General features: G+C 39.5%; 1 protein-coding gene across 2 annotated transcripts; it reads right to left on the bottom strand.

Annotated features, from left to right (window-relative positions):
• Positions 1–21499: 21499 nt before the first annotated feature.
• Positions 21500–40444, bottom strand: NTMT2 (N-terminal Xaa-Pro-Lys N-methyltransferase 2). 2 transcript variants are annotated; one of them, XM_043486151.1, is made up of 4 exons: positions 40182–40444; positions 28962–29137; positions 23799–24048; positions 21500–22997 (listed from the first exon to the last, which is right to left on the bottom strand). In XM_043486151.1, exons 1-4 carry the CDS (start codon positions 40333–40335, stop codon positions 22774–22776), a joined length of 804 nt encoding a protein of 267 aa, XP_043342086.1. In that variant the 5' UTR covers positions 40336–40444; the 3' UTR covers positions 21500–22773. The 2 variants fall into 2 exon arrangements, with proteins under 2 accessions (XP_043342086.1, XP_043342085.1); XM_043486150.1 differs by having other exon boundaries at positions 21500–23045.
• Between the last annotated feature and the right edge of the window lie 31645 nt (positions 40445–72089).

The following is a 72089-nucleotide window of genomic DNA, read 5'->3' on the forward strand; positions in this document are numbered from 1 at the left end:
CTTTTTTTTTTAATAGCTTATTTTTATTTAGCTGCACCGAGTCTTCACTGCAGCACACAGGAGTTGTGACATGCAAACGGTTAGTTGCAGCATGCAGGATCTAGTTCCCTGACCGAGCCTCCTGCATTGGGAGTGTGGTGTCCTAGCCACTGGACCATCAGAGAAGTCCCCGGTCTTCTGTTCTTGATAGCTGATCATAATTTAGGCAAATGTGCATTTCCCAAGAAATGTCAAGTCCTTTTTAATAGCACATTTATTCATTCTTGAGAATCTACTGTGAGATTTAATAAATAATTATTTATACTTTTAAAGACCTTTCTGTATTTCAAAGTATTGTCACACCTCTATGATTTCTTCTTTACAGTTTTTCTCTTAAACAATACTTATCCTATGTTTTAATTATCTCAGCTCATTTTACTCCAAATTTTCATAAGTAAAAATGTTTTTATTTTCTAAAATTGCAAATTTAAATAATTATAATTTTTTATTTTTGTCTCCTCCCTATACTTACCATCCTTTCTTAGGGAAGATCTTGCTAAAAGCATTGACTTGGAGTCAAAGAGACCCAGAGTCACATCTACTAGCCATGTGGGTAGGTAAACTACTTATTTTCTCTGACAATTTCTTCATCTAAATATAATATGTAGGGCTATTACCTAGATGGAATGAGATGACATCATAAAATGCTTCTGTAAATCTTGGCACAGAATGAAGACTTTACAAATTATAGAGTTAAAAAGGAAGAACTGGGGATGGGGAAGAAAAAGTGAAGGAGGAGAAAGAAAAGGGGAAAGAGGAAAAGAAAAATATAAAGAGAAAAAGAAAAGAAGAAAGGGGTGGGGCAAGAGAAGTAAGGGAAAAAAAGAAAAAGTGGGAAAAGAAGCAATAAAAGAAAAAGAAAAGAAGGAGGAAGAAGATAGAAAGGAGAAGAGACAAAGTAAGAGGAAAAGACAAAGAGGAATAAGAAGATGAGAGGAAAAGTGATGATGATGACGATGGTGATAATGATGATGATTTTAATCCAAAGAACTGAGAGTTTAAGTTTTACAGCCCAGACAAAACTCCTATCATCCAAGTCTTAATACATTGTGATTTTTTTCCCTCTAAAGCTTTGATATGATGTATAGCTGACTCTGACTCTCATGCAGCTTGAATCTGGTTACTCCAGTATCACTACAAAGAAAATTATAAAGGATTATAAATTTGGGCAGTACTCCTCATATTTCAAAGAAGGGGTCAATTCATTAAGATTCCGGTGCAATCAAAGAACTTGAAGAAGTCCCTGGAGTTTGTTTTTGTCCAACGTGAGGTACTGCTAAATTAAATGAGTGAAAATGAGTGATTCATTAGATTTCTTCTATAATGACTAGGTGTCCTCCTTCTTCAGTGATGATGGAACAAAAGGAAAGAGGTTTTTTTTCTGATACAAGAGAAAGGATTTCTTAACAGTGAGGGCTAATAAAAACCTTTTAGTTACCATCCCATTGGTTAGAAGTAATTTCCTACAGAGTCTAAAAAACTGGACCGATTTTACATAGTCAGGGTAAAGTACAGGCCAAGTGATGAGAGGTGGAGGACAAGGAAAAGCTCTCGAGGAACTTCATTTTGTACTGCAAATTTCTGTACTGCAGCCAGTTCCCATTTATTTTCTACTATGGAGGGTTGGTGAGAAGGAAATGGTAACCCACTCCAGTACTCTTGCCTGGAGAATCCCATGGGCAGAGGAGCCTGGTGGGCTACAGTCCATGGGGTTGCACAGAGTTGGACATGACTGAGTGACTAACATGGAGGATTGGTGGAGGGGGTCTTCCTTTCACTTCTTTAGCTTTGTTTGTGAGCATCTGCTCTCTCTCCTCATCCTCCTGTCTCTCTCAAATGCTGACATTGGTCCTACATCTGCAGCCCTCTCCTTCCTGCTATGAGAACACATCCACCCTTCCCCTTTCGTCTGTCCTTCCCACTCCACCCCGTTGTGTTTAAGCTTTCGTTGGTATGCATTCGAGCCTGAGATTGTCTGACTTTCCCAAGTAACATATTCCCACCCGTATCCTCCTCTGTTTCAGGCTGTGTTGGCATTAGCAACTGCTTCTCAGAAATGTCCTTTGACATTATTGCTATTTCTCATTCTCACCTCTGTAAGGTTAGAACTAATGCTATCCTTCATCGCCATTACCCTAACCATCACCCTCTAGCCCTGATGCTCCTACCTTCCACATTTAAACTTTCACTTTGGAATTTTGCTACCTTGCTTCACAATTCCAGTACAGTGATTTCACCCAAAAATGACAATAGAAGGAAATGCTTGCATTGGCCTAAATTAATAATGAAAAAAAGGGAGAAGTTTAACGTTTTCAGTGCCAAAGATGAGAATACTGTTTGTTGTGAGTAGCCCTTGGGGAGAGAGAGGTTTCAAGTTCAGCATTTATGGGCACATTTTTCAATTAGACAACATGCTCTATGGCATTTCCCTTCCTGCCCCCATCCCTTCCCTTTTATTACCACATGACTTCATCTCCCCGTGTGACTGACAGAGCCCATTGGGCTCAACACTGATAAAAAACATCTGGGGGAGAAAAATTGCAATTTAGAAAACAATTAAGTACATCAATTTCAATTCATTTAGTCGGCCAGAGAAAGAAAAGTTCTTTCAAAGAGGTAACTTGATCTACAGTGGTCATGGATTAAAGGGCACACAGATCTGTTTTCTCCAGGTCATAGTGTGGAGGAATGCATCTTAGCCCAGAGGTTTAAATGCAGACATAAACTCCTATTTGAAATTTTTAACAAAGAATAAACCTCTGAGGGTTTCCTTAATTTTCTCATTTCTTCTCATTTCTAAGACATTTTCCCCCTACTCTTCCCAAGTTCCCAAAACTTAAGAGCTTCCTCCATGGATGTGTGTTCCTCTCTCAAATGCTCACCATATGCTCATTTGTTATGGGAGCTCTGCAAGTGAACCTTGGTTTACTGTTAAAGACCCGATTTGAGGTGGGGTGTTTATGACCTCCCCATCCACTTTCCTCCCTAACTCTGTGAACACCCATGGGTCCATTAGGTGTTCAGAATCTTCATGAGTCAGGATACACCTTTTTGTTCACAAGCCTGAAATAATTTTTTCCAGTTTTACTAAGAAATAATTTATGTTCATCACTGTATAAGTTTAAGGCATACAACATGATGGTTTGATTTATATCTATTGTGAAATGATTACCACAATAGTTTTAGCTAGCATCCATCTTCTCATATAGATACAGTAAAAAGAAAAGAATGGAAAAAAGGAAAAAAACTTCTCTTTATGGATGAGGACTCAATGTTTACCTCCTTAACAACTATTCTATGTATCATTCAGCAGAGTTAGTTACAGTCTCATATTGTAATTACACTGGAGGGTTGTGCATTTTGATCGCCTTCCTTTAATTTTCCCTTTGTCAAACTCACTCTTCTGGTAATCACAAGAGCTTTTGCTATGAGCTTGGTTTTGTTTGGCTTTTTTTGTTCTTTTTTTTAGATTTCATATGTAAGTGAGATCACATAATATTTGTCTTTTTTTGACTGATTTATTTTACTTAGCATCATGCCCTCAAGTTCTAAATGGTAGAATTTCATTTATTGGCTGAATAATATTCCATTACGTGCATATACACAATTTCTTTATCTTTTTATCCGTTGATGTACACTTGGGTTGTTTCCTTATCTTGGCTGTTGTAGACAGTGCTGCTATGAACATGGGGGTGCAGATGTCTTTTCAAGTTCATATTTTTATTTCCTTTAGATACTTTACAGAAGTGGAGTTTCTGAACTATATGGTGTTCTATTTTTAATTTTTTAAGAATCTTTCATACTGTTTTCCATAGTGCTACCTTGTCCTTGAATAGACGTTAGTCATTTTCTTATAAGGGGGAGCAAAGTTAGAATCAATCTATGTCATCATCTTGGTGATGTCACCTCCCAAATAAAGAATTTTAGTACCAATAAGTTTTGGCTCTGGGTGCCTTCTCCCTTGCCAGAAACATATCTAGGTAGATAATATAACTGCTGCTCTCATTAATTAAACACCTACCATAGAACAATCACTGTAATTCCCATCTTGACCATAATATCTAATTTACTTGTCACATCAATACAATTAAATATGTATTATCATTCCCAAACTTTACAGATGAGAAATTGATGATCTTATTTTAAGACATTAAGATTTTTATCCCCTTAAAAAAGGAGAAAATTAAACACAGATTCCTCAACTTCTTAGGTTCATGCTCTAAATATCACATACAGAAAAATGGCAGTTGAGGAAATAAATTCTAGAAGTTAGAATTCAGTGATAACTTTGAATTTTAAGTCTCTAGCCACATTTAATTAAGAGAATGTATGTAAAATAACTAGTTAGTGCCTGGCCTGAAATAGTTCCTCAATAAATGATAGCTTAATTACTACATAAAACCATCTCCACTTAGTCCCCTACTTTTACCTGCAAACTCTACAGTACACTTGGGATTAACATGTACACTGCTGAGATTTCCTTACAGTCTCCACTTAAAATCATCATCTATGTAGTCTAAGGACCTAAAAGCAAGATCCAGAAGCAGGTATTTTATGTGATCTGGCAGAGAAATATTGCCTGTCAGGAAATCTCATTCCAGGTAGAGGCCAACGGGTAGAAAAGGTCCTAAAGGGGACCTCGCTCATTTTCTATTAAAGTCTGCCTTGGGAACCAGCTTAAAACATACCCACTCTTGGGATTTCCCTGGCAGTCCGATGGTTAAGGCTCCACACTTCTCCTGCAGGGGGAGCAGGTTCGATCCCTGGCCGGAGAAGTAAGATCATACATGGCAGGCGGCAGGGCCAAAGAAAAAGCATCCATTCTTACAGCATGTGTTTCATTTTGCCTACTGTAGACAGAGAATACAACTGCAATAATATCATGAGGCCACATGGAAGTGTGGAGTTAGGACGTATTCATTTCACCATGAGCCAGAGTTGACTGGCAGGATCACTCAACAAATGGCACTAGGAGGGCTGACGGCTAAAAAACATGAACAAAGAGTGGATTTGATGTTAGTGATTAGATGGCAAAGTAACAATGAAAAGGATGTGTGGATTAGAACGCATTTGAAAGGCAGAGGGCGATGGCCACTGGAGGGGTTGCAGCTGAACCAAGGAACCTACAGGCTACTGAAATTCAAGGATTTAGTGTCCGGTGTAGGAAATCAAGGTGTGATCTGGCAGCTCAGGAAAGTCAAAAGGTTTCTGGGGAGAGTTTATTTGACTTAATTGTAACCGTAGAGAGACGGAAAAAATACATAATTCCAACAGTAGAGTACTTGGGTCCCTGGAAAATCTTTGCTCTAAGTGAGAAATGGGGACATCATGGTGAATTGGAATGTTCAAGGCATGTCTGTCCAAAGAGGTCTCTTGGTGGAATTTGATAAATTGAGAAGAAATCAGAATGGCCTGCTTCTTAAAAGTGAACAATTAAACAACAGCAGGAAAGCAAAAGCAGGCACGGTGACAGCAAAGGAAAGATGGAACTAAAAATGTGTCTAAAGATTGCTGAATCCCTCACCATCCTCCACTCCATCCTGAGTCCAGTAAGTAAGCCATGAAGAAATCTTGTGCTTGGTTTCCTGATGAAAATAGGATGAGAACAGTTACCTCCTACTGGCTCAAATTTGCTTGCAGAGAAAGGAAAAAGTTGTTCATGATATGTTGGTTTCAGTTTCTGTTTTTATTTTTTGTTTATTTTTGTTTGGTTTGGTTTTTAACCTCCCCAGTTCAGCTTGGGACAGTAAGGCAACTCAAATGGAAAGGTACTGCTGAACTTATCAGAACCATTTGTCTTCTTTGACTTTAAAAGCCAGGCAGAAAATGTTGCAAAATAAGATTTCCAGTCTTTCTGGCCCCTGTTCCTGCCAAGAATGCCCCATGACTGCCCTCTGAGAGGTAACAGCCTTTCAGATGGTCAGGATACCCTGAAGCTTGCTAATAAAAAGAAAATGATTTTCCATACAAAGTAAACAGATCCCTACCACACATCTCAAAGGGCTTGGCTTTAGATGCGAGTGAAGGTTTGGAATGGAGTTTTAGTTTTTATATTACAGAAGTTCATTCTGAGCTTGAATATTCATGTTATTCTTCAAAGCACAACAGAACCCCCTGTCAGGAGATATCCAGCAACTGCATTCTTGTGGAACAGCTGTACATTAGTCTGCTTTTCATTTTCTCTTACCTTTCCTCTTCAAAAAAGGAACTTGAGTTTCCTTTCGGGGACCCAGTAGAAACCCTCTAGGAAGCAAGAAGTGAAGTTTAGAGGGTGCAGGCTGTTACCCAGAAGCTTGTTTCGATGGAATCTAGTCTTCTCTAATTTTCCTCCTAAAGCTGAAGCCTACTTTTTAGCAGCAACAGATCATAACAGGCAGATTCTGAACCAAAAGACCCATCTTCCTGGGCCGCATTGCTTGTCATTGCACAGCTGAGCAGAAGGCTTGTGCAATAAAATTTTCCATGTGAATTAAAAAGAAGAAAAAGGAGAATAATTTTCTCCAACATCATCGTTTTATTTATAAAACACTTCTGAGTTCATTGGCAGAAAATCACAATCTAATATAACATACAGGGTGGTCCATTTAAAATAGTCCCCTTTAACACAGGATAGTTTTAAGTGTGGCCCGTTCTAAGTGGGTCACCAGATGTATTGTTATGTCACTCCTTCCTGGCATTGTAAAAACAGGGAAGGCTTTCAGGGATTGGGAGTATATGTGGAAATGCAGGGAAGCTGACTGAGCTTTAGAACTGCGAGAAAACAAGGAATTTATTAAGAAGCCTGATACCCGGGATATAAAAGTACAAGAAAATAAATAAGAAATGTGTTCAATCATAGGACCCTTATTGTCACATGCAAGGGTTTTGGTTGCTATTGTGTTTTGTTTTGATGTTTCAGGTTTTTTTTTTAAACTACTCTGATGGTTGCATTTCATTTACTCATTCAGAAAGTATTCATTGAGCATCTACGTTGGGACAGCCCTGTACTGAATGTTGCAGATAACAATAAAACAGCTAAGACAATGCTTTCCAGAGCTTATATTCTATTGTAGAGAGATAAACAGATGTATCCATGGTATATTGCTGACATAATGTTAGATACTGATAATGCTTTGGAGAGAAATATGGAAAATGAGGAGGAAAGGGAAGAAAGAGGAGAATTAGGGAAATCTCCTTTAGTAAAGTAACTTTATAGTAGAGACCTGAAGAAAGTAAAAAGGTAAGTCATGTGCCCATACCAAGGAGAGGAAAGAGCAAATGCAGAGGCCAGTAGGCAAGAGCGTGCTTGGTCTTTTCAGGAATGGCAAAGAAGGAAGAACCTAGAGTATAGGTCTCTGGGAGACTCCAGTTTTATTTAAACCTTCCTAAAGTTAAAGGATGGAAATGAAATGGGAGGGAACTTGGGTTACTGTTATTCAACTGAAAGTAGAAATTGAAGGTGCTGCTAGTGGTAAAGAACCTGCCTGCCAATGCAGGAGACGTAAGAGATGGGGATTCCCTGGATCGGGAAGATCCCCCGGAAGAGGGCATGGCAACCAATCCAGTGTTCTTGCCTGGAGAATCCCATGGGGAGGAGCCTGGCTGGCTGTGGTCCATGGGATCACAAGGAGTCAGACATGACTGAAGTGACTTATCACAGCACAGCACAGAAATTAAAGTAAGGAGACAACATTAACCTACTTCCCAAGCCCCCAGGAAAGTAACCACAGAGGATGGAATATGGTTAGTGGGGATTTAAAGGGTGAGGGAAGAGAGAAGAACTTTGCCCACTAAAGCAAATGGGGGCAATCACAGTTGGACTGAAAATGAGGTGAGTGTCATTATGCTCTACAAGGCGGGCATCTGTAGAAGGAATCACATTTCAGATTAAAAGCAATCCACCATAATTTCCCAGGGACATTTAGATGTAAATATGCCTATTTGTATACTGAGTCACCATTATTCCTGATCACCATGGTTTGAACCCGTGAGGGAAAGAGTGACACATGCCTCATACACCCAAGCCCCAGATTAGAGCCTGTGTTGAGAGTTCATCTTTCCTTAGTCAAGGAGCTAATCCTCCACTGTGTACAATCTGGGCTCCTGGATCCTCAAACCATTTCCTCTGAAGCCAAGCTTACAGTCCCAAGACCTGCTCACATTCCACAGAGGGTTAAGATTTCTCATTCATCTCTGTCTGGGCCCTGTCCTCAGATTAGCAACCGCTGAAACATAATCTTTGTGATGAGGAATGGAAAGCCTGGCACAGAAGATGTGTGTTTGGCATTTGTTTATTTACTTATTTTTTAAAATATCGAAGTATAATTGATTTACAATGTTATGTTAGTTTCAGATGTACATATATATACACATATATATATATTCTTTTCAGATTTTTTTCCATAATAGGTTTTTACAAGATATTGAATATAGCTCCTTATGCTATACAGTAGGTCCTTATTGTTTATTTTATATATAGCAGCATGTATCTGTGGGCTTCCCTCATAGCTCAGTGGGTAAATCATCTGCCTGCAATGCAGGTGACCCAGATTCGATTTCTGGGTCAGGAAGATCTCCTGGAGAAGGAAATGGCAACCTACTCCAGTATTCTTGCCTGGAGAATCCCATGGACAGAGGATCCTGGCGGGCTACAGTCCATGGGATCGCAAGAGTCGGACACGACAGCGACTAAACCACCACCAGTGTGTATATATTAATTCCAAACTACTAATTTATCCCTTCTCTCCACATCCCCTTTTGGTAACCATAAGTTTGTTTTCAATGTCTGTGGGTCTATTTCTGTTTTGTAAATAAGACCATTTGTATCATATTTTAGATGCCACATACATTAGGTTGGAGCAAAAATAGTTGCAGTTTTTGCATTGTTGAAATTTGCCATTTGATATTGGAATACATTCTTAAATGTGGTTACGTTATATATCATTTTAAAGTGCATTTGTTGCTTTATGTTTTTTTTGCTAATAGCTTACTACTTGCTGTTTATTTTATATGTATTTTAGACTGTGGAAATGATGTTAAACTAAAAGCAAATTTGAGTGATTTTCTTATTCAAGTTCAAAATGGGTCATAAAGCAGTGGAGATAACTCAAAACATCAACAATGTATTTGACCCAAGACTGCTAATAAATATACGCTGCAGTGGTGGTTTAGGAAGTTTTGCAAAGGAGACAAGAGACTTGAAGATGAAGAGCACAGTGGCCAGACATCGGAAATTGACAATGACCAATTGAGAGCCATTATCAAAGCTGATCCTCTTAACTGCTATACAAGAAGTTGCCCAAGAATTCAATGTCAACCATTCTATGGTCATTCAGCATTTGAAGCAAATTGGAAAAGTGAAAAAGCTCAACAAGTGGGTGCCTTGTGAGCTGATCACAAGTCAAAGAAATCATCAATTTGAAGTGTCATCTTCTCTTACTCTTACAACAATAAACCATTTCTCTATTGGATTGGATTGTGACATGTGATGAAAACTGGATTTTATATGACAACTGGTGATGACCAACTCAGTGAGGGGGTCAAGAAAACACTCCAAAGCACTTCCCAAAGCCAAACTTGTACCAAAAAATATCATGGTCACTGTTTGGTGGTCTGCTACCTGTCTGATCCACTACAGCTTTCTAAATTCTGGCAAAACCAGTACATATGAGAAGTACACTCAGCAAATCAATGAGATGCACCCAAAATTGCAATGTCTACAGCCAGCATTGGTCAACAGAAAGGGCCCAATTCTCCACAGCAATGTCTGACACCACATAGCACAACCAACCCTTCAAAAGTTGAATGAATGGGGTTACAGAGTTTTGCCTCATCCGCATATTCACTTGACCTCTCACCAACTGACTGCCAGTACTTCAAGCATCTCAACAACTTTTTGCAGGGAAAATGCTTCCACAACCAACAAGAGGTAGAAAATGCTTTCCAAGAATGTGTCGAATCCTGAAGCATGGATTTTTATGCTATATGAATAAACCAACTTATTTCTCATTAGTAAAAATGTGTTGATTGTAATGGTTCCTACTTTCATTAATAAAGATGCATTTGAGCTTAGTTATAATGATTTAAAATGTATGGTCCAAAACTGCAAATATTTTTGCAGTGATATCATACAGTATTTCTTTCTCTTTCTGACTTACTTCACCTAGTATGATAATCTCTAGGTCCATCCATGTTGCTGCAATATATATATATTTATATATTTATCATCTTTTGGTAGACATTTAAGTTGCTTCCAGGTCTTGACTATTGTAAATAGCACTGCTATGAACATTGAGTGTATGCAACTTTTTGAATTAGAGCTTTCATCTTTTTTAAATATGCAGAGGAATAGGGTAGCTGGATCATATTGTAGCTCTATTTTTAGTTTCTTAAGAAATTTTCATACTGTTCTCCATAGTGGCTGTACCAATTTTCATTCTCACCAACAGTAAGAATTTATCTCTCCAGCATTTATCATTTGGAGACTTTTTAATTATGGCCATTCTGACCCATGTGAGGTAATAACTCATTGTAGTAGTTTTGATATACATTTCTTTAATGTTTGCTTATTTTTAAATAAATTGAAAAAGACTCAGTTTCCTATCTCACAGGACTGTTGAAAGAATTATATGAAATCACAGAAATAAAGAAGTTACCATTCACTGAGTGTTTATTACTATTATTATTTTCCACTTCAAAGGAAATTTCAAAGAGTGGAATTGAAGAAGCAACAAAAGAAAAGCACTTCTCATATTTACCTTCTGAGTCAGGGAAAGGGCCAAAGGGCTAATATTCCAGAGACAGACTAAAATTTCACATAAAGAAATAGTAGCTTGACTCAGTGCAACACCCAGAGAGGCCTGATGAATGGGAATCAACAGGCCATTGGATACTTCATTGTTTGGTGGACTGCCTCTCATAATTTAAATTCCGTTTTTAACAATATATATTGTCAGAGAACATCTGGCAGACACAGAGGGCCTGTCTGCTGCATTCCTTTTTCCTTCTTGACAAATATTCCTAGAGGGGGTGAGAACCAGACATTCTTCCATGGCATCCTTTTTATCTTACAATAACCCAAATCCTTTCTGTACACATTTTTAAACCAGTAGTGCAGAAAAATTGCAGCCTTCTTCGTCTGGCGAAAGTCCCAACTGCAGGTGTTGGCTGCCTTCCCAAGATTCTCATTTTAAGAGTCACCATCAAGAGACTGCTTCATTTCATCTCTAGTGCATAGCATGAAGATGTTACAAGATTTAAAATTTTCTTATTACTTCCTGATCTCAGTTGCTGAGGACACTCAGACACTGAAGACAATTTGGAGTATCTTCCCAGCTCTGCCCCTCTTTTAACTGTGTTCCTCAACTACAGCCCACAGGTCAGGGTGGAGGGGATTGGATACCCACAGTCATATTGCACAGCTGATGGGACAAGAAGCGACACTCTGATCTATGTCAGGTCATTGGGGATTCTTTCCAGTGAAATGAGAATTGAGACCAAGATCAAGGGCTACTGAGAAAGAGTTAGCCACTCCCTGTGGCTAAATCCAGAACACACAAACCAAGAAGCAATGGTTGCCCATGTTTTCTGTTATGCAAGGAGGAAGCAGAGAATGACACCCACAGGGAAAGAGAAAAATGAAGCATCAAAGGTCAATCCAGCCTCTGTACCTTGACACTGAATTAGATCTCAGAGACAAAGTTTTGAGTGAAGTAGAAAAGAATAGCTTTACTGCTTTGGCAGGCAAAGGGGGACGCAGCAAGATAATGCCCTCAAACCTGTATGTCCCAACCTGGAGGGGAAAGCAAGGATTTTTATAGCAATGGTTCAAAGAGGGCATGATCAGCTCATGGGCATTCTTCTGATTGACTGGTGGTGAAATAAGTGGAAGTCAGCATCATCAACCTTCTGGTGTCAACTGGTCTGGGGTCTAGTTCTTATGGGCAATATACAGTTAACTTCTCCCACCTGGTGGGGGTTTCAGTATCTGCAAAAGAGCTCAAAGATATTGTTAAGTTTATCCCTTGAGGGGGAACCAGGACACTGACCCAAGGCTGCACTATTGTTTCTTTTGACTGTTCCTCCTTTGACTCTGCATCCCCTCCCTTCCCTAATTAGCAACTGTTTGAATTTGCTCATTGGAATTCAGGGAAGGTCAAGCAGGCAGACTGAAGCTTATTTCCTGTTATCTAGAAACGGGAGACACAGAAAGGTTTTTGTGCCCATAAGCATGATAGGACCCTGTTTGGTTTCAGCGTATGTGCCTAGAAAAGCAGAGGTTAAAGGTGGAGAGGGTGTATTTCCTGGTTCCCAGTGGCTTTCTTACCTCTGGTCCCATCCTGAGGCCCAGTTGTACTCTGCCTTGAGTTTTACAAGGCACCCTCGCATCCATATATACTAAACCTTCTCCTTTGTAACCCAGCTAGAAAGTGACCTAGTGTATTTCTTGAGTCTTCTATTTCCATTTCTCTCAGTACTCTGACCCTGCATTTTGTATACAGGGAGGGAGGGGCACATTCTCCTATTTAGTTAGAGCTCATAGATGACTAAGCTACTTAACCTGCATTTTTATTTCCATGTTGGGAATGCTTATTACTCCATCCCTCAATTTCCATGGAAAAAATCATGCGTGTGCATGTATGCTCAGTCTTTGTGACTATGGGCTCTAGCCAGCCAGGCTTCTCTGTCCATGGAATTTTCCAGGCAAGAATACTGGAGTGGGTTGCCATTTCATAATCCAGGGGATCTTCCTCACCTAAGGATTGAACCCGGGTCTCCTGCATTGCTGCATTGCAGGCGGATTCTTTACCAGCTGAGCCACGAGATGAATAGGAAGGCACAAATTTCCATTCCAGTTTCAGGAGAGATCAGTAGGGGAAGAAGGGAGCATTTCTGTCCCTTAGCCACTTCTAACTCATGCTTTCACACAGAAAGAGCAGTAACTTCTCTCATTGAGATTGGGAGAAGTGACTGAACTCAGAGTATGGGCATTAGCTTCTCTTTCTTGCTGTAGTTTTACTGTGGAAAGAAAGTGTAGAGGCCTGACAATCCTTTCCCATCAGTCCTGCATCCTCCCTGGGTCAAGGGAGATTGTAGGTCTCCTTGTAAATGTTTTGGCAAATATCAACTCTTCAGATCTGATTCTTTACTGCTGAGGTGAAGTGCAATGGGCAGAAGAGGGCAATCAAGTCCCAAGATCTAGACTTGTGGAGGGGGAGACAGGGCTTGTGAGGAGGGCTTATGTGGGCTGCAGATGCATGATTCATTCTCTTGCTTTATACACAGTAAAATAGTACTTGGTTCCTGAGTCTATTCCTAAATCGGATAAGCCATTTAGAGGAAAGAATATGATCGGTCCCTTAGAATCCTCACCAGTCTTGAAGATACTTTAAAGAATGTTGAGTTCCATGAAAGAAATAAATACCCAACTACACAATAATTACACAATAGTTTGTACTCATTAAGACTTCGCTGTGTGACTGCCTATTGAAAGATGTGTAATCTATCATGGTATCTTAGTTGTTCTCCTTTATTTCCTAAACTGGTTAAAAGTAACATATTCTATATATTGACAATAGTTAAAAATCTTCTAGTCTTTCTTTACTCCTTTCTTTCTCTCATTGGTGGTGGTTGTTTATTTGCCAAGCTGTGTCTGACTTTTTTGTGACCCCATGGACTGTAGCCCATCAAACTCCATAGGATTTCCCAGGCAAGAAAACTGGAGTACGTTTCCATTTCTTTCTCCAGGGGATCTTCCTGACCCAGGGATCAAAGCCACATTTCCTGCATTGGCAGGCAGATTCTTTACCACTGAGCTACCAGGGAAGCCCCTCTCTCTCATTAACCGCATCAAAATTAACAACTCTTCTTTGCTTTTACCTTCCAAGGGTTTCCTCTATTCTTATTTACGGGCATTACTTAAATTCTGGTTCTAGTTTTCATTACTGCTGAAGCTTTCTGGTTGTCTTCTTTGCCTCCAATAACTTTCACATTGTAGCAAGATTTACCTTTATGAAGCAAATCTGATGAGGTCAGTGCCCTGACTAAGAAGTTTAGATAGTCCCATAACTGCTTATACTTGTAGGAAAATCTGAGTATATTATTATAAGACATCACAATTTGCAAATTTAAGCAATCTACAAATTTCAGCAAGTTCATTTTCTTTCATCATACCTTACAATATTCCAGCATCTTTACATCTGCAGCACCATGCCCCAACCTGATACCCCAGCCAGATTTATATAATTACCATTTCTTCGTACATGTTATTAAATGTCCAACCACTTCACTATGCCTGTAACATTCTCTTGTCGGTGAGGCCATAAGAACAACAACTTACCCTTGACGTCTCGGCTAAAAATTTAAATCTTATGTGAATTTGGTTCCATCCACGCTCCTCATTGTTATTTGCAAATCATTCTCATTCTCTTTCCTCCCTAGACTCTCAGGATAGAGTCTCATATGGACAAATTATATTACTCATTATTTGTCATTGTTGATGTCACTAAAGAACCCCTAGAAAATATCTTTTTATTGTCCACAGATTTATATTCTTGGTTCACGTTCCCTTTCTCTAGTACTGCTAATGTCTTAGTTCTTTGATGATTGCAATACACACAGTGGATGACTTAATCCAGCACTTCAGCCTCTCAGTTTCTTAAACTCCTCTCTTCAAGGGACCCAGTCCTCCATACCTTACAGGCCTTTCATTCATATATTCAATAACTCTAGACCTTCTCATTACCAATAATCCCTCCATGATCTTAATTTAATTCATTTCATTCTCTGACCATAACCTCCATTCATCCTTCTGTTGCCCCAATTCCAACTTCACCAATATCTCCAATCCATTGATCTTTCTATTTTTTCGCTGTCTCTAACCTTCTTAATAGTTTCCCTTTCTCCCCTACTTACTCATCTTAAATTCCACAATCAATCAATATACTCACTTTTTTTTATATACCCTCAATTCCTTGTTGTATTCACTTGACAAAACCACAACCCTGGTTAAATTCATCTTTTTACCTAATTTGTGCTTTCATTCATGCAAAAAAAAATGCACTGAAGACAAATGCTCTTGATTATGAAACTCAAGTGAACCCATATGCTGCTTGATGATCATATAATACTATTTTTTTCCAATTTAAAGTCAATTCCTTCACTTGAAAACTAGAAATCATCTTGTCTTACTTACTCAATAACATTGCTCTAGCAATTCTCCCATTTCCTCTCCTGAATCACAAATGTCTCCCTCTCTACCAAATTTTTCCCATCAGTCTACAAACTCAATCCAACTATTTATCCCACCTTAAAAACAAAAACAAAATACCCTCCTCTTAGCCCTACTTCCCTTGCTTGATGTTGCCTTATTTATTCGCGAATGTTTCCCTTTCTAGCAAAACTCCTTGAACAGGTTGTTTATATTCATTCTCTACAATTCTTTTCCTCCCATATTCATTTATAAATGCTCCAACCCAGCTTTTGTTCCTACTTACTTATCAAAACTGCATAGTCAATTCTCAGTTCTCCTCTTACTTAAATGACTAGAAAGAGTTGATAACCAATTCCTTTGTCTTCCTTGATATACTTCTTCTGCTTGGCTTTCAGAATGCTCCACTCTAGCTTTACAATATTGTTCACACTTTAGTCTCCTTTGCAATTTTTCCTCTTCTCCCCACTCTCTTATTGTTTAACTGTTCCTTTGTCATTCTCTCTATTTCATTCATTCTTTTATACTCTCATCCAGGATCACGGCTCTGAATACCATCTCTAAGCTAATTTTCCACTTCTCCCCAGACCTCTCTCCTGAACTTCAGACCCACATATTCAATAGGCTTCTCAATATCTTCACCGGGTGTCATTGTCATCTAAAAACACACAAATGTTGAGTTTAAACTGTTCTAATTCCTGATCTCTCCATGAAAACAGTTTCACTGTCAACTTTCCTTATCTCAAATGATAGAAACTGTGTTCTGGTTCAGGCCAAAAAAATTTACACTCATCTTTGACTTCTATTACATTCCCACACCTGATCATTTAGCAAATAGAGTTGGCTGTCATTTCAAACATAGCTGGAATCAAACACTTCTCAGTATCAGCATTACTGCTACCCTGATCTGAGCCACCATTACTTTTCTCCTGAATATCTGCAATATGATAATTTAGAGATTAGGATAGGTTTTTTTGTTTGATTTGTGTGTGTGTGTGTGTGTGTGTAAGGGCCATTTAGTAAATTTTTCTGCTCTTCAGGCCATGTTGTCATTGTGGCAACTATAGCGAAATTAGGTGTAGCTGTACTCTGATATACATTTATTTACAAAAAAGCAACAAGTAGAATTTGGGCCATTAGCCATAACTTACCACATCTTTGTCTACCTGGTCTCCCTTCTTCCATCCTCACCCCACTGTTCCCTTTTCTCAACACAGCAGCCAGCAGAATTAAAAGCACAGGTCATATCATGTCCCTTCTCTGCTCAAAACTCTGCAATGTCCTCCCTTCTTGGTCAGTACAAAAGTCCTTTCCATAACCTACCAGACCTTGTGTGATCTGGCCCTGGCATATCCCTAAAGCTCGTCTCTTACTACACTGTCTCCCTCATCTACTCGGCTGCAGCTGCACCAACCTCCTTATTGTTTCTCAGATAGCCCAGGCACACTCAAGGCTTGGAGCATTTGCACCGGCTGCCCGTTCTTCCCCTAGATATCCATATGGCCAGTGCCGTCACCCTCTTAACTTGGTGCTCAGATGTCACCTCTTCAGCAAAACCAATCCTGGCTACTATTTGAAATTACAATCTTCCTCCATGACTCTCAATTCCCCTTACTTTCCTCTATTTCTCCCTGTTCTTTTTCCAAAATTTGCCACTTTCTAACATTAAAAAATAATTTACTAATTTCTATGTATTGTAATACTATCTCTCCTAGAATACGTGCTCCACAAGGCCAGCAATTTTTGGCTTTTACTCCCTGTGTATCCTGAGACCCTAGAGCAGTGTGTGGCACATAGTAGGCATTCAGAAAAGATGTGCTGAATGAATGGAATCTGTGTGAACTCCTTCCAATCCCAGAGATGTAGTGAATCACTCTATTCTCTATATTATTTAATTCTTTGTACATTCTATTATTTTAGTCTTTTTATCCTAATTTATTATTATTTATGTACCTCTCTTGCCCATTACAGAGTCACATTCTTCTTGGACAGCTCCTACGTGTTTATTTGCAGTAAGTAATACAGCCTGTCACCTAGCAAAAGGACAAATCATGTCAACTTAATGAACGTACAAGGGTGCTATATATGTGTAGTTCTCTGACACCAAATCACTAACTCTGCAAGTCAGTTATTATTTTAAAAGTCTCTCCTTAACCCCACTCCAGATACATGTATACACACACTCTACTAATTGAGATAATTTTAAACTATTTTTCACATATTTGCTTAATTAGCTTGCAGTGACCTCTGTGAAAACACTGGCCTCTGATGATTATAAGAGGTATTTTTCTGGCATAGACACCAAAGCATCAAAGAATCAGCTAGAACTAAGGAAAGCAATAACACAACTGGTTTTAATTACTCCTGACAGGCAGCTGAATATATCTGACACAGGTCTTCTCCCCAATACATCACTCAAAACAGGCCAGTTGTAGGAAATGATGGAGTTACAGAATGGGGCCAAAATGTGTCCACGATATAAAGCAGCTCATCTTTCATGTGGATGACCTTATTCATTTTGTTTTATATTTTTATGATGATCCTGAATCTATAAAATTGTTGACCCCTTGAGACTTGGCATGCTTCTATACTATTGCTGAGGAATGGTGGCTCAGGTTCTCAGAAGAGGAGGTAGGTGAAGACTGCACCCTTTCATGAATCATTGGATAAACCAAGGGGTCCTCCAAAGTTCACCTACAATTGCAGACATGTTTGCAATTAATTCATCTATGAAGTACAGGTGCACACCTTCCACTTCTCTTCAATTTTCAGAAAAGGAATGACTTCCTCTAAGCTTAGCTGCTTCTTCGGACTTGTTGCTTTGCAGGAGGCAGATGAGGATTACAAGTCGCTTTGTTAAGACCTACTCACAATTTTAGGGCTTCCCTGGTAGCTCAGATGGTAAAGAATCCGCCTGCAATGCAGGAGACCCAGGTTTGATCCCTGTGTCGGGAAGATGCCCTGGAGAAGGGAATGGCAACCCACTCCAGAATTCTTGCCTGAAGAATTCCACGCGGTTGCAGAGTCAGACACGACTAAGTGACTAACACTTTCACTTTTTTTGGTTTGTTTTTCAGTTTCACTCACAATTTTAACATGTCTCTTTTATGAGGTATACCTTCCCACCTAATGAAACTATGGGTCTTTGGTTGGCCATATCCTTGAATTGGCCCCTATTGAAAAAAGAGATTTCCTAACTAGGCAGGATTTTGCCCCAGGACCTAACTTTCTTGCTACAGTCTTCTCCCATACGTCTGACCCCTGAGCTTACTGCTGCCTTATTTCTGTTCCTTTCCTGGTTCTTGCCAGTTTACACTGCTTGGTCACTCCTTGGACCTATTTTGTACATTCCAGTGCTGATGGAACTTCAGAAGCTCTTGGTTTTTCCTGCTGCTTTGCTCTGATTCCTGTTTGATGCCTCTTGAAACAGACTATCCCCTGAGTCTCTCTACTTACATACTTTCAGTAAAATTTGGACTTCCTTCAGTGTAGTAGTTGTGCTTCCCTTGTGGCTCAGCTGGTAAAGAGCCCTTGCAGGCTTCCCTTGCAGGCTCAGCCTGCAATGTGGAAGCCCTGGGTTCAATCCCTGGCTTGGGAAGATCCCCTGGAGAAGGGAACAGCTACCCACTCCAGTATTCTGGCCTAGAGAATTCCGTGGACAGTATGTTCCATGTGGTCGCAAAGATTTGGACACAACTGAGCGACTTTCATTTCACTACTTCACTTCAGTGTAATAGGGGATATAGGTTTTCCTGGTGGGCACGTGGTAAAGAACCCACCTGCCAATGCAATAGACGTGGGTTTGACCCCTGAGTCAGGAAGATCCCCTGGAGAAGAAAATGGCAACCCACTCCAGTATTCCTTCCTGGGAATCCCATGGACAAAGGAGCCTGGCAGGCTATAGTCCATGGGGTCTCAAAAGAGTCAAATACAACTTAGTGACTAAACAACAACAACTAGGGTGTATGCTAAAAACTGAGGCTCTAACATGAATGTCCCATTGAGAAGCTCAGAGTTTAATAGAGGAAATGACAGGTAAGCAGGCAATTACAATGGCACATGGTAAGTGCTGTGACATGTTAAGCAGATAGTATGAAGGTGGCACATAGTAGGGGCATCTAACCCAGCACCTGGAAGGAAGCTTTCCTAGAGTCAGTAACATCTTTGCAGTCTGAGACAGACGAAAAAGAATGGGAGATATTCTGGAAATTCCCTGATGGTTCAGTGGTTAGAACACGCATGTGTACTTAGTTGCTTAGTGGTGTCCAACTCTCTGGGACCACATGGACTGTAGCCTGCCAGGCTCCTCTGTCCATGGGATTTTTCAGGCAAGAATACTGGAGTGGGTTGCCACTTTCCTCCTCCAGAGGATCTTCCTGACCTGGGGATTAAACCCATGTGTCCTGTGTCTCCTGCCTTGCCCGTAGATTCTTTACCCACTGAGCCAGGCTCAGCTTCAAATTGGGAGCATTGATGGGTTCGATCCCTGGTCGGTGAACTAAGATCCCACATGCCATGTGGTATGGCCAAAAAATTTTAAAAAAACAAAATAAAACAAGAATGAGAGATAAGGAAGTAACTTCTATAAATGCCATGTGCCATAAGTCATAGCTCCTTGAGAGATCTATAAGTAGTTAAGCACAATTTCAAGAAATATGGGAAAACTGAGGCTGGAGAGAGAAGCCAGGGCTAGATCACAAAAGGCTTTATGTCATTCTAAGGTGATGGGAATTCATCCTATCGGTGATGGGGAGTCATTGAAAGTTTATACATAACATGGTCAGTTTAGGTTTTAGAAAGCTAGCACCAGTGTGGAGAATGAATTTCACCATCCAGCTACTTCCCTGAACCTGGCCTGCATCTTGCCTGTCCTATCTTATCTTCCTTTGACTCTGAAGAGCCCAGCTCCATACCTCTTTTATCAGTATCCTCAAAAGTAATGATCAGAATCAGTTTGAGATCTTAAAAAATACAAGCTATTTGATCCCATTTCAAAGAATCGGATTCTCATGGGGACAGAGCCTGGAGATCTCTATTTTATAAAAACTGCCCAAATGATTTGGGGACACTTGGACTATGAACTAATATAGACTGTCACTCACCATACAACACTGATGTGTTGATAAACATCAGAAATATGTTTGCCTTGTTGAAGACGGCTGGAGTATATCTCACTCCAAAAGTCTTCCTTCTGTAGAATCCTTGACTCTACTCAGAAGACCAGAAAATTCAGCCCCTTCTTGTAACCTCAGATATTCCATTGTTCTTTAAACACATCCTAACCTTCGCATGAGCTATCAGGCAGCATGCTCTGACTCTGATGGCCTCACCTCTCAAGCTACTCTTCCCTTTAGTCGCTAAATCATGTCTGACTCTTTTGCAACTCCATGGACTGTAACCTGGGCTTCCCAGGTGACACTAACGGTAAAGAACCCACCAGCCAATGCAGGAGACATAAGATGAGTGTTCAATCCCTGGGTCAGACAGATCCCCTGGAGGAGGGCATGGCAACCCACGCCAGTATTCTTGCCTGGAGAATTTCATGGACAGAGGAGCCTGGTGGACTACAGTCCATGCATGCTTGCATGCTCAGTTGCTTCAATTGTATCCGACTCTTTGAGACCCCATGGACTATGCAGCCTGCCAGGTTCCTCTGTCCATGGGATTCTCCAGGCAAGAATACTGGAGTGGATTGCCTTTTCCTTCTCCAGGGGACCTTCCAGATCCAGGGACCAAACCTATGTCTCCTGCATTGGCAGGTAGATTCTTGACTGCAAGGCACCAGGAAAGCCCACTCTTCCCTTTACCTTGTACTAGTTATTAACTTGTTATAGAGAAGAGATAGTGGTATAAATTACTTCCTAATTTTTGCTTTATCAATTAAGTCAACAATAAATATGGAGTTGGGAATTTTTGTGGCACAATAAAGATCTGGAAGTTTTCTAAGAACAGAAAATGACATAGGAAGAGGAAAGGGACTGCTGATCTATTCCAAAGATTCAACCGAATTAAAGATTATGTATCCATATTAATGGGACAATTATGTTATTTCTTCCTTGAGCTCAGGACCTGGGGTGCTGAGGAATGGACAATTGTATCAACCAGCTTGTGCGTACTTGCAAAGCAGAAAGTCAAGAAGGAAGAGAATAAGGGTGCTAAGTGTAAAAGAAGCAGAAAATTCCTAGGATGGGCTGAAAAGGAAGTTTTAGTTAATTTTTTCCAATACATAGAGGATGAAAACATGAGAATTCTTGTTTTGTCATAGTAATTCTGTTTGGTAATGATTCACCATTTTATTTAATTTTGGTCTCTGGTTTCTCCAGTAATGGTTTTAACTCACATTCTGTTACATTACCCTAAAATGTTATTAATAACATACTACAGCTGGAAGGTGCCAGTGTCAGAGTGACATAATTTTCCAGGACATAAAATCAAACTACTAAGTCATACTATATCAACATAGTGTTTTATAATAATTATTTTCCTCCTAATTTAGAGCTATGACTTATAAACATGATTTTAGGGTGATAGCATATGCATTTAACAGACTTTATTTACTTAAACTGATTGTATTTCGTAGAAGACTCAATATATAATACATCAAAAGACAAATAAATCCTTCACATGAAGACTTCAGAGCATTTTAAATAAAATAGGAGTTATATTTAAGCATTTTGCTAGTAGAAATTAAATTACATTTTTGTTTTTGAAAGATTTTAGATATTTTTAATTAAACTAATGCAGTTAGTTCAGTTTTAAGGTTTACCATTTCCTATCACTTTCCAGTGTATATTCTTATCAATCAAAGAAACAGGAGCAACTGCAATGAAGCAAGTTGTGTTAGAAGCCAGTGACTAAAATTAGATTATCGATGACATTCACTTACATGCTCACAGCTGAAATTTCAAGGTAAAACATTTTCACCTGAAAGGAGACACTTTCCCATCACTGAAATGCAGACTTCTGTTATGAAATTACATCCATATTACATCATTGGACAGCGAAACTGACCCAAAATAGAAAGTGAAACCATATTCTTTTTTTCTGCTAAAGACAAAATTAAGTAGTGGAATTGTTTTACAAGGTTATTTTCACTGGTGCTTTCTTAATTAGGGGGAGATTTTTTTTCTAAGAGAAGTAATATTCCCAAAGAGGAAGGAAGTATAAAGTATTTAGCATGAGGGCAGAGAAAGGTTGGTATAGACTTTATCCCACCCACGCTAAACTACTCTTTAATGCAAATCTTCAGAGACCAACGCAGTTTATATTTTGTGGATGTTGCTCCCTTTCCTGTTTTTATGAGTACACTGGTACAGTTTAGATGTTTTTTCAGATGTCACATTCCATTTATCTTTTGGAAAGGTCACAGCGTGTGTGCATGTACTTACATAATTAGTGGAAACGTGACATCAACTGTTTTGAAACATACATTGCCTCCCTTCTGTTCATTCCTCCATGGATCACAAGGGATGTAACTTGTGAATTAGAGGAGAGCCACTCTTCCCAAAGCACCACTGTGCAGTGCAGTCGTTCACTCCGGCAGCTGGTCAGGAGCTTCCATCGCGGTGCAGCGCAAACATCCACACCGGGACGCACTGCTCTGGAAAGCCGTCCTGCTTCTGCTGGCCCAGCACCACCAGCCCACTCTTCCTAATGAGGGTCTGGAGGATGTCCATGTCCCGAGTCACGCTGCTGTCAGAGAGATCGAAGATGCAGCCCTCCCGGGCCACATTGTCCTTCAGTATGATGATGCCGTTTTCCTTCAGGCCATCTCGGCACCGGGAAAGAAACGCAAGAAGGTCCTTATCGGTCAGGTACCCTACAGGTGAGGTCAAGTAAATGGGGGAACAGGATGAAAGGGTGGGTGGGGAAGGAGGTGAGTAGGCAAGACTGAATGGCCACAAGGTTACAAATCGGGAGCTTGTTTGTTCACTCATTCAGGAATTATTTCATAGCCTGGATTGTTTTGTTGCGGGAGACTTTGAGAATTTAGGTAAGAGGACAGGTATCATCTTTGAGGGGAATCAGTGCACGCTCTGTAAAACAGCTATTATACCAACCTACTCTATCTACCTCCCAGGCACAAAAGAAACCACTCCTCATCCCTTGGATTCACTCCGTGTCTGCTGAACAGCTCAACTCTGCTATCATTCCTGTGTCCTACACATACACACACACACACACTAACACTCACACACACACACACACACACTCAGACCAAAATCTAATTCACTGCTATCTCATTTCCTGAGAATTTAAATCTAAGAAAGCCAAGGTTTGTCAATAATGGGGATACACTTTTTAAAGTTTTTCAAATATCCAGTTTTCTTCTAGGATTTAGGTTGGCACAAAGACGCTCCATCCTAAGAATGGGAATCGCCAGCCTTGTTCAGTGGATGTTAGGGGCAGAATCCAGAGGACCAGAGCATTGGGGGAGTTCCCGTTATATGTTAGACTAGCTAACTGTTCTCAGTGCAGCTAGAGCCACATATCCCTTTGTGTCCTTGCTCTGCCTCCTCAAGTCCTCCGGTTAGCGGGGAGCAGGGAAGCTGCAACGCCATGCAGAACTAACCAATGACCCACTGAATCCAGATGACATCGTATCTTCCCAGCGGGGGTGTGAATTCCTGCAGGCTAAAGCAGTGGTAGCTTTCTACCTTGTCCGCTTTGACCTGCAGGTAGTTCTGTGCTTCAAGGAGGAACGGTTCCATCATGTCCACCAGTTCCACCGTGTTGAAAACCGGCAACAGGACATGCTTGCTGACCCTTCCTATCCCGGAGCCGCAGTCCAAGGCACAGTCCGTCCCAGCTCTCCCAGGCCCCTGCAGAAAGATACCTTGTGGAACAGTCCAATGACAGACACTCACCCTGAGTCTTGACACTCAGTTACCTTTTTAAGTAAACTTCATTTAGGTCAAGTTCATGTAATTAAATGTGGGTTTCCTTGGTGGCTCAGACAGTAAAGAATCTGCCTACAGTGCAAGAGACTTCGGTTTGGTCCCTACGTCAGGAAGATCCCCTGGAGAAGGGAATGGTAACCCACTCATTAATCTTGCCTGGAGAATTCCGTAGATGGGGGAGCCTGGCAGGCTACAGTTCATGGGGTTGCAAAGAGTCGGACACAACATAGCAACTAACACACACACACACATAAAATTTAACGTACGGTTTTAAATGTACCATTCAAGGAGTCTGGACAAGTGTATGCAGGTATGTACCCACTACTGTGGACTTCCCAGGTGGTACTAGTGATAAACAGCCCTCCTGCCAATGCAGGAGACATGAGAGACATGGGTTCAATCTCTGAGTTGGGAAGATCCCCTGAAGGAGGACATGGCAACCCACTCCAGTATTCTTGCCTGGAGAATCCCTTGGACAGAGGAGCCTAGCAGGTTATAATCCATACAGTAGCACAGAGTTGTAGCACTGAAGCAACTTTAGAATGCATGCACCCACTGCCAGAGTCAAGTTATAAAGCATTCAATGACTTTTTTCAAAACATATTCAAACATGTCTAGTTTTTGCCTTCTTCATTTTATCCAAATATAGGTCTTTCAAAGAATTAAAAAATAAGATTTTAGAAAACATCTTAGGTTTGAGAACTAGGTAATGTTTTACAAGAAGTGGGCCATTTAAAGTCCTATGAAAGTAGGACTTTGTTAATTGCCAATTTGGGTCAAACCCGTAGCAAATGGACTTTTACTGTAGCTTACTGCCTTGCAGAAAAAGAGAGAGCAAAGCAGAGAGAATCTTTCAGAGTTTTAAAATTGCTTTTCAAATTCATGCAGTGAACACATTTCGATTCATACTAGGGTGGATGATTAAAATTTTATTTTTTTCTCAAAACTGATTTTGGGGGCTCTGAATTATCTACTCTTCTTGTGTGGAAGATAACTTTTAGAACCTGAGCTGAGGAAATGCAATCTGTTCCATTCTCAGGCCAGAATTGCACTTCAAACTCAACCTCGATGGCATATAGCACATTCATGAGGATAAAAGGTAGCTGCAGCAAAGTCCCCCTGTCTCTTTTCATGCTAAAAATTGTTTCTGCTTTTGTATCAGAAACCACATGACTTATTGGACAAAAAGCCCTTAAACTTTTTAAAAGTAAAATTCTTAATTAAATTAACTGACGGTGAAAGATGAATAGTTAATAGAGATAGGAGGATATCAGCCAATGAAAACCTTCTCAAACTTGCTTCTATAAAGTAATATACATACACACACACACACAGCCAGTATATATCTATGAAATAAACATGTGTATATACGTATATATATATGTGTCTGTGTGTTTATGTATGTATGATATTTGACTGTAGCTATCCTTGAAACAACAGTTATATACAAAACAATTGAACTTCCCAGGTGGCGCTAGTGGGGAGGAACCCTCCTGCCAGTGCAAGAGACATAAAACACACAGGTTCAATCCCTGAGTCGGGAAGATCCCCTGGAGGAGGGCATGACAACCCACTCCAGGATTCTTGCCTGGAGAATCCCTTGGACAGAGGAGCCTGGCAGGCTACAGTCCAATGTGTCTCAAAGAGTCAGACATGACTGAGGTGACTGAGCACGCATGTACGCACGAATACACAAATACTGTTATACATGATATAAATACAAAATACATGATATAAACACACAAATACACTGTTATACATGAATACACAAACACAAAAACTGTTATATAAAAATACAAAAGATGCCTTTTACGCAAATCTGGTGCACCTTTGCCCCTCACCACTACTGCCTAGCTGTCTTTATTCCATGCCATTCCACGTGTTTGGCACAGCCTCAAATACCCTGGGAACAGGTTTTTTCCTCTTTCTCTCATTCTCATGCTGTGCCTCTGAGAAGAGACATTTAAAGACTGACCTCTGGGACAGCATCTCTACTCTCTTGGACACTATGGCTGCTTATTACTGTGCTTAGATTGAAATTTGATGCACCTCCGTGAATGTGACCAAAACCACATAAATGTGTGATTTCACAACTTTACTTTTATTACCCTATCTTCATATTTATGGGTTCATATAAAATAGTAAAATACTCTTAGAAATTTCATTTTCATTTTGATTCTGCCTATGTCTTTTGTTTCAAAGAACATTATTTTACCTTCCTTCCGTTGGAGTTTGAAAACAAAGTGTTAAATACCACTGTATAAAAACCATGAAATACAGTTAGCCCCCAATTTTTCAGTCATCCAATCTCTGAGGAATATCAAGAGAAAAAACCATCAAATACCAATTACATTTTTTAACTTTTTACTTTCCCCTCAAAAAGCTAAAAGTAAGGAATGTTATCAGCTATGCCATTGATATTATCTTTATATCATTTGTTTATTTGCTAAAGTAAGCACATTTGCAACAAGTTTAAAAGTGTTTTCCCACTGTCCCAGGTCACTAAGTGTTGAAAGAAAAGCAAAACTTTAAATTAAACAATCTGCCTTTTCCCAGTTGACACAAGGATAAATCATGTCAGATACTCATATTCCCTAACTCCTTGTATCTTGACCTGGATACTAATTTAGCATATTATTAAGGTCAAAGTACCAAAATATCGTTTCTTTAAAAAGACTATGTTTGTACTTTGAGGTCACAGCTTCACAATGAGCCTTGTCTACTAAGAAGGACTCCTTGTATTTGTTTGAAAAGAGCAGACTGCTCATTTCCAACATAAATATGCCAGCAGAAGGTTGTTTCCTTTCCCAGGTCCGTGCGCCTGTGTATGGGCTCTGTCTGACCAGCATCCCTGTGGTCAGTTTGGCATTCCACATGGAGTGACAAGACAGCCGGATTACTAACTAAGCTTCTGAAATGCACTGGGATCAAAGTCAGCTTCATCTCAAGGCGAGCAGGAGGGATTGCTCTTGGCCAGATTGGGGGAGAGTTGAGGTCTGTGGTCTACACACACATACATACACACACACACACACACACACACAGAGCAGGGATTTTTCTGCTTCATGAAACAAATGGAAAAATATGTCGTGGATAAGAGCTGGGAATTTGGTATCAGACAGACCTTGCCAGGCATGAGTCCCAGCTCTGTCTCTTACCACCTGCATAACCTTGAAAACATACTTAATCTCTATAAGCCTCAGTTTCCCCAACCATGAAAATGAGAAATAATAATAGTACTTACCTCCCTAAATTATTATGAAGAACAGATAAGACAGTGCTTCTAAAGTGCTCATCAGAGTGACTATCTCAGATAAAGTGCTCAGTGAAGTCAGTCAGTAACACTGATTTTAAAATATTTCAGGTTAACCTTATCTATAAATAACCCCAGCCATCATCTCTAGTTCCGTAGTCCTTTATGGCCACAGTTGGTGTCCAGACACTTTGCCCCAATGAGCGCTCCATCCTGATCCTATTTTTCTGTACTCAGGCAAAGGGTGCTTCAGAGAAAGTTGGATATAAAGTGAACCTCACCTCAACACTAGGGAAACTATTAATATTATGCTTCTAAATAGGTTGACAACCTAATCCCAAATATTTGTAATATTCTTACTGGTTCCTTCATCAGAATAAAATGGAGTCCAAATTTCAGATGAATAACTTCATAGTGAATTGGAACAAAACCTGTTTGCTAGTTAGGACTTTGTTCTCAGTAGAACCAACAGCAGCTTTACTGTGTGGGTTGTCTGTTCTGAAAACTAAATGAAAAATTGAAAGTGAAGCCGCTCAGTCGTGTCCAACTCTTTGCAACCCCGTGGACTGTAACCTACCAGGCTCTGCCGTCCATGGAATTTTCCAGGCAAGGGAACTGGAGTGGGTTGCCATTTCCTTCTCCAGGGGATCTTCCTGACCCAGGGATCGAAACCGGGTCTCCCGCATTGCGGGCAGATGTTTTACCATCTGAGCCACCAGGGAAGCCCCAACTAAATGAAGCTCCATAAAATACAATGACCGAATTATATGAAAGCTTGTTATCAGTAGTAGCAATAAATGAGCTATATTGCATAATAATTATGTGCACTAAAGTAAACATTTGACATATAGTATCTCATTTGAGATTCACATTATCCTACAAGATAGGTTCTGTGGTTATACTCTAGACACAGGTAAGAAAATTGAGGTTTAAGAGAATTTAAGGAGTAAACCCAAGGTGGCTTATATAGTAAGGAGGACCATAATAACTCTGGAGCTCAAGATTCTGGCCCCTAAAGTAAATGACCCATCTCCATATGGCCTGAAAGTAAGGAAGTGGAGTTTTACTCAACACCAAGTCTATAAAGGGATCACATTTTTTCAAGGCAATGTCTCAACTGTGTATAAAACAATATAAAGATATTCTACTATACTTACCATTTTTAAACTAAACATATGCCTGCGTTTCCTTGCAATGTTGAATTTTTATTACAGAGACTCAATAAATCACCCCAAGATCCCAAATGGCATGATCTCTCATCAGTCATCTGAGTGTCAACTGCTTATCTATGGGATCTGAAAGAGAAGTCTTCTTAATCAACTACTTGTAATATTAACACTGCTAGTTCACCTTCCCCTGAAGCATAAGAAATAAGCTGGTGCTAGGAGGGTGAAATGCCAACTAGGATAAACCAGTCATTTAATGTGACCCATCCTTTTTGAACCTCTTAAAACGGGCTTTGACACTAAACTCGTGGCTCACCCATTTAGCTTTCATATGACTGAAGCGACAACACAGAAGCATGTGAGCTCATTGTTTGCCAGAACTTTGCTTCCTAATCAAACTACAGTTGGACACTCACCCCAACAAATTTCCTGAGGAATTTCTGAGAGGCCTGGATATCTGGGTTGGACAGTTCAATGAAATTTCCCATCATACCCTCTTCTGTAGCTGGTACTTCTTGATAGAAGAGTTTAGCTCTGGCATAGAACTGCATCTCACCATTGATGACTTGACTTGTTAAAGCATACAATTTCACTGAAAATAAAACATTATTAATATTTAAGTGACAGAACAAGTTCATTCTTATCATGCAGCGAATTTCCTCTTAGAAGCCTGCAAATCAGTGGTATGGAGGAAAGGGTATTCGTTTGATGTCAGAAGATCTGGGTTTGAGCTCTAGTTCAGTTATTTACTTGCTATTTAACCTTGGGTAAACTTCTCAACCCCTATGATCTTCAGGTGTCTCATGTATAAATCACAGTCATGTGGCATTTTCATGATTTAATAAACCTAGAGTTTAATTTTAAAAATAGCTTGTCACTATGTTTAGAAGTATTCAACAGTGTTTGCTACAGTAGAATAAATAATTTCACAAGTTTCACAGTAAGTTTTATCTTTGACTTATTTTTATCTTAAAATAAAAGATAAAAATCTTTGACTTTATTTTTATCATAAAGTTTAAAATATTTTATGGAAATTTGATCACTAATCCTTACTTCTAACCACAAGGTAGATTAGGGATAGGTATTTTTTTCATTTCTTTTTCAAGCAATTCATACCCATATATCTCTTTGTAACAACATGACAGAAAATGTGCTTGAGCCCTAAGTTCTGAAAATAAACTACTAAAAAATACAATATTTTTTGAGCAACTATTTTGTACTAGGCATTATACTAGGCACATTCACATATAATATGTCATTATTTCAGAAAAGAAGTGAGGTATTATTTTTAAACATTTATTTTTATAAAAACATGTGTACCCACTTCTGAAGGGTAAATGAGTATGCACTTAAATGTGATTTATAAATTAAAGTGCTTCCTTGCAGATATAAAATATTTTCATTAAAGAACATTCAGAAGGAAATGATAGAAAGTGAGATGAAAGGGAGGAACTTCTTGTTCAAGATTATAAGCTGAATCCATCCATTTGTCTTCTGTCATTCCCAGTACTCCCCATGAATTGTTTTAATAAACTCAATCTGTAACAATGAAGAAAATGAGGAGGGACCACCAATGAATTCATGATTTCAACAAATTTCTGGAAGACAAAAAGCAGATGGAACAAAAGTATAGAATTTACAGCTCAGGACATCTACAAAGGAAGTAAAAGTTAATTTAAAATCTGCCTGTAGGCCAATTGGGAGGTGATCACTGCACTCCCTCCCAAAAGTGACAAGCAGCACAGCTGTAATCTAAGGGGGGTAAATATGTCTCTTCTCCAAAAACAGAAAAAAAAAAAAGGAGAACCAGACCCATTAGTGTTGGGATCCTAGAATAGTAATTCTGGCATATAGAGGGTTCCAGGCACCTCATCTGCTTACATTCATCAGAGTCTGGTAAGGTCAACTGGCATATGTAGAGCTTCTTGTCATCCTTTCTATTCAGTGGAGAGGTATATAACAGAGGAAATCTTCTCCACTACCTAAAATCATTTACCTTGTCCTTCATCCCTAACTGTGGATAAAAAATGACTTCCAAATACATGAGGGTGAATGTCTGAAAAACAAAATAGAGATAAACAATCAAAACTGACTCCAAAGGAAATAGAAATAATCCGGGAAATTAATGAGAATTTAAACCAAAACCAAGCAAAAATTTATATCCGTGAAGAGATATGAGAACAGGTGCATCCATAATTGAAGATAAGATGTCAAGAAAATGACCATGTAAAACATAATAAAGAATTCTTAGAAATTAAAATTTTGATTACCAAAAACTTTGGAGTGAATATTGAGTAAACATTTGTAGTGAACGTTGAGTAAACACGTCAGGACATAAAGGGAAAGGCAGATGCAGAAAACAGAAGCAAAAATATTAAAGCTATAAAGATTTAATTCAGAGGACCCAACATCAAGCTAAGTAAGATTCTCAAAAACAGAAAATGAAGGGAAGAAAATTATTACCAAAAAAATAGATAAAATTTCTCAAAGCTGCAAGAGATCGTAAGGCCCAAAAGTACTAAGCAATATGGATTTTAAAAACCTAGCTGATTCATGTCACTGTATGGCAAAACCCACCATAATATTATAAAGTAATTATCCTCCAATTAATATTAATTAATTAAAATACATAAATATTTTTATTTAAATAAAAATAACTTTATTTATGTAAATTTTTATTAAAAATAATTAAGTAAAATCACATTTATACATATCTTTAGGAAATTTCAAAACACCAAGAGTAATGAGAAGATTATTAAGTTATTTATAGGGAAAAAGTTTGCTGACTTTCAAGTAGGGTTGCCAGATTTAGCAAATAAAAATACAAGACATGCAATTACTTTTGAATTTTAGATAATCAATGGATAATTTATTAGTATAAATATGCTCAAAATATCACACATTGCATGGGACATACTTTTACTAAAAAATTGTTTGTTGATTATCTTAAATTCAAATTTAACTGACCTCATATTTTACCTGGCAGCTGTATATTCAAAGGAGTAGACTCAGGCTTATAACACAGATCTCATTAGAAACACTGAAAAACAGTGTCATCAATATTTTAAGGGAAAATTATTTTGAAGCTAAAATATGTTACCATTCAAATGGTGAGAGAATATTTACCTCCCATATTCATTCTTCACAAGTTTCTCAAAGCTATATTCCATCTCAGTGAGGGTTAAAATTGAGAAGATATATCATGAAAGACAACAAAATTAACCCAGGAATCCAATGAAAAGAAATCCCAAAAAGGTAGGTATTATTAGATCTAGAAAGAAATCAGTTTATACACAACAGAAAGCATTGGCTTCAAAAAATATCTTCAGGAAATAGAATGAACTGAATTCTGGGCAATAGATAGTAGGGAAGAAGCAAGAAGACATGAGTAATATCCTCAGGAAGACATTTTTTTAACCTCAACAAAAATAAAAGACAGTTGAGGGACTTCCCTGGTGGTCCAGGGGTTAAAGATCCGCCTTGCAATGCAGGGGATGCTGGTTTGATCCCTGGCTGGGAACTAAGATCCTTTGTGCCTCGGGGCAACTAAGCCTGCTTGTCACTACTAGAGAGAAGCCCCATGTACTGCAACGAAAGATCCCACATGCTGCAACTAAGACCGATGGAGCCATATATAAATAAATATATTTAAAAAAAAAAAAAGACAGTTGAATGCTCCAAGTAAAACATACAACTGTATAAAAAAATGTTACAATCAGGATATGAAGCAAACCAAACTATGACATAATCGTACATAGAAGGAGTATAAGAAAGGAGAATCTGTTTAAACTTTACTAGGAACATTTTTCTTCAGGTAACACCAAGATTGTGATGTTGGATTAGTACACCACATGCCTCTGAATTGAACAACGGTTACATAGTTCCAAATTTTTATTCTAAAAGTTAAAACTCCAATAAACCCTACTTTTATACATTGTAGTATATTTCATCTGTGGAGTTACATCATTATTTCCTAGCTTGAAGACGCTGAGGCCAATATTTGGACCCTTGAGTGATCATGAATTTGCTAAAAGGAATATAGGAATCAGAACCCATGTATGTTATTTTCTAGAGACTAACAATATTATAGACTATATTTCCTGTATATATTAATTAATACAATAGATTGTCATTTTAAAAATACAGATCTTTTAAAACTATTAATAAATAGTCTAGTAGTCATGTATGGATGTGAGAGTTGGACTGTAAAGAAAGTTGAGCACCAAAAAATTGATGCTTTTGAACTGTGGTGTTGGAGAAGACTCTTGAGAGTCCCCTGGACTGCCAGGAGATCCAACCAGTCCATCCTAAAGGAGATCAGTCCTGGGTGTTCATTAAAAGGACTGATGTTGAAGCTGAAACTCCAATACTTTGGCCACCTGATACGAAGAGCCAACTCATTTGAAAAGACCCTGATGCTGGGAAAGACTGAGAGCAGGAGGAGAAGGGGACGACAGAGGATGAGATGGTTGGATGGCATCACCAACTCAATGGACATGAGTTTGGGTAAACTCCAGGAGTTGGAGGCCTGGCGTGTTGTGGTCCATGGGGTCGCAAAGAGTCGGACATGACTGAGTGACTGAACTGAACTAACTGAACAATAGATTGTCATTTTAAAAATACAAACGTTTTAAAACTATTAATAAATATATAGGTTTTTTGACATTTTATATACAAGTGAGCATCTGATTGAGAAAATATAACTTTAAAAGGAATGCCCTCATGTTCAAAATCATTGGGAACCAACACCAGTCCCCCTTACCTAGCACTCAGTAAAGTGTTATGTCAACAGGTAGCCCGATGAATGCTTGTAAATTCAACAGGGACAGCAAAAATTAAGTATCAGCATGCCAAAAAAACACAACTGTTCCAAATTCGTCTGGATGTCTCAGAAAATCAGGTTAAGAAATCACAGCTCACAAAGTCTTCCCAGAGATGAATGCTTCTGGGGCAAGCCACAGGCAAGCCACAGCCTAGTGCTCTCTTGTTGATCCAACCAAAGCAGCAAAACAACCACTCTCATCATCACCTGCTTAAGTCAACTAGTTGGTGGAGTTTATTAAAACCTTTAATCTGGAAATGGGAATGGTCCATTATGCCAGCAACGTTTAGACCACAAGTGAATGCCAAGCTCAGCAGGGGTCAGACTCAATAGGTAAGTTTTTATGGTTATGGGCTTGTCACCTAATTGACAGGAACATTTCACTAAAAAGATATATGAGGTGTAATGTCCAGCCCCAGGTACTCCCCTCCTGATAGCTCCTGCAATGGTGCCAGTTGATTGATAAGGTAATCAAACATCAGCCTATGCCTTTTTATTATAGAAATACATCTAGTGGTTTATTCTTGTGGGATTGCAATGTTTTTGTGACACTTGGTATAGTCTAAACCAGAGGCTAGACACTCTATTAGCTTTTGATATAACATGGTGCTTATTTCTTGACCTACATTATAAGCTGAACTTCCAAGGAATTTCCAATGTTACAAAAATAAAAATAAAGTACGTGTGAATTTGCCCTGGAGAAGAACAAAGATCGTGTGAACTCTCTAAGAAAGATTTGTCGAGAGTGTAGTGTTTATGCTTGCTGAGTACCTTCTCTATTTTCCTTTTTTTGTTTTTTAGTAGAGTTGGATATAACTATTTTAGACTTTATTCTAGATGTTAGATCTGTTTGTCAACTGGAAATTGACCTGAGAGTCTTCAGAGGATATGTAGGCTAGATTTAAACAGTAAGTTTGAAATGATTTGAGATAGAATACTGGATCAAGTTAGTCTTTTATTTATAATAGAAAAGAAAGCCCAACTAGGAGACGCTTTTAGGAAATATAAGGTCTTCCATAAAAGAGATTTGTAGGTGAGCACTTCTCAATTTAACCATGAAAGAAGTGACAGTAAAAATTTAAGGAAGGAAGGGAGGAAAGATAAAAGGAAGGAAAGAAAATGTGTCTAGGCACAAAGAATATTACTCAGCCATAAAAGGAAGAAAATTCTGCCATTTGTGACAACATAGATGGACCTCGAGGGAATTCTACTAAATGATATAAATCAGACAGAGAAAGATAGATAATGTATGATCTCACTTATATGTGGAATCTAAAGTCATATCTGTTTTCTCATCCACAAGAAAGGGTAGGAGGGAGTGGAATTTATTTTATCAGTGTTCCTGATAGAATCCAAAGATCTGTGTGTGCCAGAATGCTAGAAAGTCATCATTAACAAGCCTTAGAATTACCTTGAGAGTCCCTCTAGGTTTTATTTCTTCCCTGAATGCTTTAGGAGTCAAGGGTTCCTTGCCTGTAAAATAATGCACTTTCATCCCTGAAAGTTTTTGTGGGCTTTTCCCTTTTCAACTGAGGGCTATTTCAGGGCTTCCCAGGTGGCTCAGGGGAAAAGATTTCACATGAATACAGGAGACATAGATTCAATCCTTGGGTCAGGAAGATCCCCTGGAGGAGGAAATGGCAACCTGCTCCAGTATTCTTGACCCGGATATCCCATGGACAGAGGGGCCTGGCCGGCTACAGTCCATAGGATCACAAAGAGTCGGACACAACTGAGCACACAAATTCTTTTCAGCCTTCAACACAAGTAAGGTAAAGAAAGGTGAGGAGGGAGGGAAAATACACTTTCCCCACTCCAGCAAGGAGGTATACAAGTTCCCACTGCACATCATATCCCCTGCCCACTTGGCCAAAAGTCTTCCTCTCTAATTCCTACTTGAGTGTTCTACCTAACCTGCTGTTGAATGTGAAAAGGTCAGAATACAAAGATAGTGGGGACAGAGTTTTCACAGTGAGATTTTGCATCAGAAGAGTCAGCAGCTGATCCAGCAGTGACCAGGCCTCCTCTGCACCTCCCTCTGCAGCAGCCTGTAGTGATGCCTGTCCCTGTCCCCACATTCCACCAAAATTATCTGTGCAGGTCTCTCTCCTACATTAAACTCTCAAGATAAAGCTCTATCTTGTTTTCCTTATAACCCCAGGACTTACATCCTGCTGACCCACAGCAGGCTTCCTTTGAGTGTTCGCTGAATAAATGAATATTGTCTAGTTTTTCATTCTTTGGATAACAGGTTCAACAAAGTAGTGAATGGATATAGGGAATAGCCAACCCACTCCAGTATTCTTGCCTGGAGAATTCCATGGACAAAGGGGCCTGGTGGCCTACAGTCCATGGAGTCACAAAGAGTCTGATATGACTGAGCACATGTACGCACACACAACATAATCACACAGAGGTCACACTTTTTGTAGTTAATGAAAAACTATAGGAGGATATATTGATTTTCCTAATTAGGCAAACCCAAATAATAAAAAATAGTAATCATCACTGATCAAACATGTATATATGTACTATATATGTTAGCATTTATATCTAACTGAATATATAAGATAGATGTGACTATCTACAGAAGAAAAGAGGGCCTCAGGAGGTTAAAGAAATTGCCCACTAGTCAGTGAAACAACTGGGGTTTAAACCTAGTTCTATTTAAATCCAAAATCCATATTTTACCCATTCAATACTGTGTATAGGAAGGTGTGCTAAAGAAAGGAAAATTATCCACTTCTTTATTTCTTTAAAATGAAAAATGGTCTTGCATAATTGGTATTGCAAAGGCAACAATAAACATTTGGAAAATGCACAGTGAGTTGTGCAGCCATAACTTCCACAGGGATGAAATCAATCTGAAAAATGCCAAAAGTTGTATGATGAGTTTCATTTGGAAGTTCCAAGTGTATTGTAGGGAATGTTTTTATTAATTCTAGGTTTTAATTGTGACAGCAAAGTTGTGACCATAGTTCTCAATTTCTTCCTCAGAGCCTAATTCTTCTAAAAAGGGGTGAGTGAAGGGGAGTTAATAACCATTAGTAGGTACCTCCCATGTGCCTGACATTATGCCAAGGCACTTTCATGTCGTCTCTTCATGTTATCTCTCTTAATCCTCACAAAAACTGGAATTATAATCACTATTTTACAGATAAGTAATGAAAAAAATCAGAAAAGTTTAGTAACATGCTCAGTATTATGGAGAAAAGAAGTGTCACAGTCAGGTCCTAACCCAAACTTACTTAAATGCAAAGCCTTTGTTCCTTTTGCTAAACTGCATTGAAGTATTATTCTAAATGCCAAGTTAGACTAAGCCTTTAACAATGTCCAGGAGTAATAGATTCTTGCACAATATATAATGAATAAATATTCACTGACTTCTGCGTCCTTAAAAATATGCTGTGGATAGTGCTAGAAGAATTGCTGAGGAGTTGGCTTATGTGTACACCTCCAAGTTGGATTGTATACAGGCCCACACTGCTATACAAACTGGAGATTTACATAAATTGTTTTCCTACTCTACTTCCCATTTGTTTACAAACAGCCACCTACGACAAATTCATTCACTCCAGGCCTCTAACTGAATTTGGGCTGGTATAACTAGATTATATGAACCCATTCACTGGCTCACCCATCTTTCTGATTTCTTCAATAGAAAGCTAGTGCTCCTCATGGACTGTTTTTTATATTCCTGTCAGCTGGAAAAATTTGGTAAAACTTATAGTGCTCCCCTCATTAGTCAAGCTGCCATTTACACTGGGAGGCAGCATGATTTTGTGGTTAGAAAGTTCAACTGGCCTGGGTTCTAATCCTGCTCCACACTCCTCACCGTGTGATCTTTGGCCAGTTACTTACTTCCTCTGTGGATCAGTTCCTCAGATTCAAGAGAGGAAATAACACCACCACCTAATACAGATGTTGAGAGGATGAACAGAGATAATTAACATATGCAAACCACTGAGAGTAACAAGCATGTTTCCATTTCTTTGTGAAGATCTGTCATAGTCAATGGCATAGCTAAGAGTTCCACTGAAGACTTGGAATATGCATGCTCTTGCTTCTCCAGGAATCACTGAAGTTAGCCAGGGATATTTCAGCAAGTGTCCCCATGACTGAATGTCACTTCACAGTGAGCTGGTGTGAGGCTGACTGCCTAACGCAGGCAGTTGGAGGAAGGAAGGAAGGAAAGAAGGAATCAAAGAGACTGGTTAGCCACCATTCTTCCCATAATTACTCCAAACAACAAACTCTCTGTGCAGACTCTACAGTAGGGCTCCCCAGTCTTCTAAAAGAAGGGCTTTATTTTCACTTCTATGAAGTATTGAAATCATCAAGAGGAGGGGAAGCCAACTCTAAAACACCTCAGTGGGGCTGGGGAAGGAGTGCTTCCACTGGCTGAGTTTTATTTCCAAACTGAAAACATTAATATCCACTGAAGCCTGAAAACTCTCATACAGCGAATTAAGCTTATCTTTGGTAATGCCTGTTCTAAGGAAGGCTGCTTGGTGACTTTAAAAGAGAGCTGGTTCTAAGAAAGGAAATGAAATGCAACTGCTTACTGAGCATTGACGATTTTCACATATATAATTGCATTTAATACTCCAACAGCCCCACAGTTTTGAGGAAAATGATGCTCAGAGTTTAGCAAATTGCAGGGGTGATTTCTCTATCAGTAGCAGTGCCAGAATTTGAACTCAGGATGTTGGAAACCTGCAATTAATTATTAGTAAGGGGCCATTTAATTTTTCTAATAAATACTTATTGGGGTCTTTTAAATTCATCTTTAGCTACTTTCAGAGATGAGATTTTAATCTCTCATAATTACTTTTAAAATTTGGCAGTCATCTACCCCTTAGCAAGTCTCTCATAAGTTATTAAATTTATATCTTTCGCCAGACTAATGCAACACAGCCAACAAGCTACTGTTACTGAGGTATCGTCCAAAGAGTGTCTCCAGTGGTCTGACAAAATATATGGAGTGGTCAGAACATCATCATCTTCCAAATAAACTGCTCTAACTTTTCCATTTGGATACAGATGAGATGTCCACTATGTCCTAAAGGAATTACTTATGGGTAGATCAGAGAGTTTGGATCATAAAGCAGGCTGAGCACTGAAAATTTGATGTTTTTGAATTATGGCACTGGAGAAGACTCATGAGAGTCCGTGAACTGCAAGGAGATCAAATCAGTCAGTCCTAAAGGAAATCAACTCTGAGTATTCATTGGAAGGATTGTTGCTGAAGTTGAAGCTCCAATACTTTGGCCACCTGACGCAAAGAATGGACTCGTTGGAAAAGATCCTGAAACCAGGAAAGATTGGAGGTAAAGGGAGAAGAGGGTGGCACAGGATGAGATGGTTGGATGGCAGCACCAACAGAAAGGAGGGGAATGTGAGCAAACCCCAGGAGACCATGCAGGGCAGAGGAGCCTGAAGTGCTGCATCCATGAGGTCACAAAGAATTGGGAACAACTTAGAGACTGAACAACAAAATGCGATCTACCAGGAAGAGCCTTGGTTCTTGCTTTGGTATCTAGGTGAGACCTATCTAGACTGCTCTCATCATCTCTGAATTTTCTTTTCCTCACTTTAAAAAAATAGGATAGGGGACAAGAGTGAGAAGGTGCATAGAAAAGTAATAATGCTGACCCTATCTATCTCATCATGTGGTTATGAGGATCAAATAAAGTCATAAATGAGAAATTTGTATAAGGAATATATATATATATACACATATACACACATATATATGTGTGTGTGTGTATATGTGAGATGAAGCCATTTGTATATCTAAAATTAAAGATTCCCCTCAGAAATGGACTTAGAAAGTGACTTTGGTAGGCTGGTAACATAGTCTTGAATGCAATACAAAGAATTATGTAGCTTCTTGCCCATCTGGAAAGCCTGCCCACATCAAGTGTACAATGGGGCTTTCAGCAACCTTAAGAAAACAGACTGGGGCTGAAACATACTGCTCCTGCTTTCATTGGGGGAATATAAATCAAAGGGGATACTTCACTCTTTAATCACAAGTTATTTCCTCTTCAGGGCTGTTAAGAGTGCGCTTAACTAACCACTTTCACACAGGCTGAGAAAAGCAGTGTAGACAAACCAGATAAGCTTTATGTTGCCCTATTGTCCAATTCCCTGGAAACTAGAGGAAATAACTAAAATGGAGACAGACTACTGCCCAGTTTTTTTCTTAGCATTCAAAGATCACACTAAAATCAGCTCCTTTAAGCTCTCAGACTAATATTGTAACTCAGAAAGGCCAGAAAGCATTATGTGGAGTGTGTGCTCATGCATACACATGCAGACACACACACACACACACACACACACACACACACACACACACTCACTCACTCACCCCAACAACCTTGATCTATTATTGTTTAGCCATTCGTTTTAATTCTTAGTTGATATGCTATTGCATTAATACTCTCATCTTTGAGTTACCTAATTTACTCACCTCTAAATTTTTGCAAATATAAAAAATGTCCTTTCAAACTCAAGAAATTCATTTCTACAAGCCTGATATTCAGGCAACCAACACCCAGAGAAGCAAGTTACTCATGTCTGAGGTGCATGGAAGTCCCAAAATAGAGGCTTGACCTTCCAGGCAGCGCTTGATCTTTGCACTCTCCATAAAAGAATGCCATTGAAACATTTAAGCCGTTTAAATGGTTGTGGGTCCTTTTTATCTGAAAAGTGTCCTTGTTCTAATTCCTTTTGGAAAAGCCCCACAACCTCACACAGTGGCTCCAGTCATTTCTTATCCCTTATCTAGGAGCTCTGACTCACTTACCCAGGGGAATATTTTCCAGCAGGTAGAGATAGCTCTGAAAGAAGTCATTGCAAATGGCTTTGTGAAGAATAAAGGACATGCTATGTCGACAGAGTTCATCATCGGTCTTCTGCCAGCGGGATCTGAAGGCAAAGTGGGCTCCCAGGTGGGCCATGGTGAAAGGGGATAATAATTATTCCTACAGAGAGAGGAAGCTTGCCTGACAGTTTCTTTGAATTAACTTTCTCTTCCTACACGAACTTGAGACTGTCATTTTAAACCAATCCCTGTCCATCTATATCAGGAGAGGTGTCATGGGGCTTGGGGGAGGGGCAGCAGACACGGGGAGGTCAGACTCTTGGCACGTCTACTGTCTGATTGCTCGGGCGACACCACTCCTGGCCAGCAGGTGCTAAGTAAAGATGAAAACAGGCTGAGCGAGATCCTGCTTCATCCAGGGAAAAGCACACCTCCCTCCTTTAGCTGCCACTTCAAACAAGCAGGAGCACAGCCTGCTAACACCCTGAATACTTGCTTTAATTTGATTCCTAAGTAGGAAGAGCCTCATTTCCATTTCAAAGAGTTGTGAATATTTTGCAGGAGATCCAGTTCCCTGATTTCCATCCCTCCTCCTGGAACGCCAAATCCTCAAGTTACAAGGACCCTTCAAAGTCATCTTAGCTACCCATGCTTCTTTCATCAGTACAGTTTTGCCCAAATCTTTTCATAGAGGTGGATGCATGTTTCCCATTTTTGAGGATCTTCAAGAGATGCAATTATATGAAAGCCTGTTCTGATATTAAATACCTTTCTCTGTCAGCAAACTCTTCCATCTAGCTTGCACTAAATAATACCTAGTCATGGAAGACTGTTTCTTCATCTTTCCCTATTAAGGATATGGTTTTCCTCATATGCACTCCATTGAAATCTGTCAGTCAGTTCAGTCACTCAGTCGTGTCCGACTCTTTGCAACCCCATGAATTGCAGTACGCCAGGCCTCCCTGTCCATCACAAACTCCCGGAGTTTACTCAGACTCATGCCCATCAAGTTGGTGATGCCATGCAGCCATCTAATCCTCTGTCATCCCCTTCTCCTCCTGCCCCTAATCTCTCCCAGCATCAGGGTCTTTTCTAATGAGTCAACTCTTCACGTGAGGTGGCCAAAGTACTGGAGTTTCAGCTTCAGCATCAGTCCTTCCAATGAACACCCAGGACTGATCTCCTTTAGGATGGACTGGTTGGATCTCCTTGCAGTCCAAGGGACTCTCAAGAGTTTCTCCAACACCATAGTTCAAAAGCATCAATTTTTCAGTGCTCAGCTTTCTTCACAGTCCAACTCTCACATCCATACATGACCACTGGAAAAACCATAGCCTTGACCAGATGGACCTTTGTTGGCAAATAATGTCTCTGCTTTTTAATATGCTATCTAGGTTGGTCATAACTTTTCTTCCAAGGAGTAAGTGTCTTTTAATTTCATGGCTTCAGTCACCATCTGCAGTGATTTTGGAGCCCAAAAAAATAAAGTCTGACACTGTTTCCACTGTCACCCCATCTATTTCCCATGAGGTGATGGGACCAGATGCCATGATCTTAGTTTTCTGAATGTTAAGCTTTAAGCCAACTTTTTCACTCTCCTCCTTCACTTTCATCAAGAGGCTTTTTAGTTCCTCTTCACTTTCTGCCATAAGGGTGGGGTCATCTGCATATCTGAGGTTATTAATATTTCTCCTGGCAATCTTGATTCCAGCTTGTGCTTCTTCCAGCCCAGTGTTTCTCATGATGTACTCTGCATATAAGTTAAATAAGCAAGGTGACAATATGCAGCCTTGACGTACTCCTTTTCCTATTTGGAAACTGTCTGTTGTTCCATGTCCAGTTCTAACTGTTGCTTTCTGACCTGCATACAGGTTTCTCAAGAGGCAGGTCAGGTGGTCTGGTATTCCCATCTCTTTCAGAATTTTCCACAGTTTATTGTGATCCATACAGCCAAAGGCTTTGGCATAGTCAGTAAAGCAGAAATAGATGTTTTTCTGGAACTCTTACTTTTTTGATGATACAGAGGATGTTGGCAATTTGATCTCTGGTTCCTCTGCCTTTTCTAAAACCAGCTTGAACATCTGGAAGTTCTCAGTTCACGTATTGCTGAAGCCTGGCTTGGAGAATTTTGAGCATTACTTTACTAGCGTGTGAGATGAGTGCAATTGTGTGGTAGTTTGAGCATTCTTTGGGATTGACTTTCTTAGGGATTGGATTGAAAACTGACCTTTTCCAGTCCTGTGGCCACTGCTGAGTTTTCCAAATTGGTGGCATATTGAGTGCCGCACTTTCACAGCATCATCTTTCAGGATTTGAAATAGCTCAACTGGAATTCCATCACATCCACTAGCTTTGTTCATCGTGATGCTTGAAATCTGTACTGGGTATCTTCTCACTGTCCTCCTAGTCTGTTCTCTGCTGTTCCCACATTACTGTGTGTGGTTAGAGACTGGGCTATATTGACCATATTAGTGGATGTCTTGCTTTCTGGCTTCTTGTTGAGTTCTGCCAGTGGGTGGTACCAGCAGAAGGGTGGAGGAGAGTGATTCAGCGTATTTATTCCCCTGGCACCCTCCCTGTTGAGATGCCATTGGCTGACTGCTTCATAAGGTGAAAAGTCATGGCTTCTATCCTGGGGTCTTCTCATACAAAACCCTCTCCCAGTTCTGGTAACCACTCCTTCCTGATGCTGCTTCAGACCTCAGGAGAGTGATACACCAAACTGTCTCAACCTCTTGGGTAATGCACTGTTCCTTGTAATTTCTCTGTACCTAACTTACCACACCTTTGGAAATAGTCACTTTATTAAGCTGGCTCAAATTCTCAATCTGTGAATGTCATATATTTCCTGTAGGGACAACTACCATTTTAACTCTCCAATACTCTTAACAGAAAAATTCATAAGAACTCATACTCTTTTGGCCCGTACCATGTGCAACCACTGACTGCCCATCGTCCCTAAAACACACATACACACCCACCCACCCACATACAAATGAACACATTATGTTTGCTTTTTTTTCTTTCTTAGTCGATAAGTCATGTCCGTTTCTTTTTGCAGCCCCACAGATAGTAGCCCTGTAAGGTTCCTCTGTCCGTGGGATTTCCCAGGCAAGAACACTGGAGGGGGTTGCCATTTCCTTCTCCAAGGAATCTTCCCAACCCAAAGATCGAACTCCCGTCTCTTTCTTTGGCAGATGGATTCTTTATCACTGAGCCACCTGGGAAGCCCACACATAGTATGCAGCTTCTAAGATGGCCCCATATATTCCCACCTTATGATTGATTTTCACGCTTCTCTCTCTCTCTTCTTTCCTGAGAAAAGGATAGACTTACTGACTCACTTCTAAAGAATAAAATACAGTGGAAGCAATAGGATGTCACTTCCAAGATTAGGTTATAAAAAGACTGTCCTGGACATTTTCCTTGGCTCTCTTCCTTGATTGTTCTCAGGGAAGCCAGCTGCCTGCTGTGAGCTGCCCTAAGGAGAGGTCCACGTGATAAGAAACTGCCTCAGTGCAACAGCCCAGGAAAAGCTAAATTCTACCAACAACCAGCTTGGAAGATCTTTCCCCAGCAACCCGATAAAAAACATTGAGCCAGCTAAGCCACACTTAGGTTACTTACTCAAAGAAGTAAGTGCTTCTTTGAAGCAGCCAAAATTTGGAATAATTTGTTACAATGCAGCTGTGCTGTCCTTCCTCTCTCAGTTCAGTTCAGCTCAGTTGCTCAGTCGTGTCTGGCTCTTTGAGACCCCATGAATCTCAGCACGCCAGGCCTCCCAGTCCACCACCAACTCCCGGAGTTTACTCAAACTCATGTGCATCAAGTCGGTGATGCCATCCAGCCATCCTCTGTCGTCCCCTTCTCCTGCCCCCAGTCCCTCCCAGCATCAGGGTCTTTTCCATTGAGTCAACTCTTCGCATGAGGTGGCCAAAGTACTGGAGTTTCAGCTTCAGCATCAGTCCTTCCAATGAACACCCAGGACTGATCTCCTTTAGGATGGACTGATTGGATCTCCTTGCAGTCCAAGGGACTCTCAAGAGTCTTCTCCAACACCATAGTTCAAAAGCATCAATTTCTCGGTGCTCAGCTTTCCTCACAGTCCAACTCTCACATCCATACATGACCACTGGAAAAACCATAGCCTTGACTAGACGGACCTTTGTTGACAAAGTAATGTCTCTGCTTTTAATATGCTATCTAGGTTGGTCATAACTTTTCTTCCAAGGAGTAAGTGTCTTTTAATTTCATGGCTTCAGTCACCATCTGCAGTGATTTTGGAGCCCAAAAAATAAAGTCTGACACTGTTTCCCCATCTATTTGCCATGAAGTGATGAGACCAGATGCCATGATCTTAGTTTTCTGAATGTTAAGCTTTAAGCCAACTTTTTCACTCTCCTCCTTCACTTTCATCAAGAGGCTTTTTAGTTCCTCTTCACTTTCTGCCATAAGGGTGGGGTCATCTGCATATCTGAGGTTATTGATATCTCTCCCAGCAATCTTGATTCCAGCTTGTGCTTCTTCCATCCCAGTGTTTCTCACGATGTACTCTGCATATAAGTTAAAAAGGAGGGTGACAATATACAGCCTTGATGTACTCCTTTTCCTATTTGGAAACTGTCTGTTGTTCCATGTCCAGTTCTAACTGTTGCTTTCTGACCTGCATACAGATTTCTCAAGAGGCAAGTCAGGTGGTCTGGTATTCCCACCTCTTTCAGAATTTTCCACAGCTTGTGGTGATCCACACAGTCGAAGGCTTTGGCATAGTCAGTAAAGCAGAAATAGATGTTTTCCTGGAACTCTCTTATTTAGTCTCTCAGTTATGTCCAACTCTTTGCGACCCCATGGACTATAGCCCACCTGGCTCCTCTGTCCAGGCAAAAATTCTCCAGGCAAGAATACTGGAGTGGGTTGCCATTTCCTTCTCTAGGGGATCTTCCCAACTCAGGGATCAAACCCAGGTCTCCCATATTGCAGGCAGATTCTTTACTGTCTGAGCTACAGGGAAGGCCACAGTGCAGCTAGTGGAGAGCTAATTCACACATTGTCAGTGGAATTCTTTTAAGATTTGGGATCTAACCATGATCTTTCTTTCAGTTTAATGTATGTGTTAATCTTTTAGTGGGAAAGGAACTAAGGATACCCTTTGTTTGACTTATTTTTCTTCATTTCCCTGTGCTTCTATATTCCCATTTCCCCTCTCCCCACCTCAAGGGGCAGACATTCAATTTCGATGGGATTTTTCCCGTCCCTGACTTCAGGAATTGACTAAACTGCAATCTCAGTTATCCATTTTCCCCTTGCCTCAGTGTGTGGTTCATGGGTGGGTATACATCATCCTGTCCTGAGCCAATGATGTTCCCCCAGCTCCAGTTTTCATGTGGAAGTAGGCACATTATCTAAATCTGTTATTAATGCCAGCCTGAGCCAGGCTTTCTGTGCTAGCAATATGGAATCTCATCTAACACAAATATCATCCTGCCTCATTTTACTCAATTCTCATGAGGACAGAGATAAAGTAGATGATATTAAACAGAACAGGGACACTTCAAGTGAGAGTATTTCATGGTATTAAGAAGGAAGGCTCTTAACTATAATTCAATATATTTGACTAAGTTAGAAACCCATTTCCACCGCTTACATATCTGGAAAACTTAAGAAATTCTTAGTCTTTCTGAGCCTCACATTTTTCTTGGGCAATATGAGAGTATTAATAATAATATACACCTCATATGATGTATATTGTGAGAACTAAATATACTTCATGTAAAACACCTCAGTGCCTGGAACACACTCCATGTTCAATAAGTGCAAGCTATTATCATTACAATCTTCAGAGGAAAGTTGATAAGTTATACATCCTAAAAATGCTTTCTGTTGTCTGGCTCTTTTAGGGTTATATTTAATGTGATGTCTCTTACTGTGAAATTTCACTGTATATCCAGGAGATTTAAAAGTTGAAAAGAAAAGAAACCCAAATTAAACATGCTATTGGAATTCATTTATCTATCCTTCAGAATCTTCTGTTGTTGTGGGAAAAACTAAGCAGCAGAAGAAGACAACTCAGGGAAACCCCTTCGTTACTTGACTTGTCAATGCATCTAACAGGAGGCAGGTTCTTAACCTCAACATTTTAGTAATATTTTGATAACAGCTCAGATATTGAAAAGGTTAGAATGTAAGGTCCTAGGAGAAGGCTGGCAGTCACTGACTCCAGCCACTCAGTATTCTGTATTTAGCGATTGTTACTAGCAAGTGTTCAGTTCAGTTCAGTTCAGTCACTCAGTCATGTCCAGCTCTTTGTGACCCCATGGACTGCAGCACGCCAGGCTTCCCTGTCCATCACCAACTTCTAGAGCTTACTCAAACTCATGTTCATCAAGTTGGTGATGCCATCCAACCATCTCCTCTATCCTCTTCTCCTCCTGCCTTCGATCTTTCCTAGCATCAAAGTCTTCTCCAATGAGTCAGTTCTTCACATCAGGTGGCCATAGTATTGGAGCTTCAGCTTCAGCATCAGTCCTCCCAATGAACATTCAGGGTTGCTTTCCTTTAGGATTGATTGTTTTGATTTACTTGTAGTCTAAGGGACTTATTAGCATAAAAATAGCTTTAAAAGATTTCTGAAGCAGAATACAGAGCCCCTAAACAGGTTTATTCACATACGTTAAGTTGACGTAAGATAAAGATAATATTGCAGTAGAAAAAAGATACTTTCAAAAAGACCCCTGATGTTGGCACAATTGGGTCCCCACCTCATATCCTACACAAACCAATTCCAGGTGGATTGAAGACATAACTGTGAAAAGCACAATTCTAAGACTCTTTGAACAAGTTACAGGAAAATATATTTATGATACCAGGGTAAAAGAAAGATATTTTTTAAGATGCAAAGAACAAAAACATAAAGAAAGAGAGCTAATTAATTTGACTGAATTAATATTTGAATAATGAATTTCTGGCCATCAGAAATACATGAAGAAAGTGAGAAGTCAATGAACAAAAAGATAAATGTTTAGGGCATCTATAATCAACAAAATTTGTGTGATAAATCCTGAATAGTTCCTATAAATAAATAAATAACAATACAAACAATCCTATAGAAAAATGGAGATTAAAAAGTATATTGTTGTTCAGTCCCTAAGTTGTGTCCGATTCTTTGTGATCCCATGGACTGCAGCATGCCAGACTTCCGTGTCCTTCACTATGTCCCAGAGTTTGCTCAAACTCATGTCCATTGAGTCAATGAAAACAAAAAATATAGAGAGACATAGAAAACAAACTTATGGTTACCAAAAGGGAAAGAGTGGAGAGGAGGGATAAATTTGGAGTGTGGGAGCAACAGACACAAACTACTATACATAAAATAGATAAGTAACAAGGATTTACTGTATAGCACAATAAACTATATTCAATATCTTGTAATAATCTATAATGAGAATAATTTGAAAATATAGATACATACACATATGTAAATGAATCACTTTGCTGTATACCTAAAACTAACACAATATTGTCAACCCACAATATTTCTATTTTTAAAAAATTCTAAATATAGAATTGGGGCTAAAACAAGAAATAAAAGTACCTGGCTCAACATTCCCAATTCCAATCCAGGGAGGTAGATCTAAAAGACTAAAATAATAGGCCAAAATCAGCTGAATTAAATTTAGGATAAAATCAATATATTTTATTGTATACAGGTTTTAATGAAAATTAGCGCTGAGAATACAGAATGAGTAATTATTGCTTGATAAATTCAGTGTATCTTTGTACTAAAATAGACTTTTAAGTAGACTTTAAGCTTAGAATGAGACAGTAGTGTGAAAAATGGTAGAAATAGGTTTCAATGAGCAGACCACCAGCTCTCACGTCATTCTATACTTATTACTTCATATGAAGTGTTTGCTTCTTCATCCTATTGTGTTTAAAAAACAGGTACCCAATCAAGATTACCTCTGATTATAACTTGGAAATCATTAAGAGAGTTTATTACCCTATATGGGGCTTCCCAGCTGATACAGCAGTAAAAAATCCACCTCAATGCAGGAGATGTAGGTTTGATCCCTGGTTTGGAAAGATTCCCTGGAGAAGGAAATGGCAATCCACTCCAGTATTCTTGCCTGGAAATTTCCATGGACAAAGGAGCCTGGCGGGCTACAGACCATGAGGTTGCAGAGTCAGACATGACTGAGCATGCATGCATATACATTACCCTAAACGTGCTTAGAATATATGGTACTAGAGGAAGTTTGGATGACTATTTTCTTCCACTGCAGTGCTTCATGTGGTACAGAAAAGCCATCCATTGGATGTATGAACCAATTAGATTCAAGGTCAACAATCAGATTTCAACTTAACAATCATTATTAAACAAAAATGTGGCTTAATGTAAATGACCTTCACAGCTGAAGAAATATTTAAACTCATAATTTTCAGGTTAAGTCATACAGTTAAACAGACAGAAAGGCTGGAGTAGCCATTGAAGGACTCCTTCCTGTTGTACTGAGGAGGAGAGAATTTAATTGGGAGGTTTGGTTCTAATTAGGGGTTTGATTCCCCAAGCATTTAGATTTAAAAAAAATACATTCACATCTCTAACTAGGGGAAATATGCTCTTACCTAAAACATCTGTGCGTGTGTGTGCGTGTGTGTACTTTTTTCATTTCTCATTTATGTTAATTTAAGAAATTACAGGGCTTCCCAGGTGGTCCGGTGAAGAGTCTACCTGCCAGTGCAGGAGATGTCAGTTTGATCCCTGGTCTGGGAAGATCCCACATGCCACGAGGCAGCTGGGTCCACAAGCCACAACTACTGAGCCCACGCACCCTACAGCCCGTGCTCTGCAACAAGGGAAGCACGGCAATGAGAAGCCCATGCACCGCATCTGGAGAGTAGCCTGGGATCCCTGCAACTAGAGAAAGCCCAAACACAGCAATGAAGATCCAGCACAGCCAAAAATAAGAAAAATTCTTTTTTTAATTAAAAAAATTATAAAACATTCCACTTCAAATTCTCCTTTTAAAATATAACAAAGCTTGATTTCACATAATTTCCATAATACAATATTTCAATATGATTTCCAATAGCTAAAAGCGCACACATAGAACACTATCCAGGCAAATTAACTTTTGCACATTTTCCCTAATTAAAAGATATCAGATGATTATTAATAAAAGAAAATCAGATTATCTTTTTTTTATCTTAAACAATTAAGAAGTATGATGAAGTCTCAGGTTGCTATCTTAATATTTCAGTTTTCCCTTCAGTGTCTCAACTCTTATTTTCCTTTTCAGTAGAAAGGAAGATTGAGGGAAGAGATAGAAATGTGAGTTGAAATGTAAAGAGAGTAAGCCTTATCAGTTCTACTCAGTCTCTGTAGATAGGGGCAGAGGATGATAAGGTGAACAAGCAGGGGGGCTCTGGCCTTCCCTGCTCACATCAGCCAGAGGGGTAGATTATAATTTTTATATAGAAGAATTCTGCATAGATTTTCACTTGAAAATTCAGTGTTCTGCCCCCATCCTTTCCTTTCATCCTGTGCATGTGTGCTAAGTTGCTTCAGCCGTGTCCAACTCTGCAACACTCTGGACTGTAACCCGCCAGGCTCCTGTGTCCATGGGGATTCTCCAGGCAAGAATACTAGAGTAGGTTGCCATGCCCTCCCCCAGGGAATCTTCCCAATCCAGGGATGGAGCCCGTGTCTCCTGCGGCTCGTATATTGTAGGTGGATTCCTTACCACTGAGCCACTAGGGAAGCCCTCCTTTCACGCCTCCACTTTAACTGATATCTTGGCTCTTACTCAGCTTGTCCTTGGCTTTCTCCTCAACAATGTTTTCATATGTACATAGCCTCTACAATAACCCTATTGGGCATTTCACAAGCTAAATTTTGGGATAAGTATTCTATTCTCTTCTGTTAAACAGAATGGAGAAGGAAATGGCAACCCACTCCAGTATTCTTGCTCGGTAAATCCCATGGACAGAGGAGCCTGGCAGGCTACAGTTCAAGGCATTGCAAAAGAGTCGGACTCAACTCAATGACTAAATAGCAAACTGATTTCAGCTGAAACTGAACATGTATCAGTAGCAGGTATAATTTTTTAAGAGCTGTAAGTAAAAGAATATGCTGTCCAACCCACAATATGTAATACAAAATAAAGTTGCCTCTGTTCTGTCTCTCAATTTCAATCTCTACCCCCCCACCCTCTCTGTTTCTTTCTCTCCCCAGTGTCCTGCCACCCCTCAAGCCTAGAAACTTGTATTCTTGGTGTCCTTTGGATAACCCAGCATTGACAACAGAGCTTCTCAAAGTGTGAACCTCACCCAGCGAGCTTCAAAAACTTCTGGGGCGTTTATTTGTTCCAACTAAAAGCTGGAAAAATAGATGCTTTCTTCTCTGCCACTGTTATGTTTTTTATTTCCTCATTTACTGGATTTTGAAAAATTTGAGATTTACAAAACAAGCATTCATGTTACCATCAAATGTTAACAAATGCTTTATTATGCTGTATAAGATTTAGATTTGTTTGTCTTTCTAAGAATCAAGCAGTCCCACAAATACAGTTGGGAGCTCTTCCCTACCAGGATTTCTCCACTGCCTTTCTGAGAAAGTGGAAGTGAAGTCGCTCAGTCGTGTCTGACTCTGTGCGACCCCATGGACTGTAGCCTACCAGGTTCCTCCCTCCATGGGATTTTCCAGGCAAGAATACTGGAGTGGGGTGCCATTTCCTTCTCCAGGAGACCTTCCCGACCCAGGGATTGAACCTGGGTCTCCCACATTGTAGGAAGATGCTTTACCATCTGAGCCACCAGGAAAGTCTGCTTTTCTCAGAAAACACATGCCCATTTGAGGTATGCATCCTTCCTATCTAGGTGTTTGTATTTTCAGTATATAGGTACTTAGCGATAAATTGTCCTGCTAATTTTTAAATGGATACAAGTTGGTATTCTGCAATTCACTTTACTGAGTCAACCATATGTTCTTGATATTTTATCCAGGACATTACATATTCAGTGCACAATGGGGAGAGGGGGAGCCAATACACACACAGTCATTCATTCATTCATTCATTTTAACTACAATATAATTCCATTATATAACTGTACCACTTTTAATCTTTCCCTATTAATGAACATTTAGGTTGCTTCCAATCTTTTACTTTACCACCATCCTTCTAAAAGTCTCCTGGTGCGCAGGTGTGAGAGTTGCTTTAGAGAGTGTGCTCTAGTCGAATTTGTGGGTTGTAGATTATGCACTTCTTTAACTTTGCTACACATTGCAAAGCTGCTTTCCAATGTGGATACACACATTTATCATCCACCAGCAGTGTGAGACTCTCAAACCCCCTATATTCTTCCTAAACTTTGTGATACTTTTTAAAAAGTTTTTCTAATTTGCTTTTATGGACATTTCACTAATTTTGTTGTTTAGTTGCTAAGTCCTGTCAACTCTTTGCAACCTCATGGACTGCAGCATGCCAGACTTCTCTGTCTTTCACTATCTCCTGGAATTTGCTCAAACTCACTGATAATACTAAGGAAACATTTATAGAACACATAAATTATTCCAGGCATTGTTCTATGTACCTCTTTGAGAAGGTTCTTCTTTAAATTCCCACCCTATAGATCAGGAAATTGATGCATAAAGAGGTTGTATAATATGTTCAAGGTCACACAGTTGATAAATTGTAGGATTAGGAGTTTGAACTTAGGTAGCCTAGCTCAAAAGTGCATTCTCTTAAGTCTCTGCATCAAATCACGGAGGCCTAGGAAGTCATTGCTAAGGATGTCAGGGCATTACAGGCCCTTCCTTCTGTTTCTAGGGTGTATGCTAAGTCACTTCTAGGGTATATGCTAAGTCACTACGCAAAGAGTCAGTTGTGTCTGACTCTTTGCGACCCGATGGACTGTAGTCTGCCAGGTTCCTCTGTCCATGGGATTCTCCAAGCAAGAATACTGGAGTTTCCTCCTCCAGGGGATGGTCCCAATCCAGGGATCGAACCCACGTCTGTTATGTCTCCTGCATTGGCAGGCAGGTTCTTTACCACTCAAGCCACGTGGGAAGCTCATACGTGTGTGTGTGTGTGTGTGTCTGTGTATCCCCTAGACGCTCTTCCCAGGTGGTTCTAGTGGTTAAAAACTCCCCTGCCAATACAGGAGACATGAGACATGGATACTATCCCTGGGTCGGGAAGATCCCCTGGAGGAGGGTGTGACAACCCACTCCAGTATCCCTGTCTGGAGAACCCCACGGACAGAAGAACCTGGCAGGCTATAGACTATGGGGTCTCAAACAGTCAGACACAACTGAAGTGACTGAGCATGAATGTGTATATATATATATATATATTTAAAATATTACTGTATTTTCTTTTTGTCTCATTGCTGATGTTCCTTCACTGTGATGGGAGCAAGGGGAAAGAAGAGTGAAAAACAAACAAACAAACAAACTTTCTTCTTGCATGAGCAGATGTGGTGACACTGACCAAAGATGATGGTGAAAATTTCTCCACATACTCGGGGTTGGGAGAGGCTGAGGCCAGCCTGCAGTTAACCTTGGATGGAAGTGCATTCCAATGCCTGGAACAGCCTATCATGAAGAGAGAGGAATCCATTCCTTTGCTGCCAGTTGTCCCGTGCCCAGGGAAGTCGGAGAAAAATGTTACAGGTCTTGCTCCGGATGCCCTGACCACTGCCCACCCACTATGACTGAACAGAGAAATGCAAGCTAGGAGGGTCCGGCTGCCCTGTGCTCCCAATGTGGGCAGTGGCCCCACTGGACTGTGGAGTTGTCCCAGGCTCTATATGAGCCAGTGCCAGGGAACTGTGTTTGGACCGTACCCCACCAGGCTCTTCTGTCCATGGGATTCTTCAGGCGAGAGTATTGGAGTGGGTTGTCATTTCCTTCTCCAGGGGACCTTCTCCACCGAGAGATCTAACCCCACATCCTGCAAATCTCCTGCATTGGCAGGCAGATTCTTTACCACTGAGCCACCTGGGAAGCCGTAGGGTCTATATAATAATCAGCTAATCCCATAGAATGTCATGGTATCAATTCCAAATTTTCATTCTGGCTTTGAGTTCCCTTTTTGTTTCTGGTGCCTAGAAATTTCCACATCATTTTTAAGTACAAGAAAGTATTTTAAATTTTTAGTTGTTGTCTTAGCTCAGATTGCTATTAACAAACTACCACAGACTGGGTAGCTTAAACATAGACATTTATTTCTCACAGTTTTAGAGGCTGGGAAGTCCAAGGTTAAGGTGTGAATTGATAGACCCATTCTTTATTTCCAGTAATTACTATTCTATCATTTAATCATTATTATTGCAATTTTCCATCTCATATTATTTCAATGAGGTTCTTCTGTGAAAGAAGAAAAGAAATATCTTCAGTTGTACAAGCTGCCCCAGGCCCTGGGAAAGCAGACATGAAATGGTTGAGATGGCCAAAAGTTGTCACTGGGGACTAGGGATTAGAACCTGGTCAAAGCAGCAAATAAAAAAAATTTAAAAAGCTCTTAAAGGAACCTGACAAGGGAAGCTTAAATCTTATTTAAAGGGTTGGGTTGTACTAAGCCTTGAAAAATTCAATCCTCTGGGGGACTATATCTCACTAAGAAAGCTCCATGTAAGTTTATCATGTATCCAACACCTAGACATTGGACCTTGGAGACCACTAGGATAATATTTCCTCTGGATTAGCACTGAAGCTTGGAAGTGACATTTGTGCAAGGCATACTTTAAACTCCAGGGCTTTTCCGATTACAAAATGATAATTCTGAAGGGGAAAAAGTGCTTACTGCAGAGAGAAGTGACCATGATTTATATGTTTTGGACAGCCTTCCTTTTTCACACAGAATAAGTTGTTAGACCAAGTATGTTTTGCTTTTACTTTTGTTTTTAACTAAAGCTGTCTTTTGATTGATACTAAGGGGAGAGCATATTCGTTTTAGTGGGTTTTTATATTTATAGTTCCACCATTCCAAAAGAATGATTGTATAAATGCTAGTTACAGGTGACAATGGCAATTAAGCTGTACATACGCCACAGAAACATTACTGTGAAATGCCAGTGTTAGGCCAGGGTAACCTCTGAAGCTTTCTGACTGGTCCTTCTCTGTGCAGACTCAATGGATCACTCTCCAACTGCTCTGGTTCTCTGATGAAAGCCAGACAAGAATAAAGTGAGGCTGAAATGCTGTCCCTCCTTTACTCTTGGTGCATCTATCAAGATCTCTGGAATCATTGTAAAAATCTCCTATCATTCCAGTTATAAAGGGTGCTTTGAATGAATTAAATATCTAGTGACAGCCAAGGTCATAAACTGCTTGATTCTCTTGGGTCATTTTTCTGGGCTGATTTTAATCATATTTTGGCCAGGATATTATGTTTTGTGCAGTTGTGAATACTGATGGATTCAGTGACATAATTTAAAATAATACATCTCTCTATTGGCACTTGCATGTATACATCCAGGGTACCTAGAGAGTAAGTAAGACAGACTTGCATTTGAAGCCAGATGAAGCCTTCTAACTTTGGTTCCATTTCTTAACTGCCCAGGCCAGATCCCTAATTGACTCATCTCTTTTATAAATCTGTGAAACTTGCCAGAGTGGGACTGCGTAACAGATTATGATAGGTCACAGCAAATCCATCACTTCTGGTAGAAAAACAACTCCTAGACTTGCTGACGAGGTCAGTAAAATCATCATTATACAGGGAATTCTTCCCTCTCTAACCTAAAATGAAACTTGAAGCCAACTGTCAGAAGCCAAGTATCAGAAGACAATAACTTTTTTACACCTCCACATATTCTATAGAAAGATTTAGAAACCTGGTGTGAAAAACTTCCTGGCTTCACTTTGCTAATCCACCCTGTGTTCACCTTGCTTTTTCTTTTTTTTTTTTTTTCATCACTCATTCCCTATTCCTAGGCTCATCTCCAACACTTCTTTTATCTGGATTTTGAAAGTTTTTATTAAGGTCTGAAAGGTATAATACAAAAGTTCCACACACACTCAGAGCAATCTAACCACATTTTTTAAAAGTTAGAGTACACACACTTTTAGAATTGGTGGTTCTTAAAGTTAGACAACTCTAGAACCACATTTAAAATCGACTTAGCCGAAGTGAGCCCAGAAAAATATAAAATTAATATTCAAGTACAGTGATTGACATCAAGTCTCTAATTTTGAAGAGCCACATGAGGCAATTATCAAGAACCCAAGGAAGACCAACAGAAGAGCAGATATACAGACCTGCTGTGACTTTGTTGAATGTAGTGCATTTCACTAGATGGAGAAAGCAAGTTTTAAAGTTTAGAGCACTAATAATCTGGAAGAATCATGGAACATTGGTGATTCAATAGGATCTAATATAGAATGAAAGTCAATGGCTAAACAGACAGTTTTACACCCATGCATCCATTTTAAAACAATTTTTGGAGGGAATTTTCTGGTAGCTCAGGGGTTAGGACATGGCCCTTTTGTTGCCAGTTACCCAAACTTAATCTTCAACTGGGAAACTATGATCCTGCAAGCTACATGGCACAGCCAAAAAAAAATAATAATAATTTTAATAATGATTTTTTGATCACCTACCTTGATCACCTACTAGGCACTGAGGTCAAATAGTGAACAAAAATTAATCTCAGTCCCTTATCCTCATGAAGCTTAGAGTCTAGCTCAAGCAATAGAAAGTAGCCAGGTAATCACAGGATTGTGAAAGCAGACATCTCTCTGGTGAGTGCTAAGGAGGGAGCCTCCCAAAGGTGGAGATGGTCTCTTTAGGGAACACTGCCCTGAGAAAGTCACCCCCGAGCTGAGACCTGAGGAATAAGCAGGAGTTAATGAGAAGGGACGCCCACTCCAGTGTTCTTGCCTGGAGAATCTCAGGGATGGGGGAGCCTGGTGGGCTGCCATCTACGGGATCACAGGGAGTCGGACACGGCTGAAGTGACTTAGCAGCAGCAGCAACAATGAGAAGGGAAAGACAGATGCTTCTCATTAGAGTAAATTGGACAGTGTTTCTGGTTTTTTTGTTTTTATTTTTAGCATAACTAATCTATTTAATAGTTTTTAGGACCAGGACTAAAAGATATTAGAAGAAGCAGTGTGAACTAGTGGTAACTTTTTTCTCCCCCTGAGTTTTACTGAGGTGTTGGTGATGGTGGTTTAGTAGCTCAGTCCTGTGGGTCTTTTTTGTGACCTCTGAACTGTAGCTGGCTCCTCTGACCATGGGATTTCCCAGGCAAGAATATGGAATGGGTTGTCATTTCCTTCCTGGGTCTCCTGCATTGCAGGCAGATTCTACATCACTGAGCCACAAGGGAAGCCCTTATTGAGGTCCAAATGACCAATAAAAGTGGTATATTTTTAAGGTGTACAGTGTGACGCTTACATATACATATATGTTGTGAAATGTTTATTAATTAACATATCCTTCACCTCACTGTTATCTTTTTTTATAAGAATGGTTAAAATCCACTTTTTGCAAATTTCAAATACACAATAATTTTTTTCTTTATTTTACTGTGCTTCACAGCTTGTGGGGTTGTATTTCCCTGACCAGGGGTTGAATTCAGGTACACTGAATCCTAACCACTGGACCACCAGGTAATTCCCTACAACACAATTGTATTAACTATAGTCTTCTTGTTATACATTTGATCGCCAGAATTTATTTATCCTGAATATCTGAAACTTAAATTTTTTATAAATAAAGGGAACCTGCTCAGGCCCCTTGCCTGGTCCTGTTTCTAGGCTCTTTCCTCCACTGTTAGATGTGGCTTTGATCATGGAGATAATTAAGCAAAGAAAAGAGGGAAAAGCATTCCAAGAAGAGGGAACAGCTTGTGCAAAGACCCTCTGCTTAGATTGCAAGAAGCAATCTGTGCAGAGCTTTATAAACTGTGTCAAAGACTTCTGTCAAACCTAAAAATGCAGAAAGCCATTTAGCACACCTTAAGCAGAAGGGAAGAAGGTGGAGACGGGGCTAACATAACCAGGTTTGCATTTTGGAAAGATTATTTTATCTACAATATGGAAAACAGATGGAAGGAGTAAAATGATGAAAAGTTTGATTGTATATATAACCTCTGCCTCAGAAATGTTTCTAAAATGAATGGCCTCTGTCACATTATATGGAAGAAGACTATAATCATCAGTTCTGTTTATTCATTCGAATGACATTTACTGTGCACCAATTCTTTACTGATTTGGAACTGGGGCTGTATCCATGACACAATAGATGAAGTTCTATGCCCTCGTAGAGCCTAGGAAATAGACAAAATATAAAAGCAAATAATATAGCTTGTTAGAAATTGAAAATGCCACAAAGAAAGAAAAACAGAGCAGGATAATATGATTTGGAGTCAAAAGAGAGGAAAATGACATGTAGTTTTAAACGGGATGATCAGGATAGTTTTCCTTCACCAGGTGTGTTTTAGTAAAGACTTGAAGGAAGTGAAGGCATCCGCCTTGCAGATGTCTGGGTGAAGAGCTTTCCTGGCCAAGGGGCAGCCAGTGAAAAAGTGGTAATGTATCTGGCATGTTTATATAGCAACTGGGTGGCCAACATGCGTGGAGCAGAGTAAACGTGGAGGAGGACAGTAAAGATGAGAACTGGGAGCACAGGGCCTGGAAGGACACTGGCGGTGCTCTGAGTGAGGACGGAAGTCATTCCAAGGTTTTGAACAGAGAGTCTCATGATAGGACTTCTTTTTTAAATTTATTTTTAAAATAACAATTTTTTATTTACTGTGTTACAAGCTTTACAATGTTGTGTTGGTATCTACCATACAGCAATATAAATCAGCCATAATTATACATACATCACTTCCCTCTTGAGCCTTCCTCCCCTCCCCGACCCTAGGTCATCACAGAGCACAGGCTGGGTTCCCTATGTTATATAGCAACTTCTCACCAGCTATCTTTTTTACACATGGCAGTATATATATGTAAAATAGTATTGATGAGCCTATTTGTGGGGACGAAATGGAGATGCAGATACAGAGAACAGGCTTATGGACACAGTAGGGGAAGGAAAGAGAGACAAAAGGATGTCTTTTTTAAAAGGATCACCCTGCTGCTACGCTGAGAATGTACTATAGCAAGGCAAGACTGGAAGCAGGGCGACTACTTAGGAGGTTTCTGCAATAGCCAGATGAGTGATGATGATGGCTCAGACCATCATAGGGGCTTCCCAGGGGGCTCAGTGGGAAAGAATCACCTGTCAGTTCATCAAATGTGAGTTCGATCTCTGGGTCCAAAAGATCCCCTGGAGGAGGAAATGGAAATTCACTCCAGTGTTCTTGCCTGAAAAATCCCATGAACAGAGGAGCCTAATGGTCTACAGTCCATGGGGCCACAAAGAGTCAAACATGACTGAGCACACACACACCGCACCACAGACCATCACCAGACTTTTGAATGGCAGCAGTGGCAGCTACATAGCAATAACAGGAAGATTTACAAAATTATGAAAAAATATCGTTTCAATCCTAAAATATGAATATTCCACCAAACTATCCATTATGACATGTAGGAAAAACAACGACATTTTTTTGACATGGAAGCAGGTACTAAAAATTACCTCCCATGCACCATTTTACTAAAAGAAGATACTAAAGACTGTGCTACACCAAAATGAGAGTGTAAAACCAAGAGGGAGACATGTGATTGTTGATGCTATATGAGACAAAACTCTTACAATTTTGACTGTATAAAGAACACAGCAGTATCATTGAAGTTTTTTCATTTATGATCTTTTTCTAGCTCAACAAATAAACTTCAGAAGTATTTATAGTTTTCACCCTAAAAGACTTGTCCATTTGAATATTATTTGAGTAATATTACTGAATATTATTATTATTTGAATCTTATTTTTAAGTCAAAAATTAGTAAATAAGACAACCAGTCAGATCTTCAGAATTTGGAAGGAATATAATATATATAATAGGACATAGCAATAAATTCTATCTGGGTGTCTTTAAGATTTTTTTCTGCAAATAACGCTTCTAAGAAGTTTTAAATGAATAACATAGTAAGCAAATTTATACTTAAGACTGGACAAGAGTATAAAAATTGAGATTTTTGTAAACTTACCTGATCATCATTTTACCAGGGTGAGTTTTATGATATAGAGATTATCTCTCTTACATAAATGTGAAGAATGAGGGAGGATTTTCTCCTTTTGGATTTCCTCAGTTTTTTTTCATCATTAGGAAGACCTGAAATTTTTAAGGTTAAAAATTGAAATTCTATTAATACTAAGAAAAAAAGAAATTAGAAGACCCCTGAAGCTCAAAGTTTATATTATAAAAATTAATGGGAAGAATGTGATTATTGGGGGAAAAAAAAAAAAGAACAATGGGGCATGAAGTATTTTGAATCTACAGGATCAAGGAAAATAAGGAATACATGATCTAAAAAAAAGAAAGCCTCAGAGTTCTAGTGAAAGAAACCTTCAGAAGAGCAGTATTCTGCAGTTCTAGGTAATCACCAACCAGTTTAGAGCAAGACCGTAGAGGTCTCTGGGAAGAAATAAATGCCTTACCTGATATCTTGGATATAGTAGGAAGAGACCAACAGAGTATAGGGAGAAATATGTAATAGGTACATCGAACTCTAAGGAACTAGAAAAGGAGGTTTTTAATATTGATTCCAGAGAAAATCAAAAGTTATAAAAGAATAAAAAGTGTAAGTTACTATAACTCCATAGGCTTCCCCAGGCTCAGCAGTAAAGACTCTGCCATACAGGAGATGCAAGAGACACAGGTTCAATCCCTGGGTCAGGAATATCCCCTAGAGGAAAAAATGGCAACCCACTCCAGTATTATTGCTTGGAAAATCCCATGGGCAGAGGAACCTGGTAGGCTACAGTTCATAGGGTTGCAAAGAGTCAGACATGACTAAGCACACATGCATACTATAACTGCATAGCATAGCTATGAATATTATTCATAGTTTTAACAAAAATTATGATTTAATGGTTTGAAAAATGTAGAAGTGAAGTGGGGATAAGAGGCAGGGGTCTAAGAAACCTAAATGTTCATTTTTCACTACGAGTATGTCAGTACATAATATCTGAAACTGGAAAATATCAAGAAATAGAAGAGAAGCATATTATTTAGAAATAAGCTGGTAAATGCAGAAGAAACAGCTAAAAAAGTAACTTTGGGGGAACAAGAATAAAAACTGGGTAGTTGGGCGGAGGCTGGGGACCAATGGACCTTTAATGAGCACCACTATCTGTCATCATGATCCTTCAGCTCTCAGGGTCTAAGATGATGCAAAAACTTAAAGGCTATACAGGTCAGGTTTGTGGTTCATCAATGCAAAAAATATACTTAGGACTGGGGAGGGGATTAGTACAGCAAATTTGGGCAGGTGCTTGATGACCTTATTTCCTTTCCTTTCCCATGAAGTTTCAGGGAAATGTGGTGGTAGTTTAGTCACTAAGTCGTGTCCAACCCTGGCAACCCTACGGACTATAGCCCACCAGGCTCCTCTGTCCATGGGATTTTCCAGGCAAGAATATTGGAGTGGGTTGCCATTTCCTTCTTTAGGGGATCTTCCTGACCCGGGGATTGAACTCAGGTCTCCCGCATTGCAGGCAGATTCTTTACTAAGTCACTAGGAAAGCTGGCAAGTTTGAAACAAGATAGGATAAGGGACAGACAATGTTACCTGGAGGTATAATCAAGTTTTAAGGTTTCGCGGTAATGTTTTACCAGTTTTACCAGTGACCTACCTCCTTGACTCTATACAGATCTTGACTGGAAACCTGAATCAACAGATTTTCATCCTCCCTGAAGTTGACCTACAGTTTTCTGACCTTGCCTTAACAATTCACCTCATTTGTCCCGTTTTCTGATTTTTCTGTGGTCCTCTTCTTGCCTTAACAACTCTGCTCTTATCATTAATGTTCCCAACTTTGACTTGGAAAACTGATATGATTTTCTGCATTCTTGATTTTCTTCCAGTTTGCTGCATCTGTCACTTCCTTCATGCTAATCTATTTCTCAGGCCAACCTGGTAACCTGAACTTGATTCTTTGGTTGCCCCGTCTGATTCAGGATTTGCTTAAGAACTCATGACACTATTTCTGATTAATGCTGCCATATGTTCCAGACTTTTCTCCTGACTGCGGTGTTACTGTGCCAGTATTGGTTGGCTACTTCTTGCGAGTGCTAGTGGCCAAACCAGGCTTATGCAGCTAAACCAGATGACTGGACAAGTTAGATCAGGTGCTGACAATGCAGAAATTAAAAATAGAACGAACAAAGCACAATAGGACACCCTTAGACCTAGACAGATCCAGACAGAGTTGCTCTTTGAGTCCCTCCACCCCCTCTCCATAGCCAGGGGAGAAACTTGCAGAGGAAGAAAAAAGTCCAAAGAAAGAGCTGGAAATGTCATAGCAGGACTTCTGCTTTCAGAGGAATTCCCTGAGTTTACTTTAGAGTTAGGAGGTTTAACTCTCAGGGTTCCCACCGTGTCTATAAACCTAACTTTGTGTTGAAATTTTATAAAGCAAAGGATTCTTAAGCCTCTGGATAGTGTACAATCTCTCTAAATATCAGTACCACCTCAAAGTGGATAAAATTGTTCTTGTCTGATTAAATTTCAGTAGATTAATATTGATATTCTCACATTTGACATTAGCAATTCTTTCTTGACTTTCTTTTACCCCATTGTATTCAGCAGTCCCTGAACACATTAATTAAGATAAGTCTAAAGAAAGGAAAGAAGAGAAGGAATAAAAGAAGCAATTTAATGGTATACTGACTCTAGCGGAAGGAAATACATATAATTGCTTATTCCTTCATAGAGAGTCCTTTTAATGGGTGGTAATTCTCATCCCTTCTTGTAAAAACAACAAAAAAAGAACAAGACAGTAGTGAAGACAATACTTAACCATTTCTGAGTATGTAAAGTGAAGTGAAGTGAAGTTACTCAGTCGTGTCCGGCTCTTTGCAATCCCATGGACTGTAGCCCACCAGGCTTCTCAGTCCATGGGATTTTCCAGGCAAGAATACTGGAGTGGGCTGCCATTTCCCACTTCGTATGGGAAATACATACATATGGGTAGGTGCTAGGTCTTTATACACATTAATTCAATTAATTCTTATAACGACTCAGTGAGATGGGTGACATTTATTAATGAGGAAAGTGAGATTCTGAGCCATTAAGTAGCTTGCCCAAGGTCATTTATCTGCTAGGGAAAGAGATGGGACACAATACAGACTAGATGATGCCAGCGACCATAGTCCTAACTTCAAAGACATATATGCCCTTCCCAGCAATGTTGGGAATAAAAAGAAATGATCATTCCAACTGTTAGAGGATCAATGAGGAGTCAGATGATGTTCAAATCCAAAAAGAAATGATCTCCCTTCCTCTGTCATTCAGTCAGGAACTCAAAATATCTCACAGGAAATCAAGTGAGAATTCAGTTCTACTAATACTTTTTTGAGTACCTACTAATATCAGACTCTTTACTAGGGTTTGGGATACATAAGAATGAGTTAAGACAGGCATAATATCTGCCTTCAAGAATGCTGCAGACGTTTTAGAAGTAAAATAATATATAATAGCTATTAACAAAAGGGCTTCCCAGTTGGTGCTATTGGTAAAGAAGATGCTTGCCAATGCAGGAGACCTAAGAGACATAGATTCAATCACTGGGTTGGGAAGATACCCTGGAGAAGGGCATGGAAACCCACTCCAGGAATCTTGCCTGGATAATCCTATGGACAGAGGAGCCTGGCTGACTATAGTCCATAGAGTCGCAAAGAGCTGAATGTGACTGAAGCAACTTAGCACGCATGCATGCATTAACAACGAAGAGGAGCAAAACTCTGTGGGGAGGAAAAGTAAGGGTATTTTATGGTCTAGAACATAGAAGCTCTTGATTAGAAAATGAAGGTTGAGCTAAAATGTAAATGATAATATGAGTTAACTAAGTAATGGCTTCAATCTGATGTCACAAGATAATTTAATGAACTAGAATCAGAAGACTGACAAGCTCTTCTCAGGAGAGACAACACTCAACTACTGTGTCTCCTTTGACAGAGCAGCAGAAAGAGAAGGACATCAACCCAGCCATGGGTAAAAAGAAAAGAGTTGAAATCTTAATAAATATTAAAAGGCTATGTGTGGGCTGGCATGATAGTAGAGAATCCTGAGAGTCCCAGGCAGGAGGAGAGACTGAAATATTCATCAACTGTGAAGAAAGTTCACAGTTCAGTTCTTTTCATAGTCCTTAACTGAGAGCTCATGAAAAAGACTGAGAGCAGGCCTGGAGAATTGAGAGAGTCATCTGCTAAATCACAGACATGCAGGGCACCCCTAAGACTGAGGACAGAGCAGAAAGACTGAGAGAAATGCTCTGTGCTCCGGCCCCTGCACTATGTACGAGATAGCAGCTGTCTGCTGCTGGAGAAGAAAGGAGACCAGAGAGTTTCCTCTGAGGCCCATGCAAGCAGAAGCTGCTTGAGTCAAGGGCAGAGATGGAAAACCAAGTGAAATCCTTTCTGCCTCCCCACCAACTCTACACACACACACACTCTAAGTCTTGCACCAAACACTAAGCAACAGCAGTGTGAAGCTAAGGGAAGTAAAGGAGCATTGAATGAGACTCCATTATGAAAACACAAGTACCCACGTTTCCCTAAATCTGAGGGGAAAGCAGCGGAACTGAGAACATCCTTCTGGGTTGCCATATGTGTGCTAAACTGCTTCAGTCTTGTCCAACTCTTTGCAACCCCATGGACTATAGCCCACCAGGCTCCTCTGTCCATGGGATCCTCCAGGCAAGAACACTGAAGTGGGTTGCTATGCCCTTCTCCAGGGAATTTTTCCAACCCAGGGATTGAACCCACATCTCCTACATCTCCTTCATTGGCAGGTGGGTTCTTTACCACTACCACAACATGGGAAGCCCATGGGTTGCCATAGATGAAGCAATAGCAGTCTAATTCTGGAGAAAAAGAAAGATCTTTGAGAGAGGACTACCTTTTGGTGAAGACTTGCTAAATTTTGTGAACTGAGGTACACATTTGGCACTCCATGCTTTATAGTAAGGCACCATTGGATGACAACTGGGAAAATGTGAAGGCTATGTTTCCGTGAACATACTTAGAGCACTCACAAAATCTGGACTTAATTCAGGTACAGACTAATTTAATCATTTCATGATCTCTCAGAAGAAAACAAACACATTTTTCAGAGAGTAAATGTTTTTTACCTTACAATCTACTATACTTACACTCAAAGTGTTTTGTATTCAATCAAAAATTATGAGACACAGTCAAAATATATGAGAAGATAACCCATCATGAAATTACAAACTAGAGCAAACATAGAGATGGCCCAGATAATCACGATGGTGTGATCACTCACCTAGAGGAAGACATACTGTAATGTGAAGTCAAGTGGGCCTTAGGAAGCATCACTATGAACAAAGCTAGTGGAGGTGATGGAATTCCAGTTGAGCTCTTTCAAATCCTGAAAGATAATGCTGTGAAAGTGCTGCACTCAATATGCCAGCAAATCTGGAAAACTCAGCAGTGACCACAGAACTGGAAAAGGTCAATTTTCATTCTAATCCAAAAGAAAGGCAATGCCAAAAAATGCTCAAACTACCACACAACTGCACTCATCTCGCACGCTAGTAAAGTAATGCTCAAAATTCTCCAAGCCAGGCTTCAGCAACACATGAACCGTGAACTTCCAGATTTTTCAAACTGGTTTTAGAAAAGGCAGAGGAACCAGAGATCAAATTGCCAACATCCGCTGGATCATCGAAAAAGCAAGAGAATTCCAGAAAAACATCCATTTTTTGCTTTTCTGACTATGCCGAAGCCTTTGGCTGTGTGGATCACAACAAACTGTGGAAAATTCTGAAAGAGATGGGAATATCAAACCACCTGACCTGCCTCTTGAGAAACCTGAATGCAGGTCAGAAAGCAACAGTTAGAACTGGACATGAAACAACAGACTGGTTCCAAATAGGAAAAGGAGTACGTCAAGGCTGCATATTGTCACCTTGCTTATTTAACTTATATGTAGAATACATCATGAGAAATGCTGAGCTGGAAGAAGCACAAGCTGGAATCAAGACTGCCACGAGAAATATCAATAACCTCAGATATGCAGATGACACCACCCTTATGGCAGAAAGTGAAGAAGAACTAAAGAGCCTCTTGATGAAAGTGAAAGAGAAGAGTGAAAAAGTTGGCTTAAAGCTCAACACTCAGAAAACTAAGATCATGGCATCTGGTTCCATCACTTCATGGCAAATAGATGGGGAAACAGTGGAAACAGTGGCTGACTTTATTTTTTGGGCTCCAAGATCACTGCTGATGGTGATTGCAGCCATGAAATTAAAAGACGCTTACTCCTTGGAAGGAAAGTTATGACCAACGTAGACAACATATTAAAAAGCAGAGACATTACTTTGTCAACAAAGGTCTGTCTAGTCAAGGCTATGGTTTTTCCAGTAGTCATGTATGGATGTGAGAGTTGGACTATAAAGAAAATTGAGCACCGAAGAATTGTTGCTTTTGAACCGTGGTGTTGGAGAAGATTCTTGAGATCCCTTGGACTGCAAGGAGATCCAACCAGTCCATCCTAAAGATCAGTCCTGGGTGTTCATTGGAAGGACTGAGGTTGAAGCTGAAACTCCAATAATTTGGCCACCTGATGCAAAGAGCTGACTCATTTGAAAGGACCCTGATGCTGGGAAAGATTGAGGGCAGGAGGAGAAGGGGACAACAGAAGATGCGATGGTTGGATAGCATCACCGACTCAATGGACATGTGTTTGGGTAAACTCCGGGACTTGGTGATGGACAGGGAGGCCTGGCGTGCTGTAGTTCATGGGGTCACAAAGAGTCGGACACGACTGAGTGACTGAACTGAACTGAACTGAGAGATGGCCCAGATGTTGGAATTATCAAACTGGGATTTTATTTTATTTTTTTTTCAAATTGGGATTTTAAAATAAGTATGATAAAAAGGTTTTTGAAATATAATGAAGAAATTGACAACTTACATGAGCAGATGGGGAATTCTAACAAAAAGATTGATATTATCCAAAAGAGTCTAATGGAAAATCTAAAAATGAAGAAAACAAAATATTGGGGATAGAGAATACTTTCAGTAAGTTTATAAGCAAAATGGACACAGTAGAGAAAAGAATCATGGAACAAACTCAGAAGGATGTATTGGTAAATTCTATGAAACACTTAAAAAAGAAATAATATCAATATTGTACAAAAATAGAGGAGGAGGGAACACTTAGAAACCAGCTTTATGAGGCTAGTATTACCCTGATACTAAAAACCAGGCAGAGAAAAATGTAAAGCAAAAAAGAAATAAAAACTGAGACCAATATACCTTATGAACATAGATGTAAAATTCCTTAACACAACACTAGCAAATTGAAACCAGTAATACATGAAGAGGATAATACACCATGACAAATTGGATTTGGCACCAGAATGTGAAGTTTATTTAACATTTGAAAATTACTCAATATAATTCACTACATCAGCAAATTAAAGAAGAAAAATCTTATTATTATTTCAGTAGATGCAGAAAAGGCATTGCTCACATTTGTGATAAAACTTTCAGCAAGCTAATAATAGAAGAAAATATCTGCAACCTTATAAAATTCATCTACAAAAAGCTTACAGTTACTATTATACCTACCAGTGAAAGAGTAAATCCTTTTGCCCTAAAAAGAAAACAAACCCTGTTTACTAAACAAAACAAAAATGTTCACTTTAATCACATGTTGAACTTTATCCTGGATCTTCTAGCTTGTGCAAGAAGACAGAAGAAAAAAATAATAGAAATTGGAAAAAGGAAAAATCATCTTTATTTGCAGATGACATGATAATACATGTAAAAGCTCCTAAGGTAACTCTAAGAAAATAACTAGAAATAATAGGTGATTTTAATAATGTTTTATGATACAAAGTCAATATATAAAAATCGAGCATTTCTATATAGTAGCAATGAACAATTAGAAAAAAATTTTTAAGCAGTACCATTTACAATAACATCAGGAACTGAGACATGAGTGGGAGCCAGTTTTGCACTCTCAGGCTACTTTTTTAAATGCTGCCACTGGCTGGGCATCATCTTGAAATTCTCCCTCCAACCTGTTAGTGCCAGAGGGCACACACCACTGAGAGCCCTGCCCACTCCTCCACCTTGGCTGGACCTCACAATTGGCCCGCACCCACCAGTGTTCCACAGCAGCAATACTGAAAGCCAACCACACAATGGCATGCAATAGCAGCTGTGACCCCACCACAACAGGAGGACACACATGGCCCATATATGGGATCTCCCTGGAGCACCCAGCTCCGGTGGCCAGGCAGGATTGCACTTCTGAGACCCATAAGACCTCTTCTAAAAAATGCTACTTCTCAAGACTGGGAGAAACAGATGGTTTACAGAAAGCACAAAGGACGTACAAGCTCATGAAGACATTCTCAACATCATTTGTCATTAGGGAGATGCAAAATAAAATGACAATGACATTGTGGTTCTCATATAACAATAGCTAAAATAAAAGAAATTTATATCACATTTTGGACAGGATGAGGAGTAACTGGGATGCTAATACATTGCTGCTAGAAATACAAAATAATGCAGCCTCTTCAGACAGCTCTTTGGCAGTTCCTCAAAAGGTTAAACATGCATCTACTATGTAACATAGAAATTCTATTCCTGGATATTCAAGCAAGAAAAATGAAAACATATGCTCACAAACAGCCTTGCTTATAGCAGTTCTAACACTAAAGGCAGTAATATGTGTGCATGCTAAGTCACTTCAGTCATGTTCAACCCTGTGGACCCCATGGACTGCAGCCTGCCAGGCTTCTTTGTCCATGGGATTCTCCAAGCAAGAATACTGGAGTGGGTTACCATGCCCTTCTCCAGGGGATCTTCCCGAGCCAGAGATCAAACCCACATCTCTTATGTCTTCTACATTGACAAGCGGGTTCTGTACCAGTAGTGCCACCTGGGAAGCCCTAAGTAAAGGCACTTCATACCTAATCGTGTGAGACATACAAAACTAGCTGTCATCTGCCATTCTGAATGCCCCAAATCCACGAAAGCCAATTTTTAAAAAAAATTTGACACTAAAACTTGACCTGATGTGATATGAGGCTTAGTCTTTATTATCTCAATGTATATGAATAGAGAGTATTAGCACAGATTTCACTGGGGATTTTTTTCCCTTTTTATTTTGGTTGAGGTATAGCCAATTAACAAACAAGAGAAACTAAAGGCAAAGGAGAAAAGGAAAAATATACCCATTTGAATGCAGAGTTCCAAAGAACAGCAAGGAGAGAAAAGAAAGCCTTCCTCAGTGATCAGTGCAAAGAAATAGAGGCAAACAATAGAATGGGAAAGACTAGAGATCTCTTCAGGAAAATCAGAGATACCAAGGGAACATTTCATGCAAAGGTGGGCACAGTAAAGGACAAAATGGTATGGACCTAACAGAAGAAGAAGATATTAAGAAGAGGTGGCAAGAATACACAGAAGAACTGTACAAAGAAGATCTTCATGACCCAGATAACCATGATGGTGTGATCTCCCACCTAGAGCCAGAACTCCTGGAATGGGATGTCAAGTGGGCCTTAGGAAGCATCACCACAAACAAAGCTAGTGGAAGTGATGGAATTCTAGTTGAGCTATTTCAAATCCTAAAAGATGATGCTGTGAAAGTGCTGCACTCAATATGCCAGCAAATTTGGAAAACTCAGCAGTGGCCACGGAACTGGAAAAGGTCAATTTTCATTCCAATCCCAAAGAAAGGCAATGCCAAAGAATGTTCAAGCTACCACACAATTGCACTCATCTCACACACTAGCAAAGTAATGCTCAAAATTCTGCAAGCCAGGCTTCAACAGCATGTGAGCTGTGAACTTCTAGATGTTCAAACTGGATTTAGAAATGTCAGAGGAATCAGAGATCAAATTGCCAACATCCATTGGATCATCAAAAAAGCAAGAGAGTTCCAGAAAAACATCTACTTCTGCTTTATTGACTATGCCAAAGCCTTTGACTGCGTGGATCACAACAAACTGTGAAAAATTCTTCTTGAGATGGGAATAACAGACCACCTGACCTGCCTCCTGAGAAATCTGTATGCAGATCAAGAAGCAACAATTAGGAAAGGAGTACATCAAGACTGTATATTGTCACCTTGTTTGTTTAACTTCTATGCAGAGTACATCATGCAAAATGCTGGGCTGGATGAAGCACACACTGGAATCAAGATCACCAGGAGAAATATCAATAACCTCAGATATGCAGATAATACCACCCTTAAGGCAGAAAGTAAGAAGTCAAAACATAATTATTAAGATCTCATAAATAATTTTAAAATAAAATGAAATTTTTATTGGAAAAGTATCTTTTAAGAAGATAGACTGGATCTCATATTTTCACATACTTAATGTATCTGTAAATAAACAATTGACTAGTACAATGAGACAGAAAAGTGAAAATGAAAGTCACTCAGTCGTGTCCGATGCTTTGTGACCCCGTGGACTGTACAGTCCATGGAATTCTCCAGGCCAGAAAATGGGAGTGGTTGCCATGCCCCTCTCCAGGGGATCTTCCCAAACCAGGGACCGAACCCAGGTCTCCCACATTGCAGGCAGATTCTTTACCAGCTGAGCCACAAGGGAAGAGAAAGAATACTAGAGTGGGTAACCTATTCCTTCTCCAGGGGATCTTACCAACCCAGCAATCAAGCCAGGGTCTCTTACATTGCAGGCAGATTCCCAGATAGCTCAGTCGGTAAAGCATTTTCCTGTAATGTGGGAGACCTGGGTTCGATTCCTGGGTTGGGAAGATTCCCCGGGAGAAGAAAAAGGCTACGCACTCCAGTATTCTGGCCTGGATAATTCCATGGAATCACAAAGAGTCAGACACGACTGAGTGACTTTCACAGTGAGATAGGTCTGATCAAAATTTTATTTGTTTTAATAGGTATAGACACTGAGAAACAGTCTTCATAGTATGAGAATGAAAGTATTATTAAATATATCTAATGTTTTATTTATATTTATGATTTTTATGTCAAAAATCCTGTATGACCTATTCTCTTTTAATTAGATATCAGCTAATAGTTAAATTATATCTTCTTTCTGCTTTGTTGAAAACAAAGAAGTGGAAATTTTATTTGCAAATACAACTGTAGCCCATAAGCAACTGTTTATAAATACCACATTAATATTTCAAATTGTCCTATTATTTGGAGCCACAGAGGTTTTTTTATACCTCAGAAAAAAGTATCAGAGTAATATCTTAAATGGGATATCCTGAATGTAAAGTGGAGAACAAACAACTGAGAAAAAGAAGGTGAGAAGGTAATACTTGCTCCTTCAAAACAGGTACTTTGTCTAGGCAGATCAATTTGGGGGACAGGTTTATATATAAATCAAATGTCTGTATATTTATTCCTTTAACCTACTTCAGACATTTTATTTCTGAGAAAGTCTTTACCACCCAAGATTTGTGTACCTTAGTTTAAAAAGTAGGATAAAAGATGAAAGTCAGAATCAAAATCAAGTTTGAAATAGCAATAATAAAATCTTGTATTTGCATAGGAAGTTTTAGTTTACAAAATGTGTTTATTGCCATTATTTCTATTTACTCCTTCAACAGTCATATGAGATAAGTAAGAAAGAAGCACAGAACAACAACAAAAAACATCTTACCATGTGGAAATACATTGTCTTTAAAACGTGTTAGCAACAGTATTTGAAAGATTTGTTATTTTATTCCTTCTCCTTTATATTCAGATAATACTTTCCAGTGACCTTCACCTAAACAAGCCTTGAAAGGAATATACATAGTAACACTTCTGCACTTCCACATTTAGTTTTCATTAAGGCCTACTCTACACACACATAAAAATATTAATCCACAGGTAAAGCTTACATAGAAGGAAAACAATATTGTACACCCAATCTTTCTCAAGATTTTAAGTCATCATACCTGCTAAATTTTAAACCTCCCTGTTGTAAGGATTTTTTCCTCATTTCTTACTGTAAGTATTAAGACAATATCTGGAAACAAAAATTTGTCCAATAGGTAAATTTAAAGGTGAATATCTCAGTAAATCTGATTTTCTTCAGTGAAAGTTCCTGCCTGACATGTTTACTTATTGATAACTTGTATCTTGATTTGGTTAACAATGTCTTAATTTTATAGATCCCTCCATAATACTTCCACAAGGAATTTTTTTATGAGCATGAGAGATAAATACACTCACACTTTAAGTCCCTGGAAAAAAAAAAGGAAAAAATGGTTCATGAGTGATTTGCTTCAATCTACTCTGTGTTCAGAAATACTAGTAAAATTGGTAAGTGTGTGGGCATTGATATATTATATATGCACTCAGTCGTGTCCGACTCTTTGCGACTGTATGGAGCTTAGCCCACAGGCTCCTCTGTCCGTGGAATTTTTCAGGCAAGAATGCTGGAGTGGGTTGTCATTTCCTCCTCCTTCAGGGGAATCTTCTTGACCCAGCGCTTGAACCTGTGTCTCCTGCATTGGCAGGCTGATTCTTTACCCCTGAGCCACCTGGAGAGCCGCAATCATTAAATATAGGCATACTTTAAAATAAAATCTATAAAATAAACTAAATTTGTGCTAGACTGGCACTGATTTGATTTTTACGATGTTGTGTAAAACCCTTATGGCTAAGAGATAATCATATGTAATTTAAATCTTCAGCACCACGGCCAGCATCTACTTAGTCTAAAAACTTCTGCTTAGGCTAGTAATGAAAATCCCAGGTATCATTTAATTTCAGAGATTAAGGAATCCTTAGGTCAAACAATC

The sequence above is a fragment of the Cervus canadensis genome, chromosome 13, assembly GCF_019320065.1.
Source record: "Cervus canadensis isolate Bull #8, Minnesota chromosome 13, ASM1932006v1, whole genome shotgun sequence".
NCBI classification, from domain to species: Eukaryota; Metazoa; Chordata; class Mammalia; order Artiodactyla; family Cervidae; genus Cervus; species Cervus canadensis.

Coding starts and splice junctions, on each gene's coding strand:
- NTMT2 (XM_043486150.1), bottom strand. CDS start 40,335: ATGGCCCACCTGGGAGCCCACTTTGCCTTCAGATCCCGCTGGCAGAAG. Junction 29,138..40,181: donor GCTGGAAAATATTCCCCTGG/GTAAGTGAGTCA, acceptor TTTTATTTTCAG/TGAAATTGTATGCTTTAACA. Junction 23,046..23,798: donor CTGGATTCAGTGGGTCATTG/GTTAGTTCTGCA, acceptor CCTCACCTGTAG/GGTACCTGACCGATAAGGAC.